Below are 72,089 nucleotides of genomic sequence, written 5' to 3' on the forward strand. Positions count from 1 at the left end.
AATAAATTATAGAAAATGAATTTTGCTTGTAGCGTCTTTGAAAAATGCATTTGAAACCCACAGCACAATTTTGTGGACAAATCGTCCGCACACTGTTGTGAACTGGTGACTTATAAGGCTTGGCATGGTCCATGTACAAGCAACGATACTTTCCGTCGGCAGATGGCGACCCTGACACAAACTGTGCACTGGCCATAGATCTAGTATTAAGGTAAGCGCACGTCCATCCATCCATCTTCCAAACCGCTTATCCTACTGGGTCGCGGGGGGTCCGGAGCCTATCCCGGAAGCAATGGGCACGAGGCAGGGAACAACCCAGGATGGGGGGCCAGCCCATCGCAGGGCACACTCACACGCACACCTCCGGGCAATTTAGCAACTCCAATTAGCCTCAGCATGTTTTGGAGTGTGGGGGGAAACCGGAGTACCCGGAGGAAACCCCACGACCACATGCAAACTCCGCACACAAAACTCCGCACACATGTGACCCAGACTCGAAGACTCGAACCCAGGTCCCAGAGGTGTGAGTGCTAACTACTGCACCACCATGCTGCCCCCGTAAGCGCATGTCGCACCTGTAATATAAGTAATGAATGAAACTCCACATTGACTTGCGAAAAACACCGAAAAAGTTCGCTAGGGTGTATATCCTAACCTTCAACTGTTGCAGCAACATTTCTGAGACTATCATTATTTTACTGAAATTTTATTTAGATTACAGGTGCATTGTAACATATATCGTATTAGTATTCCTATGAACTTATGAAATGTACTTCTGTTTTTACTCTGTAACAGTCATGTTCTGAAAAGCTGTTTCAATCCTATGCATAAATACGACTTCCGCGTATCTTGTAATAAAACATTTTTTGAAGATTGTAATCAGCCGCGACTAAGAGATGAAACAAAATAGAGATTTTCTGTAAATCGCCCCTAGTGGCGCAAGACTGCGAGGTGGCGGCTTGAGTGGCGGTGTTTGTTCCTGCAGCGCCCGGCTGCCAGGCTCCAGCCTCCCTCCCTCTCTTCCTCCCTCCCTCATCAGCACCACGGTCGCTGTCCGATCTGCTCCTCTGCCCTGCCGCATCTAGCCTGTCCGCTCCGCCGCTGCTCCTATTGCACACAATACACGAATTTACAGCACAGCGGCTTCACCTCGGTGAGTTCGATCTCAGTCTGTTTGCATTTTCCATCCGAAGAAATATGCAATGTGTTCCTGTGTTTTAACCGGGGAACGTGCAGCGTGAAGTAGTCGTGTGCATTTATTTTCTGGCATGTCAGGTACATTTTTTTAACTTTGCGTAACTTGATAAGTATTATTTATTATTATTATTGTTCTTATTGTTATTATTATCATTACTATCATCATTTTTGTTGTTGTCGTTGTTGTTGTTATGTTCGTGAAATAATAAGTGGTATGATTTCGGCCAAGGCCTCGTTGAAGAACAGCCTACTAAACTGAAAGTTGGGAGCAACATGGTCTGTAAAAAGACTAGAAGCAAACGCCCACGCCAGCTGGCATTTGACTAACAGGAAACACGTTATTTAATTTTCACTTGTGTTTTGATGCACTTGTTTGGCGATTTGTAAAATTTCTCAATAGATCGTATTGATGCAATAGAATATTCTCATTTTAGGACTCGAGGACAATTTGCTTTAAGGATGGTAAAGCTGGGGAGTAATTTGCAGGACAAAGACAGCAAGCCTGGTGCGGAGGATGGTTTTAAAAACGTGCCTCTCATCACACCTCTAGACGTCAACCATCTCCAGTACGCGGCTCCCGACGAAGTAAGACAATTTGTGCTTTTCTACAACTTTGAAATAGTTGCTAGTGATCATTGCCGTAAATTATATCTGCACACGGGATCTGTTTCTCTGACATCAATTAGATAATTCAAGTAAAATTCCCCACGAAAAGAGACACACTATAAAACCCTCACTTTTAAATTATATGTTTAGACTCCGAGTAACTGAATTATTTTCGCATTTGTTTTTCACTCTACTGAAATTGTACTGAAAGTGTGGTATTGACAAATAGAAGTCGTTAATATTTCACCGTTTCCTAATGTTTAAATCAGGTATTTGAAGCAAATATATTCGCAAAGAACAATGCGCATCGCGTGATAAATTTACGTTAATTTTTGTGAGTCACGTTTATTATGAAACGCGTAGCGACTGGGACGAGCTGACCTCCAACACCAAGGTGATCTCGCGGTTAGTGGGGGCCCCGTACAGAACAGTCAGTAAGCGCAGCCGGCCGTGCGTGCTGAGAGCGCGAGACGCACACCGGTCACGCAAGGGTTTTGTCGCGTTCCAGGGGACCTCGCGGCGACGTGGCCGGACTCACGGGCTAAGAGCGCGAGACGCACACCTGTCCGGAAGGGTTTTGTCGCGTTCCAGGGGACCTCGCGGCGACGCGGCCGGACTCACGGGCTGAGAGCGCGAGACGCACACCTGTCACGGAAGGGTTTTGTCGCGTTCCGGGGGACCTCGCGGCGCCTGCAGCTTCTTTAGAGGGTTGCGGATGTTAGAGCGGGAGCCAGACAACTCCCAGCATCTTTGTCCTGTAGATTTTTTTGTCGGGAGCCTCCTCGTAGCCATGGTAGCCAAGAAGGTAGAGACGACGGCAAGCAGGGAACATCAGGATATCGCAGTCTAACTTTTTTACTTAAATTTTTTTTATTAATTTGTTTCAGAAATAACAGTAGACTGGCTGATTTTCACAGTTCAAAAGATCTAAAATTCATGTAACAAAAATTAGAAGAAACAATGAAAGAGCAAAAGGTATACATTAAAGCATGCCCTGCTCTGTTTACTGTGATAGAGGTAGCAGACTCATTAGAATGCAACACTTAACCATCACTGAAAGCAGTAAATTATATACAGCAGCTGTAGTTTCACAGAAGCCAGCTGGGCTCTGCTGCTGCCTGAGACAGACAAACTGACTGCATAGAGCTTTGTCTTTATACTTTGTACACTTTCTCTGTATTGTTAATTCTGGTATATCGTACTGAAATTAAGCTTTGCAGCTTAAAGGAAAGAATTCATGTATGGTTAGCATGCTGAAGAGACGCGTTTGTTTTCTGGAAGGAGAGACACGTCTCTGACTCCCACGGACTGCAGTTAGAGACAGGATGTGGTTGTGCTGTTCAGACTGTAGCCGCTACTGGCCCCATTCATCACGGCGGGCCGTGGGGCTCACTGTCCTAGGAATGGTGGCGCACACGCCATTACCACAGTCACATAGAATCATGGGAAATTTTAGGTTATCCCTTCTGTTACATTTAGCTGAGCCGGTGCCTCCTTCAGTCAAGGGTTTCCAGTGATTTTGAGCCAGTGCTCCCTCCCCCTGCTTTTAATGAGATGTGCACCGGCACATAACAGGCGGTCGTAAAAGATGATTAATTATCTCATGAAATCAGAGCATTGTTTTCTTTCACTTCTCCGGATACCTCCGGTGCTAATGGGTCATGCTCATTGTATGAATTACACCATAAAGGGCAATCTCATTCAAAATCACATTGGATCAACAGTCACATTTCATCCTTGAATGTTCAGTTACCTTGACAACACAATATGAGCGCGTTTTTTCCCCCACCTAAGCCATTTTTACACTATAGTCACATTTATTAACAAAGACCTGCAGCTGAAAACCGAAGGGTACACTTAAAAAAGAAAATTAAAACAGTACACAAGCAGCTGACAGCTTAATGATGAAACACACGTCAGACTTTGGGGATCTCGCTGGTATTACATCTAGTCCAAAACACTGCAGACTTTGTGTCGTGTGTTCGTGACCTAACAGAACTCCCAATATACCCCCTGCCAAGTGTGTGTCCTCTTCCTCTCTCTGTCCTTTAATGTCCTTGTAACCTGGGTCCGTCTGCAAGCATTTACCAGAAATGCCATTCTTTATAATGAATAACTTTCCCACCTCACACTCATACCATCACAAAACATACTTTTGCATTTATTTATATTCAGAAATAACTGCAGAGGAATGTGTCCTGCAGATTATCAACATGCAGAAATCGAGGTGCCAGTTGCTTTAACTACAGCTGTTACCTGGAGGATGATGCAGGCCTTGGTGAGATGGCTAAATGAAGGACAAATTGGAAGCTGTTGGTCCAGGTCAAGCCTGCAGCCGCTGTTCTGATGCTGTTGGGTTCATATTGACGGGTAAAACAGAATAAAAATCTGTTATTTTCAAGGTGAGGCAGGTGGTGAAGAAGCAGCAAGTACATTTAATTTGCATGGATGAGAAGGAACATAGGCAGATTATTGCAGTCACTTGCGACTTGGATTGAGATGTTACAGAGCGTGGGATGTTACTGTGGGATGTTACTGCGGTGCAGTGATTTACAGGTGTGTCGCTGGATCAGAGGCCACAGGGTACAGAGACGGTAACCATTTAATAAACACGGACTCTGTGATTCATCATCACCTCTGATCGTTACACTGGAGTGATGGTGCTTTCACTTTGAAGGGTGTATTGGGATTCCTAATGATATTAAGAGATTGATATATTGCTGAGTGTATAATAATGATCAAGAAGTCAATGTGGAGTTCTTGCCATTTGCAGCGTTGCAGAGTTATAACATGGACATTTTTCAAAATTTGATTGCTTTTAAATTGGATATAGCACTGTAAAGTGGACAAGCTTTGATGAAAATTGAAATAGCTTAGGTGCTATGCTTTCATGCTTAATGCAAGCCTGTCAGCTTCATATCAATACACCACCAAAACCAAGGAGATGCTGGTGGATTTTAGAAGATCTAGGCCACTTCATTTGCCAGTTTCCATACAGGGGCGGGACATCGAGGTGGTGGCCTCCTACAAATATCTGGGATGATAAACTGGAATGGTCCCTAAATACAGGTTCTCTTTATAAGAAGGGGCAGAGTCGCCTCTTCTTTCTGCTGAAGCTGAGGTCCTTTGACGTGTGTGATGACATGTTGCATATTTACAGTGACATTACATGTTTTATCACTCAATGGTAGCCAGTGTCGTCTTGTATGCTGCTATATGTTGGGGGTGCCACATAAAGACCGGCCTAAACAGATAAAAACACCAAGAGGCTGGACAAGCTGGTGAAAAAAAACCAGGTTAGTGCCGGGCGGGAGGCTGGACTCACTCAGAACAGTGGTAGAAAGGGCCACATCGAACAGATTAAAGGATAAAATGGACAAGAGTCGACACCCTCTCCATGGCCTCGTGGCTGGGCAGAGGAGCGGCAGTGGTGCTCAGCTCCTCTCACTGCACTGCAGAACTGAGTGGTTTAGGAGGTCCTTTGTCCCCACTGCAATTAGACTTTTCAGTAATGCTCTCTGACCTCATCCTCCCATTCCACCCCCTCTCGTTCATCTATTATAACTCTATTATAAGTAATGGACTGTGTTCTGTTTGATATGTCTCTATTTTAGTGTGCTATATATTTTATTTTTATCAGTGTTTTACAAATTTTGACGGAGCTACTGGATATCGGAATTTCCCCATGGGGATAAATAAAGTTTCTGTCTGTCTGTCTGTCTGTCTGTCTGTCTGTCTGTCTATCTATCAAGTGAATTTTAAATGAACTGGTATTTCAAGAGACACTTCAGACCTTTATAAATATCTCTGAGGCATCATTATGTTGTTGCTGACAATTTAATGGATGGTCTTTATTACAGTACTTTTTCAAACGTAGGCAAAGTAAATATGATGGCATATATAGTCATATATTTGGAAAAAAAATAGATGTGTGGTCATTGAGTAGTGCCCTGGATGATTGTAGTCAGCTGATTAGAATGAGGTGCAGTATTGTTAAACACTGGTGTCTACACATGGACCTCTCCTAATTGGCAGGTAGTGGTGAAGACCCGAACTGAATATCAGACTGAGCAGAAGAACAAGGGCAAGATGAAGGCTCCGAAGGTGGAGGAGTTCACCATCAGCTTCAACGAAGGCGTGTCAGAAAGACTCAAGGTAAAATCTTATCCACAACCTGTTACCATGAGTCAGATCCGCAGTGCTCTGTAATATTTACTGCATGCACACTCCTCCTGTGGTAATCAGCACAACCAACTGTCTTATGAGATCTGTAAACACAAAACTTGGTTTCACAGTTCATTAATGAGTCAGAATCTTCATGAACACCCACATATCCTCATATGATATGATATCTCTCTATACTATCACACACATCATATTACCAGTGATATCTCTCTGTACTATCACACACATCATATTACCAGTGATATCTCTCTGTGCTATCACACACATCATATTACCAGTGAATTTTCTCTGTACTATCACACACATCATATTACCAGTGATATCTCTCTGTACTATCACACACATCATATTACCAGTGAATTCTCTCTGTACTATCACACACATCATATTACCAGTGATATCTCTCTGTACTATCACACACATCATATTACCAGTGATATCTCTCTGTACTATCACACACATCATATTACCAGTGAAATCTCTCTGTACTATAACACACATCATATTACCAGTGAAATCTCTCTGTACTATCACACGCAAATGGACCTTTTCTAGCCACACCAGAAAACCAAAATCTCGGCATGAAACCAAACCATGCTGAAATGCATATCTGTCCCCAAATTTTTGACTGGCTTATGATTTTCTGTTCTTGTCCAGTTCGGTAGAAAGAACTAAACATTTCTCAGTCATTTCTTTCTCTTTGTGGCTTTCTGTGATTTCCTAGAAAGACCTGGAAAAATATCCACTGGTGCTTCTACAGCATCTGCCCTTTAACACACTCCTTCAGGGATGGAGGGAATAGTTTTCAGATGAAGTTACCATGGCAGCAGAAGTGGCTTTCGGTTGCAGGAAGTATGTGCGATGTCAGTGTCTATAAATATGTCAAGCAGCACTATGCATGTGCACTGGGGCTGGGTTTCTTACCTGCTGAGCAGTGAACCGAAGTCATGCCTAAAATGGAAATTTTTCAGCATTTCATATCTTCATCTCAAAAGTAAATGTGAAAACCTTCTGGATTATTAATGTAAACACAATACCTACAAAGGAAACTAGTTGGGGTAAATCAGAATTTTCCAAACATTAATGAGATATCTATAGGATCAAAACAGTAGGAATTTGGAATGGAAATACCTTTTCCGGGAGGTTTCCCTGAGGAATGATTTGGGAGGAGCTGTTTAATAACAACAAAGGAGTGAAAAAAAAACTGGATTAGTAGGTCAGACACAGGAAGAGCCCTTTCCACATCCGCCAGAGCGAGGTATTGTATCAGACACGAGGCTGAGCACACCGATGCCTTTCACCATCAACCCCCGCTTTGACCTCGGAAATTCCAGAGCAGGGGCCTACAGCCGAGGAACTATTCACCAGGTCAATTACAGCGAGGCTCTGGCCGCTGCTCCCGAGTATTTAAACTGCATTTCTCTTTAGGTAGTTTTTCTACTTGCTTTTGGTTGCCAAAATCAATTGGTCACGGAGACCCTGGAGAAATTCCCCTGACCATGCGACTGAGTGAGTGTAAAGCCCCACGAACCGTCAGAGTAAACTGACCCCTCGTTTTCCCCGCCATTTTTCAAAAGCTGGTGACCATTCTAGTTAATTTTAGCTGCAAACTTCTCTTATTCCAGTCTAGGGTGGAGTCCAGAGTCAACATGCCTGCGAATATTCAAACTGAGGAATGTTGTCTTCCCCGAACAGTTATTACAGAAAATGCTTGGTGGTCTCCGGGTACCTGTTTCCGACCACGGTAACAGATTATGGTCTCCTGTACGCAGGAAGCCACTCGGGCTTGAGTCTCGGGGTGGTGCAGTTCTGGAGGGGGTGGGGGCGCCAGAGAACCACCTGACACACAGCTTGCCAGTGCAGCTTTCTGGCATTTCTAACTGGACTGCGGCATATGTTACATGTTCGGGACGCGCCTGTTAAAAGCAGTCATCCTACAATTATGTTAAGCTATACACAAGCCTAAATTAAATGCCAGGGCTGGATCCTGGCCCACTCAGCTTCACTGCGACCCGTTTGAGAGATGTGTCCTATGAAGTTGGATGAAGGAATTTTATGCCAGTTGGCATATGAACCAGCTGTGAAGATCTGACATATTGCATGAGACTATTGGACTATTTTGTAGACCTGGGCTTCCAGGAACCGTGTGTTTGAAATGGATGTGGGCACCTGGAGAAGGTGGGTTTGGAGCAGAACTCCCAGAGCAGGAGTGCAGTGGACGCAGTGGGATTCACTGGTATCCACGTAGGCAGCCATGCGGGCTGCTCCGCCAACCTTCTTCAAGCATCACCTTCAGGATGAGGAGGTAGGGGAGCACAACTGAGCTCTGAAAAGAGGACTGAAAAGGCGGGGGTGCAGGGCCGCAAGATCGAGGGGGGGGGGGGGTGGATCGTGCAAGTGGGTGAGATGTTTGAATTTTTAATAATCTCCTGCTTTGTTTTCGACATGCATATTTTATACATCATCTATTTCCTGCTTGCCTGCCTCTGTCTCAGCACTGAGCGGTACAGTTATCGGGGCAGAGCAGATCGACAGCGTGAAGGCCGCCCCCACCTAGCCGCCCCCTCCCTGACACACGTCACACTTACCCCAGAGCTGTGTGTGCAAAAATGAGATTTAAGTAAGAAGGACATTTCAGTTTATTTTGTACTCAGAGGGCTTTCTGTCTATACATAGGTGGTGTGTAGCTCTGTGGGTTAGAGCTGTGTTCAGAAGGTTGTCGGGTCCAGTCTCAGGGCTAGCAGATTGCTGCCGCCGTTGGGCCCCTGAGCGAGGCCCCCAGCTCCAGGGCACTGCACGCTGACTGACCCTGCTCTGTGACCCCCACGCTTGGTTTCATCTGTACGTGTATCTCAGGAAAGAAGGCAATTTCCCCATGGGGATGAATAAGGTATCAGTGGCGCACTGAGTGTTAATATCATAGGAGAGTGTGGGAATGTGTGTGATTTGGCCTGGTTTCAATGCACCACACAGGAAAGGTGATGAAAAACAAGATAGTTTGTTCTGATTTTGTTGGGAGAAGGTAGTAATTACAGTGGAGCAGATTCATAGTTGTCCCGTGACGTCACACCCTTATAGCAGTACCCACCTGCAGGGTGTAACAAGGCTGTACTCCGCTGCCCACCATTTATTTTTGCAACATTTGTTTAGCCAAAATGCTGCATAGTTGTTGTTCAGTTGGATGCACTAACCGACGAGGAGACAAGCCTGGGTTGTGCTTCTAAAGAATTCCATCTGAGATTGAAAACCAGGAGAGGAGAATCTTGTGGATTCATGATATTTATTAAACGTGCCTCCATCCCTGGGTAAGGAATGAAAAAATGGCAGTCATCAAAGGGGGCTTTCACACCAAAATTCAGGAACCTACTTCCTGAGTCCGAATTCCTGATCTGTCTCGACTAGGAGTAGCTCCTGGCCGCTTTCATGTGTCGCTTTTCCAGCACACAACAGGAACTAGGACCTTCGTGTTAAATAAGCATGGGGGACACAAAAATCTTGTAGGTCAAACCTAGAGCGAGCAGATAATCCATGTGAGTGAGGACACTTTGAGCTACTTCAGGTTTTACAAACTGCTTTAAACATGAAAGGCTACTGTACTTCGCTAAATAGTTCAGTTCTTCTTGTGCTTTGGTTTGTTTCCTTGATTGAAAGATTCATCCAGCTGTTTCACAATAAAATTAGTGACACATGCATGATTATCGGGAGACTGACCAATCAGCACACAGCAAGAACTCAAGGCTTAAGTGAAATGCGGGTCCTTTGAAATGGTAGCTTGCCAATCATGTGCCAGGTCAACCTGTCCCCCCTGACATGGATCTTCTGGGCTGTGTCTGAATTCAGGGATGGCGTCCTTTGAAGGATGCGGCCTGTGCAGCCCTGTAGACCGCATCCTTCGAAGGTTCCCGCAATGAATCTTGGGATCTCAGCAAAATAATGCATTTCCAGGCTGCATTTGGAGGAGCCTTTGAAATGGGACGACCTTGTCATGCCTCTGTGACCCATTTGGTCTTCGAATGCCACTTTAGAATGATGCAGCCCCTGAATTCAGACACACCCCTGCTCACCCTATTAGACTTCGCACACAGTATCATGCAAAATGAAATTGCCACCCCAAAACAATGAAGGACGAACAAGTCGTTCTCTAAGTTATTGGAGGGGGGGGGGCGGGAGGTCAATCAAAATGGGACATGGCCTTTTATTTGTATTTTATTTATATGACTGGTGACATGTTTACAATTCATTATGAAGTCTGGTCATCAGGTCGATCCTTTGCATTCCGCAGAATTAAAAACCATGTAACGTTACCCTGCTAATAAGCGCTGCTGAGCTTCGCTGGCAGCACCTGGGACGTTAGATAATAGTACATCAGCTATCAGTCAAATTTTCCAATGCAGATATATGGAGAGGCCAGCAGAAAAGGTATTCATTAATGCATCAAATGTAATCCGCTGGATGTAAATGGACATAAAGTTATCTGTACTTTCGTAAGCTTTCATCCTGGCAGAAGTAAGGGAAGGGATCCTCCCCAAGAGGCAGGGAGTCATCGCCAAAGAGGAGCTATCAGGGACACTCTTACCACCGATATACTGCAGCGGGAGCCTGCATATGGGGCCCAGAGCTTGCAGTTTGTTCTTATATCTATGTTTTTTTTCTGTTGATAAATGATGAATATTTGTTGCTTGGAACAGATAGAAAATTAACTGACCTGTGCTGCAGGTCTGTGGAGTGTCCAGTGTTGTCTACCATGTTGGGAGGATTTTTGCCCCCCCGCGTCTCCAAGATGGTCACCTGACTGACAGCTATGAACTGAGGTTCAAAACGCTTCTATCCAAGATGGTCTGCAGCTGAGAGTCACTCCCACCTATCGCAGTCGGTCAGTCCCCGGTTGGTTGGCCGCGTGGGCTGCATTAGGCTGTTATCTCAGTGACCTGACCAGGGGATTCACTCCGAAATAATACACAGCTTACAAGGCCTCGCATCACTCAGCAGAATATAGAATGAGGGCTTTAATCTGGAGGCAATGTGCAGCTTAACGTGAAGCCATTAGAAATGCTTGTGTGGTATTCATGGGGTATCTGAGCTGAGAGACACAAACAAAACAAGATAGATTAAATATATGTGTGTTTGCATCTGCGTTTGCTCTATTAATGCATGATTACACTGTTTTCGTCTCATTGCTCCCACCTTATGCCTGCTAGACATCAGCGGACATGGAGAATCTTTGACTTTTCATCCGCCTCAAATTCCCAGCATTGTCCGTCACGAGTGAATTAGTGAGTGTGGTATCAGTGAGCACAGCTGGCTCCGCACGCGGCATGCTGTCCCGACGAAGCGGCCATTCTGCACGGGATGGAAACGTGCCGGGCTCTTCATGTTAAATGCTGTTTCTTAGTCCTCTGTTATCAGAGCAGCAAGTACATAGGACTGTTCAAAGTCTGTGTGTGTTTTCTTTTGTACAGTCTCATTTTAAAAAGGACATGATTTAGCATCTAAGGGGCACTGTTCCATTTTGCCAGTAATGAAACTTCGAGGCTTCTTCCTTCCTGCTAGCAGTCAACTGTAGTCACACAGTACTTTCATCCTGAGCAAGTTGAAGGACCTCAGGTTTCCAGGATGACTGGCTCACCTCATTGCGCATTGCATTGTGGGGGATCCCAAGCTGATTATGCTGGGAAGGCCTAGGCCCTCAAGCTGAGTGTGGAAGCTAAATTGACATTTAATCACTACACTATTCCTTTTCCATTTCAAGCAAAGTTGAATCTAATTAATGCAATGCAATAATTAGCTATTAATATGAGCTGATGGGCAGATAATTCATGAGCTTGCTCTCAGACTGGAAGCAATTCAGAAATTCTTCCTTTCAGCAGATTTCAGGCTTCCTGTGTCCTCAAGGCCTTTGAAAGTGTGATCAACATCAACAATACCTAAGCCAGTTAAAAGCAGTTCATTCCTTTTCACCTGCACACCTAAACACCCTGGACGGGATGCCAGTCCATCAGTGGGCAGGAGGCTGGGGTACACCCTGGACGGGATAGACATAAACCCTTCCCCACCGCTGGAATTTGCCTAACCGCATGTCTTTGGACTGTGGGTGGAACCCGGAAGTGACCATGCAGACTCCACACAAAAAGAGTGGAGGAGGAATTTGCCCCCAAACCCTGGCGGTGTGAGGCAGCGTGTCCTCATTACTGCTCCTCATACATGATTATGAATGAAGGCAGACTCCATACAGTAGCATGGACATAGATGGCCTTTGCTCTGCCTATAGTGTTTTTACCGTGTGCTTCTTGGAAACAAGCAGACTGTCCCAGTCAGTGTGAAAGACTCAGTTTTGTTTTCTCTCCATCCTCAGAAATGGGCACAGATCCTAATTCCTAAAGCCTTCAGCGCCTGTTTTCTTTCCTTGGGCGTTTTCCTGTGTGCTGATGCCAGCGTGGCTATCCTTTGCTAAACCGTCTCCTCTAGCCAAATACAGGCCCATCTCAGTCATGTGAGCTTCCCTTTGCTGTCATTCACACACACACACACACACACACACACACACACACACACACACACACACACACACACACACACACACACACACAGGTTTGTAATTATATCTCTGTGGGGACTCGCCATTCATTTGTATGGGGGAAACTCCTATCCCAACATGATGACCTACCCAAATATGAGACTTTTCCCATTTTTAATTTTTTGATTGCAGTCACAGATTTTTATAAAGTTGGTCCCCACAACATCAAAATATCAGGTTTTTATCGCATTGTGGGACATTTGGTCCCCACGATGTAATATATGCATGATCTGCACACACATACGCAGATTAGGTATCTATATGTTTATCTGGTCTATCCATTCACTCTTTCCAGTCTTCCCTTGTTCAATGTTGTCAGTGCCCACTGTAGCCTCAGTCTCCTGTTCTTGGCTGACAGGAGTGGCACCCGGTGAGATCTTCTGCTGCTGTAGCCCATCTGCCTTAAGGTTCAACATATTGTGCATACAGAGATGCTCTTCTGCATACCTTGGTTGTAGTGAGTGGTTATTTGAGTTACAGTTACCTTTCTCTCAGCTTGAACCAGTCTGGCCAGTCTTCTCTGACCTCTGCCAAGACATTGTCACCCAGAGAACTTCTGCTCACTAGATGTATTTTCTTTTTCAGCACATTCTCTGTAAACCTCAGAGATGGTTGTGCATGAAAATCCCAGCAAATCAGCAGTTTCTGAAAATCTCACACAGGCCCGTCTACCACTCATGCTCCCCATTCTCGTGTTTGATGTGAAGATTAACTGAAGCTCCTGACCTGTATGTGCTTGATTTTTATACATTGTGCTAGTAACATATGCTATATGGACAAAAGTACTGGAACGCACTTCTTAATTGTTAAATTCAGGTGTGTCATTCAGACCCATTGCCACGGTTGTATAAAACCAAGCACCTCGCCATGCAGTCAGGTTTACAAATCTTTGTGGAAGAAGAATCGAACCTGGAAAGGTGGTGCCAGGATAACAGTCTCCACCTGAACCTCAGCAAAATGAAGGAACTGATTGTTGATTACAGGAGGCAGCAGGACTCTTACCCACCTGTCAACATCAATGGTGCTACAATGGAGAGGGTGAGCACCTTCAAATACCTCAGTGTCCACCTACAGGAGGATCTCACCTGGTCCACACACACACGTGCTCTGGTCAGCAAGGCGAGGCAGCGGCTCTACCATCTGAGGCAGCTGAGAAGGTTTAAGGTCTCTCCCGCTGTCCTTAAGGCCTTCTACTCAGCTGCCATAGAGAGCATCCTGACCATGAGCATCACACCGTGGTTCGGACACTGATCTGCCCAGGACCGGAAAGCCCTGCAGAGGGTGGTTAGAGCAGCTGAGCGCTGCACCAGATCTGCCTTGCCCTCCCTCCAAGACATCTACATCAGCCACTGCAGGACCAGAGCAACAAAAATCTCCAAGGACCCCTCCCACCTAATAACTCTCTGTGCTTCCTGCTGAATTCAGGCAAACACTTCCGCAGCCTTATGACCAGAACGGAAAGGTCTAAGAGGAACTAAACCAGTCATAAGACTCCTAAACCAGGACAACACTCAATGCCTCTAGGTCTTCCGCCATACTCTACAGTGACTCTTCAGTCACTGACATAATCCAATGAGTACTGCTTTCGCCCTCTCCAAATTGTTGGCACATACCTCAGGCCTCTTGCACATTGCACTTATATTGCACCGCAAAATACATTTTACCCAACACTTATGTATAAATTATGTACAGCTGAACATTTCATATATTTTTTTATCTTATTATTTTTCTTATATTTTCTATATTTTGTTACGCCCTTATCATGCGCAGCTGCTCGGCATAACCAGGGTTACGTTTCACTACATGTTGTATGTTTATAACTGTGTACGTGACGAATAAACCTCTTGAATCTTGAATCTCGTTCTGAAGAGCTCAGTGAATTCAAGTGTGGTGCTGTCATCGGATGCCACCATAGCAGTATGTCAACTTCTGAAATATCTCCCCTGTTAGATATTTCATGGTCAACTGCAAGTGGTATTATCGCAAAGAGGAAGCGTGTGCAAATAACAGAAACTCAGCCGTGAAGTGGCAGACCAAGTAGAGTAACAGAGTGGGGTCACTGAGTGTTGAATGCATAGTGCGTAAAAGTTGCCAAACGCTCTGTTGACTCAATAACTGCTGAGTTCCACACTTCCACTGGCATTAACCCCAGCAAAAAATCGGTGTGCTGGGAGCTTTATGGAATGGGTTTCCATGGCCGAGCAGCTGCTTGCATCACCAAGCAGTGCTGGATGCAGTGGTGTAAAGCACACCGCCACTGCACTCTGGAGCAGTGGAAACGTGTTCTGTGGAGTCATGAATCGCGCATCTCTGTCTCGCAGTCTGATGGACGAGTCTGGGTTTGGCGGAGACCAGGAGAACGTTACCTGCCTGACTGAATTGTGCCAGCTGTAAAGTTTAGTGTGGGGGGGGGGGGGGATAATGGTATGGGGGTGTTTTTCAGGGGCTGGGCTGGGGCCCTTAGTTTCAGTGAAGGGATCTCATTTTATACAAGTCTATTCTTACCAACTTTGTAGGAACAGTTTGGGGAAGAGCATTTTCTATTCAAGCATGACTGTGCTTCAGTGCTCAAAGCAAGGTCCATAAAGGCATGGTTGGGTGAGTTTGGTCTGTAAGAACCTGACTAACCTGTATAGAGCGCTGACCTCAACCTCATCGAACACCTTTGAGATGAAGTAGAACTGAGATTGTGAGCCAGACCTTCCTGAGCAACTTCGGTGCCCAACCTCACAAACGCTCTTCTGGATGATTGAGAAAAAAATCCCCAGCAGAGGCGAAGATGACGCATTGGCTCTGCGTGCGCCATGCGTCTGACATGGGGCGTTGCCGTCTGCGCTCTAAGAGCCCCCTCTTCACAGAAAAACTGGCAGGGGTTGCGACTGTCAGATGAAAGTGTTTTTCTGATGCTGCTGCAAATGGTTTAAACAAAATGGCGTAGTCCTCTGAGTCAGCCGTTGATATGCAAGGCGCTTGTCATCTTAAAGCACCCTTATCTTGTGATTTAAGAGTGTTTGGCAGTGCTGGCCATCCCAAGATAAAGGGCGCCTGTTTACCTGTCTGTCGTGTGCTCCACTTTCAAGTGCCCTTTGTCAGCAGTTGGAGAGACACGTTAAGGCTGCAGCGTGTTTGATGCTGACTTTAGGCCACCCGTCCTTGTCCCTCGATCGCAGGTCACGGTCCTCATCTTCCTGGCACTGGCCTTCTTGGCCTGCATCGTCTTCCTGGTGGTATATAAAGCCTTCACCTATGACCACAGCTGTCCGGACGGCTTTGTCTACAAGGTGAGTGCCCGAGTCGCCAGCCTCCGTCGTAAACGATTTCGCATCATTTTTCCTGTACCATAGGGAGGGTTGTCATATGGGAAAAAGGTCACAGTTGTTAGGTGTTCCTCTGACTATTGTATGACAAACATTGAGGAAAAGGACTTGGATTTAATTTAAGAGTCAGGATATTATACCAATGCTCAAGGGAGCATAATCACTTTTTGTCTGAATCAATTCCACTGAAAAATCTGACACAGGCCCATGTTTTTCAAACACCAATCTGCTTCATATTATAGTGTCCCGAGTTTAATTAATCCCTCATCTCCCCTAGCTAGCTCTCTCAATTGTTCCTGTTTTTCAGCAATCATATTTTGTATATTCATTCTGTCAAGGGTATTCTGCTATTTGGACTTAAGTGGAAAGAATTAAAACTTATAATGAAACGGGAATAGCGCATCTTAGGTCGGTGAATTTTCTGTGGGTTCAGTTAATTAGTTATATGTTATAATTAAGCCTTTTATTGGATGAGCTGCAGAATGTGCGAACAAGAGAGGAAGAGATAGGGGCTCTTTGTTGGGTTTCTAGACGGTTTGTAATTTACGGAGATAGGCCAGTTATATTTTTTTTGGGAAAAACGTGAGTGGTGAAAGCCTTGGTGAGGTAACGGCCCCCACGGGGGTGCCCTCGTGTCCCCGCAGCACAAGCGCTGCATCCCAGCATCACTGGAAGCCTACTATGCCAACCAGGACAGCAGCTCCCGGGCACGTTTTTACACGGTCATCAGCCACTACAGCATGGCCAAGCAGAGCACATCCCGTTCGGTGTCACCATGGCAACCGGCAGGCCCCGCCCAGCACGGCCCCGAGGACCACTAAGCGCCCCCCCCGGAGGCCATCTTTTTAAAGGAGAACGAAAAGATATATGAGGTGTCTCAGTCCATAAATCCTGATGGGGAACTGTGGGCCAGTCTGTGTTCCTCACACCTTGTCCAAACCCCTCCATATCTCTCTCTCCCTCTTGTCATTGATGTTTTCTATTCCGTAATGAACAACGAAGCCTTTGTAAATAGGCATGATGTTATGGCCCCAAACATTTTATTCATTTCTTTCCGTCATCTGTCTGCCATAACTGAGATGTGGTGTTTCCTACCGATTACTGGCATGCACTCCTGAAATCATCGTAAGACGGAAGCTGTCCATTTTAGCCCTTTTTATTATGATGGTGTGCGTAGTCTTTAATTGCTGTGAATGAATATTCAGTTGAAAGAGAACAACCCACGCTGAGACCCTGTTACATTTGTGTAAATTAGCTGTCAAGGTGGTTATAATGTACGTTATTCTTAAGTAATATAAATGGTATATATTACATTCCTTTTGAACGATTAAGATTACGACTTCTGCCAATAAGTCAGTAAATACTTCTCTTTTGGCAGGGCCCAAACAGCTAAAGATTCTGGAAAAGGATTTTCCTTGAAGTACCTTTATTTATGTAATTAATAGCAAGTCATCATTTCATGTATGGCCACATAATTCAGTTTTAATGCCTGTACAACATTTTGGTTATAAAATGGAATGTTGATACAAAAGCAAGGTCAATATTCAAAGTGTTTTATACAGTAACTATTACACAACACAGTTTATACATAAAATATTTCACAAGAATGGATGTCCCTAATAGTTTATCGTGTAAAATCAAACAGCGATGACAGTCTTCTGTATGTCCTTTGAGTTGCTGACAGATTGTGATGCTTGTCCCCTTGGAGCCAGTTCTCAGAGTCGCGAGTGTCTTTGAACTCCCACTCAGCAAAATGGGATGTTTATACTTCCTGAACAGTGGCCTTCAAAGGCAAAGCTCTTACTTAGTCTGACTTTTTAATAAAAAAGAAATAAACATGTTGCAATTGCATCCTGTTTCAATCCAAAATAAATCAGAACTTTGCTTCTTGCCGTTGACGTCTGTTACAAAGAGGCAAAAAACAGTATGTAGTTTAGATAAATATCAAAGTGTGGTGTACTTTCATTGTATTTCGTTTATTTCTCGGAGAAATAAACAGAACATGCTGTGTCCAACATCACTCTGCTCACTTGAGTTGTAATTTTCCAATCATATCCTGAACATGCTGGGTGTTTTTTTCTTGGGGGTGGGGTGAGGGGTACCCTGTTATTAGGTTTATATGATTAGCTGTCTCTAAATTGCCTGTAGTGTATGACTGTGCATGTGCCTGCACAGTCTCACCTATTATCAAACACCAGGAATAGCCATTGTTTGGCCACCCTGTGATCTTCATCTCACCGTGTGCGTTATGTAAACAGCTAGGGAAGAAAACAAAGTTATGTGTATTACATAAAAATATGGCCCACAAACCTGACCAAGACGAGCCATTGGACAATGGATGATTGATTGTTGGAAGGATATAACATTCTACAATATATTGGCAAAGAAACGTAATTTCAATGTGTTTTTCATATTTTAATTTATGTCCATTTTAATTTGAACAAAACATAGTTAAAAAGTCTTTGGGGGTGATAGAGATGTTTCATGCCGAACCAGCAGGTGGAGTTCTGGTCTAAGGCTGTAGACTTTTAATCCAAAGGGTGTTGGGTTTGAATCCCCGTTTTATATTATGGTGCCTTTCCATGCTGCATTTCCACCGTTGTACATACTTTGTATGAAATGTTAAATTGGTCTGCGTGTTTCTTTCCATAAAACTTTCCATGATCCCTTTAGGTGAAGAAATTGAACGAAGCCCAGAAATATTTGGGTCTTGGCACTAATTTAGTGTGTCATCAGGTGTCATTCTGAGATGGGATCATCCTGGCAGACTCTGGAAAGATGAGGTGTGTTCCACACACCAGGGAAATAATGGAAGGGGTCCCTCGATGCTGGTGACATCAGCATCTATAGGGGCGTCATGCTGCCCTGCCAGCCCTCTCACCCAGCCTCTTTCGAGGGACCAAAACATTAGCATGCAGGTGGGAAAAGCCTTTACCACAGCCAAAGATTCATCCATTCAAAGCCGCCAACCCAGAGGTACGTAGTGTTGTGAGATGGAGATCAACGAGAGGCAAAAAAAAGGTTATTCTTGTACTTTGACAATAAAAACTGCAACAATCAATAGTTACTCCTACTGTTAACAGTTACTTTCAATTACTGTTACTATCCAACAACCACCAGAAAAACTGTAGAGAGAACAGGAAAGACCTCTATTACTATCATAGAGCATTATTATATTTACAGTACATTAATCAGGCAGATTTACAGGCTTAAAGTTACTGGGTTTGCAATATGTTATGGACCATTTTGACCAGTCAGCAGCTCCTATTAACAAACATTAAGTGCATAAGATATAAAGGGATCTGATGTGTCGACCTTCACTGCCGTAACACCCAATGCAGAGGTATCCAGACAGCCTGACACAGGAGCTTAAAGACTTGAGACGCTGTCCTCTCTTCCCTCTGACACATGGCCCTTGAAATGCACATTTATTAAATGCATTAATGACCAGTGCATTGATTAAGCACCAAAAACCATGCTGCAGCTGTTAGGGAGACCAGGTGGATTTAAGGGATCTCTCTGCCTGCCAGACAAAGGGACCCGTCGACGCCTCGTTTAAGGCCACTGTTTGTTTGAGCGGAGTACTTGCGGGCCCCCACCCCGGGAGATGTACGGAGGCTCTCAGGAATTCAGGCATGGCCTACTTTCTCTGCACCAATTACAGCTCCTGGTCGCCCTGCTGTTAATCTTTGCTCGCATGCCAGGGGACACAAATTCAATTCAGTGTATGCAATATTTACAGAATGAAAAAAAGGCTGAATTATTTAGAAAACGTTTCTGGCCTCTGCATACAAAGATCTGCCTGGGCTACTTGATCTGATTGAGATGAATAACACAACCATGGGACCGGTGAAAGAAAAATATAGCTTTGTGTGTTTCTTTTCTGTGTTGGCCAAGGCATTTGCCCAATCCAGTTAAATCAGGAGAAGCTATTTTTAATAGGATTTTTTAAAGCATTCCTGAGCTTTAAGAATGAATTTGGTTCAAAGGTGCTTGCTTGTGCATATATATTTACAGAGACGCAGGCGTGATTCCCCGGGGGTGATGAACGCTCATCGCCTCTCCAAGCACAGCAGCTAGTTTAGCTACGGACCCCCCCCTAGCCCCTCTGTCTTGGCTGTTTTCCTTGGCCTATTTCACAGTGAAATCTGAGCGACACCACACTTATCAACAGGACGCGTTAGGCATCATGCTGCAACACGGCCACCAATCTTACTGAGAAGATCACCTGATAGCTAGCTACGTGCTAAAACAAACAAACAAACAAATAAATAAATATACAACAGAAAAACCTGATATAGATATATGCATTTGTAACAGACCATTGTTTGCCTCCTGGGTATCTTGGTCCTACAGGAAAATTTTATGGTTTTTATCAGACAGAACAAATTGTGAACTACAGCCAGGCTAGGTCCTGCAGTGCTGTACCTGGATGAACCACAGGAAAATCGATGGTTAAAACTACAAAAATTAAGACTTTAATTGGGTTTAATAATAAACCGAAAAGTAAACAGTAATTTTAAAGTGAGCCCATGTGTTCCGACCAGCTAGGGGAACAGCTGCAAATGGCAGTAAACACCTGTCACATTTCCATTACAACACATCCCACGGGTTTTCAGAATATAACTGTATTCAATTAAACTGATTATTGTTTTTTTGCTTTGTTTAATTTCCCTGCTTTCCACTCAACAATGATTTTCCCACATGAATGATATCAGGCCGCTTAAATTACAGGCTCATTAATACTCAGAACCACCTTATCATCTGACCATATGAAGGTCCACCCACAGGTAATGTTTACCCCTCGTCACGGTCCAAAACTATATCCGCAGGACTTTTTGAAAACCCAGGGGCGGCACTGCAATTAATCTTGTATGCCACACAGGTATGATTCAGTGTTCAGGCTCTAATCCTGTTTATTCACAAATGAAAAGTCAGCTAGAGAGTTCCGCTTCTGCATTCGCATCTCCTGTGTTTCAGCCTCAGAAGCACATGCTGGCTAATTCAGGCGAAAGGGAGCGGGACCGTGTGCATGACAATGTGGAGGCACCCGGCCAGCCGGCACGACTGCAACGAAAGGCTCCTCACATTCAGACGGGCTCTGACAGACGGAGACCTCGCCTGTCCAGTTTAATCAAATCAACTGCATTAATAATTCAACCCAACATTGAAGACAGAAAAGTAGGTGAAAACGCAACATCAGGAGCCCAGATTAAAGTTTAATGTAAAATGGAGACAGACGGACAGATGGCCAACAGACAGACAAACAGACAGATTTCATTGATCCCAAAGGAAATTTAGGATTATTACCTGAAATATAATTATACGATATATTGTGTCCTAAGGCACCTGGGACAGGCTCCAGACCCAAGCCTGATCCAGGATCAGCATCTGGAAGATGCACGAATGGAAGGATCTCTGCAATCTGTCGGACCAAATGAGAAAACACATTGGAGAGAAAAACACACGTTCACAAGTTCATATGCAAACGATGCTGATGTCAGCTGACACCAAGCATAACTAAATGGTCAATAGTTTGGCAGCTATAAAATGAGCAGAGACGTCGGCCTGTTATTCCGCTGCAGTGTGAAGGACGATAAGGGCGGAGGAGGATATGCTGCGTCTCGGCTGATGGAGATGCTGCACCCCTTTGCATCCCGTTCCAGAAGAATTGGAAATTTCTGAATTTCTGAAATGCAGACTTCATTTCTATACCTGTTATATAGCGATAGTAAAGGGAAAATCGCTTATTTGTGTTGGTATGGAGACAGTATTGAGCTAATTTATGAGTGTAACCTGTTCTGGAATTGGTGACAGAAACACAGAGGAGAGAGTCACACATGTTGGAGGAAGGGGGACCCTCAGGCCTCTATGACTGGCTGTAACGGGCCACTATGACAGCCCTGAGGCACAAACAGTGAAATGGTGAGACCTTTCTCACAAGCCAGGTAAGTCACCGGAGTCTAATTTTAAATCCTGTTTCCATGTCCCTCTTCTGCGTACTTTTCCAATTAAAGCCAAAGGTGATGAAGCAGAGTCACTCTGCCTCTCTGCGAAGCGTCACGCCCTCAGGGTCCCTAACACTCGTGTAATTCACTCAGCACAGGCAGGTACGTCTGGATTAAACGATCACGCAGTCCCTCACACCGTGTCCCCATAAACCCAGCCGAGGCGTCTCACTCGCGTCTAAAAAGCGGAGACGTGAGCCGAAGGTCGCAAACGGCGATTGTAATTCACAGGGCTGCCATGCTAAGATAAAATTCTTATCGATGCATCTTTTTTTTCTACCCAGGATGTCTTTTATCCTCACTGTGTGACTACTTGGAACTTTCAAAGGAAAGTATCTGTAATGGGGCCATGATGAATTTACTTCCAGTATCTTTTATTGATAAAACAAAAGGAAGAGACATGGCAAGTCACCTGGAAGGTTACACTGGCTTGCAGGATAAGTGTGCCTGTAGCCACATATACTTGCAGTAAACGAACGCTTTCATACAAAAATAATGCTTGTGAACTTCAGTATATTCTGAATCACTAATATAAAAAATATGACTTCTAACCAGCATCTTACTGTTGTGTGCAATGGGCAATAAATGACTAAAGAAACCAAAAACATTTCGTTGTACCAAAATCACAAACAGCTTTCATACAAAAATACAGAATTCTGTACCAGCAGATCTTATACAAAAGTAATGCTTGTGGACTTCAGGATAGGGAACTTCAGCCGCTCGTCAGTGATAAAATGTGCAGTTACAGTGACATAAGATTCTGTGGCAATGGATGTCCATGTATCCCATTACAGCTGTCCTACCCGCTTTCCTCAGTGATTCCATAACTTCGGTTTCAGTCTCGTTGTAGAGTGTGGGGATCGTTGTGTCAGTAAAATATCTTCGAGATGGGATGTTGTATCTTGGCTCCAAAGTGCGCAACATAGAGCGAAAGCCCTAGTTCTCAACGATTAAATACGGGTGCAAATCCCAATAGAAGTTACGACGGAGTTCATAATTTGCTTCGTCCTTTCCGAGTTAGGTGGAAGCTTTGACACCACTATAGGACCATCGAGCAGCTACAACTGGGTGTTTTTCTTCCTCCTCCTTGTGGAAGCGGGTAATATGGTTTCTCATGTTTGTCGTGTTTCCAGAATATTTTAGTTTAGTTTGATACAATTTGCATTTAGTGTGGCTCTTGTCCAGGTTATAGAAGCCGAAGTAGCTTTTACTGCAGAGGGTGCCAGTTGGATTTCTCGCTCAGCCTCCTGAATCTCTGCTACATCACGGGCGCTGCACTCCCAATTTCTGCCTTTAGCGTACAGTCAGCGTTACATTATCAATTAACATTTAGAAAGTCGATTCTTGACATTTGTGAATGTGTCCACATCCACATCGCAATGCATCTACCACTTGATTTTTTTCTCCCACCCCAACACTAAGGTGTTGCAATAAAAACAGTGAAAACGTTCTATTTTCAGTAAGCATACTGTCTCAAAGTCACAAGTCAACATTAACAGATGGTCCGCAACAGGGTGATGTGAACCACTGCCAAGCTAAGCACTTTGCACACAAGAGTGAAAGACAGGTGTAACACGCCACTTTAAGTGTCATTAGTGATGTGAATTGGCTGCAAGACAGACCATCAGTGCACACCGTTACTTACACCGTCACTTACACCGTTACTGACCATGAATTTCAATGCCATGGCGATTTGTAAAATGCACCACATTTAGCTACAGCTGGACGATTACGAGGCTGAACTCGTTACTACAAATGGTGTCTTCGGCAATGAACTAAATGAGACTGTGGCGTCCCAATGGCAACAATCCCACACGAGAAAATGATGACAGCGTTGCCAGCACGGCTGTTTTACAGGACGGCATGTATGCAAATAGCCGGTTGACTATCGTTGGCTCCGTGTTCATTAGCTGCCCACCTGTGCTGGATTAACTGGATTTAGGTTTACAGGAATTCTTTGGTTTTCATACATCCCAAATGTAAGATGGTTGACAGTGATGCCTGGGGACCAAGCAGCGGGTGAACTGCTCATCCAGGGCTCCCAGAGCAGTTTTTGAGTTTAAACCCTTTGCTGAAGGACCCAGTGGTGAGGTAACACTCTGACAGTTACCTACTGGATCGAGGCAGAGACTCTGAGCCCCGAGAGGCACTTAGAGTTCCACCCACCTTCTGTCCAGGTGGGTGTCTACGTATAACCATCTACACGTCTAAGACTAACAAGCGTCCATGACTTCAGCTCCTAGCAATTACAACCATGCCTCTTACAGTGGCTGCCTCGTCTAGAGACCAATTCACAAATACAATAGTATCAAAAAATTTTTTATTTATCCGACCAATGCGCACATTTATGATTAAATTTCGGAAGTCTCACATCAACGCACGCCGGAGTGAGAAGGCTTTCCGAAGTATACTTCACAAAATGTTTTTTAAAAATGTTCACTTCATGAAGGGTAAAGCTGTAAGCAGAGTCACCACCATGCTTAGACTACCGTGATTTTCACTTAGTGATCATTTCGCTTGAAGTCTTGGTCATTGGAAAGGAACTCAATGGCCAAATGAGCAGTAGGTGTAACCATGTTATAGTCTTTGTGGCCAAGTGCAGCTACATCCCCAGAGAACTACAGAGCGAATGAATAGAAAAATCCTGCAGCTATCAGCTTCTCCTCATTGCAGACAAGCTGCTGTCTGCAGGTAATATTCTCACCATCCTCTCCACCCCACCTCCAGTACATATTTCACATCCACGCTGAGCCTATTGCGCAAGAAACTGAAACCTTTACACACTGAGGCATTCATGTGGTTTCCGGGGTAATAAGGATTTATACAAGTAATTTATTTATGATGTATTATTTTCACAAGAATCACAAAAAGAGATTTTCCATGCCATTTTCAGACAAGGACAGTGGGACCGGCGAAAATCAAAAGGCCATTGCACTCTACATGCTGGAGACCTCCTCTCACAGAGCACTATATATATAAAATCCTACTCAAGTAAAAAAAAGAACTTTGACAAGAGTAAAAGTATCTCTCCTAGCGACTGCTGAAATACAGTGAAACGGCAGCTTGTTCCAAAAGTGCTCAGAGTAGTGAGTGTTTGAGATTGTGTCTCTCTCTCCCCCCCCACCCCGAAGCTCACACATTGTTATTAACCTAAACCTGCACGCAATGTTCTAGGTGGGGTATTACGAAGGAATTTTATAATCGTAGCATCACCTCTCTTCACTTAAGCTTCACACACCTAGAGATGTAACCCAACATCCTTTTGGCCTTTTTAATTGATTCTCCACACTGGTGATAGTGGGACATGTAAGAACTAACATACATACCAAGGTCCTTCTCATAATCAGCTACATTTATTTCAGAGGAACTCATAAAATATGTGTACTTTATATTTCTGCTCCCTGCATGGATTACTTTGCATTTGTCTACTTTAAATTTCATCTGCCAGGTATCAGCCCAGTCACTCATTAAATCAAGATCCCGTTGTAGCCTCTGTGCTGTTAGTTCAGCATCTGCTACACCATCCACCTAGGTGTCATCTGCAAATATAACCAGTTTACTGTATGTATTGGTGTCAATATCCATCCATCCATCCATTTTCCATTTTGCAACTACTGGGTGGCGGGGGGTCCGGAGCCTATCCCGGAAGCAATGGGCACGAGGCAGGGAACAACCCAGGATGGGGGGCCAGCCCATCACAGGGCACACTCACACACCATTCACTCACACATGCACACCTACGGGCAATTTAGCAACTCCAATTAGCCTCAGCATGTTTTTGAACTGTGGGGGGAAACCGGAGTACCCGGAGGAAACCCCACAACGACATGGGGAGGACATGCAAACTCCGCACACATGTGACCCAGGCGGAGACTTGAACCCGGGTCCCAGAGGTGTGAGGCAACAGTGCTAACCACTGCACCACCATGCCACCCAGTGTCAATATCATTAATGGAAATTAGGAACAATAGTGGTCCTAAAATTTAACCCTGCAGTACCCCACTATGAATGCAGGCCCACTGCGACATTGTGCCTCTAATAACTACCCACTGCTTCCTGTCTGTTAACCAGTTTTCGATCCAAGCTGCTACGGTTCCTAAAATCCCTGCATCTTTGACCTTAAGCAAGAGCCGTTTGTGGGGGATATCAAAGGCCTTCTGGAAATCTAAGTAGATCACATCTTAGGCCTTTTTGTGATCAATTTCTCTTGTAGCTTCCTCAAAGAACTGAAGTAGATTAGTTGAACAGGATCTACCTCTCCTAAATCCATGTTGGCTATCCCACAGAATGTTATGTGAATCCAGGTAATCCACCATTTTCGCTCGGATTATAGCTTCCATTAATGTTCCAGTTATGCTAGTTAAACTAACTGGGATATAGTTTGTTGGATTACTTCGATCCCCTTTTCTCAATATGGGCGTTATATTGCCATGCTTCCAATCAGAAGGTACCACACCAGCAGATAAGGATTTCTGAGATAGTAAAGTTAAAGGTCATCAAATAATATCTCTCATCTCTTTTAAAATTATAGGTAAACTTCCATCAGGGCCCCATGATTTATTTATTCTGAGTTTAGCTAGGCTTTGTACCACATCATTTTCAGTTATCGGTCAAAGATGAAGCTGGATTAGGAATGATTGGTATGTTACTCATGTCCTCTACAGTGATTATCCTGTGCAAGACAATCATTAAATTGATACAAAGGTAAAGTCTAACTGCAATACCAACTATCAACCTGGGCTTAGTAACATATTGTTTGTATTCTGGCATAAATGATTGATATAATTAATTTTGCTGATTGTAATAACCTCCTAGCAACAGAAAATCTAATTAATAATGTATATCTGCTCTCATACTTGCTCATTAAAATTTATTGCCTAACACTATAAAGACCTTTTTGTAATTATACGGTTGAAGGGTCCAAGGTGGAGTCATTTGCCACCTAAAATGATGTTTTCTCAGTACACATACAACATTTAGCTGAAGGCAGACCAGCCAAGCAGTGCATGCTGTGAGGGGGTGACACTCATTTAACTGAAAGGGTTTGTGTTCTCTGGATTTGATTATCAACTCGTTTGTCCTTTGCGGTCTGAGATATTCACAATGTAGTGACTTGATATGATCAGCAGCCCAGGCCTAATACTACACTCTCATTTAAATGCTAATGGCGCTCATAGACTGCTGTGTGGCAACTTTGCCATCCGAGTCCTGTGAGACGGAATTCTGTCAGTGCCCTATCCGGCTCGGCAGCGGGAACCAGCGTGGTTCCCGGAGCCACAGGGACTGGGATCGTCTCGGAAATGCGTGTTAGACGTCCATAAAATGCAGGTGGCCCCTATAAGGAAAGAGCTAGAGACTCAACCCCAGGACGGTTTCGCGATTTTTATCATTAATTGCTGATCATTAACATTTCACAAGGACACAGAACTTCAGATGGGTTATTCATTAGTAATTATATTGTTGGAGGGCTTTTTTTTGGGCCAATTGTGGCATTAATTATACTGATTATGTTCCCAGATGAAACCTCAGACATTCACACATTCATGGGTCACAGGGGCCCACTCCTGCTGGGTCGGGTCCCCCACTGTCTCCAGATCCACTTCAAGGGTAGAAAAGCTGCGCATTCAGAGAAGCCTGTGTGCTCCACCTCGGCACTGCTTCTCAACAAGCCTGGCCATTCTCTCCTCTGACATCTCCCATTAACGAGGTGTGTTTCGGCAGTGAATGGATGTTTTTATTAATTGCTCAGTTCTCTGTGAACTCTCCATACTGTAGCGTGTGCAAAATTAGCACGAATTTGCTAAAGTCTGCAATCATATTTAACAAAGGCAGGGATTTAAAAAGCTTACAGAATGTAGGCTGTTCTCACGCAGAGCAATGAAATATTAACCAAGTGGAGCCAGAGCTCCGAAAACACATTGGGAAACTTGTCCGAGTGGCACAGTGGGACAGCAAACGGCTGCGCAGTCGCAGGTAGCGAAGGCTGTGAGCTGAAGGGAGCAGCCGGTGCTGGAGTCTATTAATCACGGAGAGGGAAAAGTCGCAGGTGCCAAATGGGGGCCCCTGGGGGGGGGGGGGGGGGGGGGGGCAGAGTCTGATCTTCGTAGACAGATGGAGCCTCGATGTAACAGGGCTAGAGTCTGGCCTGGCTGAGCTGAAAGAGCCGTGCAGGAGAAGCAGACGTTTACCTGACACCGCAGACACCTGAAAGGTGCGCAGAACATAGCGATGCAGTTAGCAGCAGGCGAAGGCGCCGTCTGGCGCCGGACGTGACACGGCCCAGATCCTTCAGCATTCCTTTCCAACGCTGCACACGGGAAGCTGCTCCTTCACAAGTTCCACCTCACCCTGCACTGCGCTCACGCTGTCTGACGGCTGTTTGTTCACCTGTCTGCATTGTAGTGCCCAGGCAGTGATGCACACATGCTGCTGTGATTCACGTCCAGTGGGGCAGAAAGTAAATTAAAGAAAAAAAAACGTAGCGGCAAGAGCCAGCAGAGCAGCAACAGCAGGAAGCAGAGCTGGGGCTCGGAGGGAACGGAGGAAGCGTTGCTTACAGATTTCATTTAGTTAGGAAGGATGTGCTCCGCGTTCGCTTTAGCTGATATGTGTTTGCATGAGCTCTCTGACCGAGCCTGGGATTCACTCACGTGTGCACTGCTCGGTAAGCACGAGTCACATATACAGACCGAGGTCAAAGTTACAAATCGTCAATAAATATGATTGAGCTTTATCACAGAATCTAGTACGGTAATGCATGTTTGAATGAGACAGTGGGGTGAATGATGACGGCGAAATGACCGGACGCCTCTGCCCTGATGTTTCCTTGGTGCTTTCGATGCATCATTCCGGTTCATAATGTCAGTTGGTGTGACCTACTGTCCCATGAGAAGCCCTTCTTGGATCTGGCTATTAGTGCCAGGTGTGTGTGGTAGTCATCCTGTGCTACATTAACCCTCCATGAAAAATAACAAAATGGATTAATGACATTTGTGACCGGTGACCATAACTGCAACAGGAAGCAGGAGTCCAGGCAGTCCCTGGGTTAGGGACGAGATCTGTCCAATAATTCAGTCCTTAATTCATATTTGTAGGTAAGCTGGAAAAATAATAATGCAGTAATAATGACAGTAAACACATAGCACTGCATCGCACCTTGAGCCGATGAACCACTGAAGCCACACAGTGTTTTCATGACTGTCAGAAAGCAGTGCATGCCTTTGTCATTATGAATCATCGTGTTTAACTCTAATTTTTTAATATAACAGGCTTTATGAAGTCCGTTTGTAGGTACGCGTCGTCCATAAGTTGGACGCTCTTAACCAGGGAGCTACCTGTAGCTCCAAAAGTCTGTATTATATAACTCAACTTTTAATGAAACCATTTGGTGAACTAGCAGTATGCTCCTCTGGACTATCATTTTGCTGATTGCTGTAGTCGACTAGGTAAATCGTTAGTGGATATACATGGCTTGCGCGAAATTTGTCCAACTCAAGAAAACTTCCAGACGATATGTGGGTATGCGGAAAGTTCAGCTGGAAGTCAGAAGCATTTGTCTTCTTATCTAATTTGATTTAAGTTGACTTATTGTTCAATTATTCACCAGCAATATTCCTCAATATTATACTGGCAAGAACCTTGAGTCAGGACAGAGAAGAGAAGAGAAGAGAAGGGAAGAGAAGGGAAGAGAAGAGGAGCCCCGGAGGACCTATTATTGTATGGACAGGTTTGATATTTACACCTGGCTATAAAAATATATATTTTTTAAATGATGACATTGAACTGACAGTACTATTGTTTACGCAGACGAGTCACAAATTATATGTAAAAACACATCAATCACATAACCGGATTACAGCCTTGTTGAACAAGACTGGATCCCAAAGTAATACCTTTTATTATTTACCGTCAAAGGAAAAGCAGAAATCCGAACCAGTGGTTAAACCTCCTGGGAAAACAAAACTCCCTTACTGAACTGGCCGTGAAACTTTGTTCTGCTGAATAAGTTTTATCACAAACCAACAGCCAGAAAGTGTAATAAATCTTTAAAGTGGAGACCTGTTTCTGCAAGTGGAATAGCGAGCAGAGGAAACAGGAAGTCTAACTGACAGGCGAGTACCAGCATGGTCTAAGGCGGAGGGACGCCAACACAAGAAACGAGGTTTTTTGGTGGCGTTGGCGGAGACAGATATCCTCTCACAGTCTGCTGCCATGTGAGCAGCGTTAAGAAACAAGAGCCCTTGGAACATCATTCCTTTGTCATTATTCTTCTGATATTCCCAAAGAGAGGGAGGTAAGGCGGAAGAAATCTAAGACTTAATGCAAAATCCGTATATTTATCTGATGATATTGGGACTCTCTCTACGCAACACAACAAACACAGAGTCATCTTAGTGCCAATTGTTGTTGTCATGTGAGTCGTGAGTCATGCTTTCCCGTTAAAAACACTGTTCCTTCATGAGTCCACTTTTCTGCACATGCTAGGAAAAGACCCAGCCTGTCACCGGCAGATTAGATCTGTAAAGGGCAGAGGCACTGATTCAGAAAAAAAACACTCTAGGTTAGAAAATGTTTGTATATTTCTATGTGCCAAGTACATCGGTCTGGGTTATCTGGCTTTCCATGGGGCCAAAGCAACACGTTTCATTTCTGAGGAAAATATTTCTGTGCACGATTCAAGTCTCTGATTATGATTATTATATGTCTGACTGAGGCAGGGCAATCGTCTGAGAGTTTACAGGGCTCCCTAGTGGAGTAATTCTGTTAATCAGCGATGTTTGTGACACTGCTCGTGCAGAAAGCAGAGAGAATGTACTAAACCAGCAAGACGAGGACCAAAAACATACCTTACGTCCTAGGACACCTGGCCATTAAACATACAGGAGCTTCCATGACATCCCATTCTAAATCCACAGGCATCAGTATGGAGTTGATCCTCCTCTGCAGCCAAAACAGTTGCCACTCTTCTGGAAAGGCTTCCACCAGATTTTGGAGTGCGTCTGTGGGGATTTTTGCCCATTCATCCAGAAGGAGGTCATTTGTGGGGTCAGGCACTGATGTTGGCCGTGAAGGTCTGGCTCTCAATCATTGTTCTACTTCATCCCAAAGGTGTTCAATGGAGTTGAGGTCAGAGCTCTCTCTGCCTGTTCTATCACGCCAAACTCACCCATCCATGTCTTTATAGACCTTGCTCTGTGCACTGAGGCACAGTCATGCTGGAACAGAAATGGCCTTCCCCAAAATGTTCCTACAAAGTTGGAAGGATAGACTTGTCTATAGTAAGTTCTCTTCACTGGAACTAAGGGGTCCAGCCCAGCCCCTGAAAAACACCCCCATACCTTTATCCCTCCTCCACCAAACTTTACAGCTGGCACAATGCAGTCAGGCAGGTAACGTTCTCCTGGTCTCCGTCAAACCCAGACTCGTCCATCAGACTGCGAGACAGAGATGCATGATTCATGACTCCACAGAACACGTTTCCACTGCTCCAGAGTGCAGTGGCGGTGTGCTTTACACCACTCCATCCAACACTGGGCATTGTGCTTGGTTAGGGTTAGGGTTAGGGTTAGGGTTAGGGTTACATTGCGTAGGGTTACATTACTTGCGTTGCATGACAGTGCCTCACTTGAATTCACTGAGCTCTTCAGAACGACCCATTCCTTCACAAAGGTTTGTAAACCTGACTGCATGGCGAGGTGCTTGATTTTATACACCTGTGGCAATGGGTCTGAATGACACACCTGAATGCAGATGTATGTAGATGGGAAGCACTCTACCAGATGCCATGACATCAGTGTTTCTTTTCTAATCCTCACTACATTAACATGGCAGCCGAATAGTAGAGGATTATGGGAAATTAACTGGTTTTGTTCACATTTCTTTCTTTTTACCCTTTATGTACATTTACACTTCATTATTTTTCCTTATTTGCACGTTACTGTTTAAAGGGACACAAATAATCTGATTAGTGGGGTGAATCTGCATTTATCGAAGGTACTTCTCCGCATTCCTTGGATGTCCAAACAACCCGCAAATCCCCGTTGGATTCTCGGAACTCATTCTGAACAGGTGTACGAAAACATGAGTAATGATGACCAGCAGTAAGTATCATAACCTCTGTGATCCACATGATAACGTGGATGTAATGTTTGCTCTTCTCTTCCAGCAAAACATCACCTCAGTGCACATGTGCAGTTAGGAGGAACCTCAGGTAACCGTGGTAATATAGTATTTTATTAAATTCCCTTTCTTATTGATCTAAATATATCATATTCTGGTATCACTCCTATCTTCCCTCTTGTGGCAGAACAGACTATGCCTGTCATGCACTTTGTAATATGCTATGTGGATATGCTGTGTGGATCCCTTGTAAGGACTGTGAATTTTAAGATCCGGGATGTAATTGTTATGCACAGATTGATTACCAGGACACAGATAAATGCAGTATTACTAATGGAAAACATATCGCTGGCATGGATGATGATCAGCAGTGCATTACGGAAAAAGCCATAAATGAATATCAGCCATCTTCCTACCAGGTGTCTAGAACAGGGACACAAGACAGGAGGCGTTAGAGACTATCCCAGGCCACATAGGCCACATGGCAGGGGAATACCCAGGGACACCTGCCAGCGCTGGTACCTTACTCACTCGCAGAGAACATCACAGACAGCGATTAACCCAACTGCACGGCCTCTCAGCACGGGTGCAAAGCCCGGCTGGCGGGACAGAACATGCAAGTAAATGTGTATGTCTGGCAAAATCTGTCTCCGTCCAGAGTGAATCTCAGTGCGTGAATAATCCATATGGCACCCACAGCCCACGCTACCGCATTTTTAATTCAGTATCTAGCATATATACATATTCGCTGAATGTCTGCTTAAACATGCTTGTGATGTCAATATGAGTAATTAGCTCACTAATGACAAATCTGAATGCAACATGGTCGTCATGGGGTCACTTTGAACACAGGTGCTATTGCTAAGCACTGAAGTAAGTGGAGACAAGGCCAGGTCGTGCATTTCCTTACACTAACGCTGTTCTGACACTGCGGACAAACCATTAAGTTTCACATCCTGAAAATGTGTGCAGTTGCTGAAGGTCATGCTAACACTTTTTTTGTTTCTGTATGTGTTATGGGGTCCCAGTATTTTAATGAAAGCTGAGGGTGTTACTGTCAGTGCAGTGTACTGTGATGTTACTGCCAGTACATTATGCTGTGACGTTCCTGCCAGTGCACGGTGCTGTGACATTACCGCCAGTGCAGTATGCTGCGATGTTCCCGCCAGTGCAGGGTGCCGTGACAGTTCCGCCAGTGCAGTATGTTATGACGTTCCCACCAGTGCAGTATGCTGTGACACAGTCAGTGCAGGGTGCTGTGATGTCACTGCCAGTGCAGTATGTTGTGACACAGCCATTGCAGGGTGCTGTGATGTCACTGCCAGTGCAGTATGCTGCGACGTTCCCACCAGTGCAGTATGCTGTGACACAGCCATTGCAGGGTGCTGTGATGTTACTGCCAGTGCAGTGTGCTGTGACGTTCCCACCAGTGCAGTATGCTGTGACGTTCCCACCAGTGCAGTATGCTGTGACACAGCCAGTGCAGGGTGCTGTGATGTTACTGCCAGTGCAGCATGCTGTGACGTTCCCGCCAGTGCACTATGCTATGATGTTCCCTTCCGTATGCAGAGTGCTTCAGGAAACGACAGGGGGCCTCATTTCATTTCACAATTTTGAAGCCCTCAAGAGGTGCACTTTACATTCAATACTTTCAGTTGGCTGTCATCAGCTAAAATACTGGGTATCTGGACTGTGGGCAGAAACCAAGGAGCCATAAGGTCACATTTTTACACAAAAAAGAAGAGGAATGGATGGAGTGTGAATGATTTTACATTTGTAAGGTAAGTCTTCAGCCAGGACGACCCGCAGGTCTGCTTCGCTCTCCCAAGACCTTCTGACATTGAGGACAGGTGCCTGGCTTAAGCAGCAAACTGAGGAGCCTTAACCACAGCTGCAGGCCATGACCCGTGTGCGCAGGACTCTGTTAATGTAGGCCTGGGGTTAGGGACACGCCCAGAGTTGCAGGTGTGTGGATTGGATACAGCAAATCAATATGCATGAACAGTTTGTTCTCTGTGGGCATCATCAGACTGCTGTTTATGCACCAAAATTCATGCCATACCGACTTCAGGATTTCACTTAACTCCGCATTCTGACAAATGAATATCGCGTCCCACTAGCTTCTTGGGAGTCCTTACTTTTCCGTACCGTGAAGGACGGCGTATTCTAAGCTTCCGCTTGGGTTGCAGCCAGCTACTTTACCTGAACTGTCTCTGCTTTGTCATGCTACAGCTGTTTAAACCCACGGCCCCAGCTGGCCTGCACCTTGCCGTTCAGTCAGTCTCCGCGGGGTCGCCTCCCTCGCCCAGGCTCCCCAGGCAGGCAAAAAGCCCTAACAGGACATTTATCTTCTTTGCAAAGACGCCAGTTTCATTCATTCAGAGAATGTAATAAAGATAGGCAGCAAATATGGCACGACTTCTGCATTGTGCTAATTTACTCAAATTATACCTAAAGGGTGACCTAGTATACAGACACATATTAAATGACAGAATTATCTCCCTTGGTGCAGAAAATGTGAACGCAGAAGCTCCAGCATTATCAATCGTTAATGCTTCTGCTCTAAGCCTTACATCGCCACATTTTGTGTTTATTTGCATGTTGTCTGTAATATGTAATCAGTGCTTGAATTCAAAAGCCTTACAATCTTTGCATATTTGCATATAACATATTTCAGTAAAAGTAAATAATTGCCAAAATGAATCTGAACTACTTTCAGAGGAAGATAACAGACTGCCATGCAATGGAAGGATGATTATGGGCTGCCAGGTTGAACCCAGTAAATACTAATGAGGTACCCACTGGGAGGGGCTTTAAACCAGCTGCTGATTGGCAGGCATCTTCATCCTGCCCACTGGGAGGGGCTTTAAACCAGCTTCTGATTGGCAGGCATCTTCATCCTGCCCACTGGGAGGAGCTTTAAACCAGCTGCTAATTGGTAGGTGTCCTCACCCTGCTCACCCACAGACACGAATGATCAGTTCTCCCACTGGTTCACATCGATCATCTTGTCCTTAACCCACGGCCACTGCTGGTAAATCCTCACGTGTTTCCTCACAGACACTTGAGGGAAGGTCAGTGCTGATTTTGAGCGATTTCTCTGGAGTCTAGTCGCTAGTCGTTCACTCCTGCTGATCTGAGAAATGTATCACAATTCTTTGAGTAAGTTGCAAGAAAATCAGCTCTAACAAAAGCAGCCAAAAATCAACCCAAAAATCCCCCAAAGCTCTTTACTCACAGATCCCTCTCTGGTGCCCCTTGTAACAGGTGCTAAACATTTTATGGTTGCCATTATGTGTAGCCTCGGACGGGGGCCATTCCACATCACTGCATTCCGTAATGGGGCCCCGCTTTGTAAAAACAGTGTGAAGATCTCAGTGATTAAAACGCGGCGGAGCACGGCTCTGCCAGACGTCATGGCTGCTTCAGGACGGCCTTCGTGGTCTCACAGAAGCAGCCTGTCATGCACAGCTAAAACCTGTTAGACTCAAACCACGATAAGGTCACAGACATCATACTAGATGTAGTTCATGCCTGAAGCATCCCTGTCATGCCCTATTACACAGCACTGGAAGAGCATCTTCACATAGGATGCTTTTGGTAAGTTTTTGTGAATGTCTCAAACACAGGTCCTTTTGTCGTGTTTGTAAAGTTGTAAGATTGTCTACAATAAACAGACCTTATTAGACATTTGATTTTCTATCGTGCATCTATGCTGCCACTATAATGTACGTTTCAGTGATTGGAAAGTAAGTCGTTCACCATTTTTTTAAAATCAATATTACCAATGGAAAATTTTCACAGTCCACTGACTCCCAAAAACCGCCGGCAGAGCCCCAGCAGACAGGGAAAGTGAGCAGGCACACTGGTGAAAAAAGTCATAAATCCAGACTGTTCACTTCATATAAATTCCACTTACATTCTGAGTTTATACAGTGGACATTTTGTTTTGCCACATTCCCTCGAACTACCATGACTGGAGGATCCACAAAGCCCTCATGAATTCAGGACTTCAATTTTGTTTTATCTGGACGAAACTACAACAAATATGTCAAAACAAATAATTATTTCTCAGTGCAGCTTTTCTCCTGATAATGGCAATTTATAGAAAAGCGGTTCAAAGACACATGAAGAAAAATCGGCAGCTGAGTTTTAATGTCATGGTTACGCCCTGTGGAGGTGGTACCCTGGGGATGCTTTGATGTTTCGTTTCAGGGATAAAAGTACCACTCTGTCCTGGCAGCATCCATTCTCACTCATGTCGCAGAATCTGTCACGGAGGACGGCTCAGCGAGTTTAGTAGCAGGGTGTTTCCAAAGGCCACATTTAGCCACCCATCAGTTACTTTTTCTACCGGCGACACCTGCTAAGCATCTGAAAGTAAGGATGCAGACAGAAATCCCAAACTGCTCTCTCTGTACTCCCTCGGTCATAATAACTGGCCCTACCGCCTCATCTGCAGGAGCAGAGGCACTGATAGGACTTCCCACTGAAGCTCTATGTCAGCCCATCATGTGCAACCCTGGCGGTCCATGATAGATCCTCCCTGAGTTCTTTGTGCGGAGCAGAAGTCATCACAGCCCACAGTAGGAGATCATTAGGCCGCTCCCTGGCCGAAAGTGCCAGGCCTTATTAGGATGGACAGTAAGGTGCCACATCCTGGCCGCAAATGGTCATCGTTGGTGCTGTTAGTGTAGACAATGAGGTCTGGAGCATGCGGATGAGGAGTAACTCTCATAGATTCCCCTTCCCATAGCTCTTCGTGCATTACCACCAGAAAGGTACTTCAGTGTTTGCAGTAGTTGTTATTCAAAGGCTGAAGTACAGGCTAAGATTAGAAGGCTGAAAAATCCTTTCCAGACTCACTTTCAATATTATAAAATATAGAAGGAACATCTTGATGCTTATTTCTCCGAAGGCCCTCTGGCAGTGCCAGGAGTGTGCCATGCTGGCAAGGGGGCAGGGGACATGACGGCCTCATGATGGGGTGGGGGCAGCTGCTGATGGGGACCCTGGGTTCTTCAAGCAGCAGCAAAATCCCACAAATGAATTAAATGTTATCAAGACCAGCTGGCTGCCATTGCTGAGTATGGGGGGGGGGGTTCCTTCATGTGGGAGGTATCAAACCTACATTATCATGATAAATATATCATCGTAATTATTTGTCTGATACCGAGGCCCTTTTTTTCGACTGAAACGTACTGAACTGCATCCTCACAGATCGTTAACGGGACCGAGCCACAGCGCTAGTGTCACTGGCGAGCCTTTCGCTCCAGTTGAGACACCCCCCCCCCCATATGTGTAGCACCCTGTCCCAGGGCGATGCTAACCTCAATCTGTTGCCATGACTATGGTACGTGCCCACATTGACAAGCTGACCACGCTCACGTTCCCCGGGCAACTTCACCGCGAAGCCGCTTGAAGATCACTTCTCCAGAGCCTTAATGGAATCGCTTTATAATATGTCTCACTCCCTGTTTAGATTCCATTTGTATTTCAGGCAGCAGTAGTCGTCCACTACAAGAGGTAATTGAGAACCAGCACCAAACCCCACATAATATTAGTTTCCTAAGCCAGGCTGGGTTTTCGTCTTCATGGACATACTACACTGTCTCTGTCATTCGCTTAAGGCAACCCGTCACACGCGTCGTATCAAGCTGTCTTATCGAATTCAGCACAATGAAATGATTTCTTCATTGTTTGTGACAAAATAATAAAAATAATATCAAAGGAATCCTGTGCAGACATCACAGGGAAAATGGAATGATGTCAGATTACAGATTGATAAAGAGTGTCGCTATGAAGCCATGCAAAGGCTGGGAGATGCTGTTGTTGGAAAGTATTTGTTCCTTCGCTCCATATGAGGAGCTGGTTCGGAGACTGTGCCCCCACCTGAGCACGGTCCACAGCACAGCAGGGATTCTCACGCGGCAGATTTCAGCAGGACCACCTACGTAATGATACACTCTGCGCTGCATGCTGAGTTTCGCTCAATCCACTCATTCTTCTCATCCAGTTAATTCACTGGATCTCTGTCAGCTGTGATCAGGCTCACATCGTTCTACAAATAGGTTTCCAGTGCACTTCGTTGTCGTTGATGGACCTTCCAGGCAAAGACAGTGAACACTGCCAGCTCCTTCCCTCTATTTGGTTTTGACAACAAAAATTTATCAACTTTCCAGGACAATCACAGACCTTATAAGTACCAATGAAGGCTCATGTGCTGTAATTGTGAAATCCCAGTGGCTCCTGTGTTATACGGCCCAGCCTCTGCAGGGGAAATCTGCCTGCCCGCCCGCCTGTCGGACAAATTGTGCTTTAAAAACTGATTTTAACAATTCATTGCCTTAATTGCCACACAGTGACAGATATAATACCACTGCTGATCATTGAAAAATAAAAAATTGCATCTGCAGTGACTCCCATGTGAGTGAAACACTGAAGGAGTCAGAGAAACACTGACGTGTACTCACACTAGGCGATCTGTACCCTTTCCAAGTCTAGTTCATTTGTCTAGTGTGACTGCTTTGTACTGTGCCTGGGTCTGCCTGAAGAGGTGGGCCTGGATACGGTTCAGATGACCTCGATCTGTGATGACTGACAGGAACACAGACATGACACAGACACATGCACACTACATGTAAACCAGACCCAGAAGGAACAGATTGGGCATGCAGTACAGGTTGGGCAGCAACATTCAACAAGCACTACAGCAAAGGGATCACACTGTTCTATGACAAGTGTAGTGTTTTCTGGAAATTCGGGGTGAAGAGAGTATCCAGGAACAACTAGATGCAACAGGCGAAAAGTCTCCTTTTATTAATTTCCTCTTATCTGCTCAAACTTCAGTGAAATCAAGCAACAAAATGCATTTTGTTTTTACATGCTTTCAACGCAAATGTTTACTGTTTATCTCTTAGAATACAATATTATCAGTTTTATTAGCTATTTATTTATTAGCTAAAGATGATTATACTTCAAAAATTATTATTCCCATGACTTATTTTCCTACTACATTAAACTGCTTAGAAAAAGCAGTTGAATCTTTCTCTAGATAAAAGAATCAAATTAACAACTATGGCGTTAAACATGCCATCAAACGCAAAAACCGATTATGAATATGCTTGATAAATATGAATTGCACAGATGTTCATAATTGTTATGGCATAATCATATTCTAGGAAAGACAAACCATGACAAGAATGCATGCCAAAAACAATTTGTCGAACTTTATTCAATTTGTAATATAGTTTAGTGTGATAAGCCTTTATTTGTACATTTTAAGAGAAAACAAGAATCCAGTAAGAGGTAAATATTTGTCGACACCTCACCATCCTTTATGGATGTCAATAAAACCAGGCAAAGACAGCCAAAGGTGATGTCATCACAGGGGCATGATCGGGGTGACGCCAAGGGTGCAAATTTGGACGGAGTGAAAAATCACACAAAGAGCTTAATTCCAGACGATAATCTTTCTTCTGCTGACCGGAAGAGCTGCGTCAGCTGATAAAAGCCTGTGGTTCCACTCTGCATCAGCTTAGCTGCTCTGTGCAGAGAGATAGCGTGAGCTACGATGGATCTCATTTTTCTCCCTCTTCAGAGACGACGGTGGACGGTTTGTAATTGCTTTCGACGGCGATAAACCGTTAACTTGGGTCCAGAGAGCCTAATTGCCTCTGATTACACAAGGGCTGAGGGTTTGGCGAGATAAGACAGACATCATTCGCTGCATTTCCCCTAGTTTGGGTTGGATATATTAACTGGAAGTAAAGGAAGAGTGCATTTAAAAAAAATGTACCAAAAGGGGCAAAAAATATTGTGTTACGTACCTTGCATTGTCTTTGAGATAGCGGAAGTGAGAGAGCAGGAGCGAGACTAAATGCCCACAGAAAACACGTCGAAATAGACAGAAATTATACATAGTCCCCAGTTTGAAAACCAAGACAAGAGATTAATGATGAAACTGGAAATTAACGGTTAGGAAGCACTAGTTGTGTGGGTAGCGGTCAAACAGCCGATCGCTCGACAAGGCCAGGGAGAAACGGAAAGGAGGACATTTTCTACTTAGTGCCTCTCTCAGCAGCTGAGAATAATCAGTGCTGCTCGTAGCACTCGCAGTGACATCATCTCTGACAGGATATTCATAACAGCCTCATCTTGGAACAGTGCATCTCAGATCCTAGAGATTTTCCCTTTTATGAGGGTGTATATATAAATAACCCTAAAAAGCAAGTGCATTGTAGTTTTACTCTGGATGTTTATAAAACGGAATGTAATGAATGGATGGAAGGTTGCCATAGAAACATGCATCAGAGCTCTGGAGCTTCTTGGCAGGGTGTTGACTGGGCGCTGTGGAGGTGACTAAACGTCCTTGTGGGAAGCTAAGCAGCAGTGCTGACCGTCAACACCAAGCGCCAAACGATTACACAAGACATTTGCGGCATTTGAACACGGTGCAGGGGACACGGGAACAGCAGGTTGAGAGTGTTACTCCAGATTGCATGGATACTTTCCAGGCTCCCGCCCATGCCTGCCACCTCCAGTCACGTTTGCCGATTAATCTTGCACGGAGACACCTGTTCCTGCCATGCAGTCTGCAGCCCGGTGCAAATCACGCAAGCAGCACCGCTGAGATGTACCTCACCACTGAAATGTCGACTTTCAAAAGTTTGAGGCTGTAGACTCATTTTATTTCTGAGCTTTAGTGAAGATGTGGACGAACAGGACTAGACTTGTAACAATGTAAACAAATCGAAGAACAAACAGACCAAAGCAGGTAAGGTAAAGGGATTCACATCCAATAGGTCAATTTTAATGTAATCTACCTGTGCAGGAAACACTGTACTGTAAAAATTTATCATGCTGTATGTGTGCCTGAAGATTGCATGTACATCCTTCTTGAGAATGTCTCAGCTTGGGACAGTAAACAGTGCCAAGTAGCATGAACTTCAGACTGTGGAGACTGTCCTCAGTGTTATGAAAGGGCTTTCATAACCTTCTTATCAGAAGGTGATAACTGTGTGAGGATCACTGTGCTTTTCACTGGAATTTTCCTCCTGATACTGAAGCACACTGCCTGTTTGGTTTATATTTTCCCTTTTAATAAAGCTGACAGTAATGGAAATCACTGCAGCCCTTCGAAAGAAAGAAATTATTAGTCACGATTCAGAAGGTTAAATTTACTGACACAGCAGGTGTCGAAAGACCACGCCTCGACGCCTGAGATTTCGTGCAGACAACTGATATTAAACAGAACCCACCCCACACCCTACATGCATTTAAAGCACAGCTGATATTCACACAAGGTCCAACCACAAGACAATCACCTCAGATTGCTGTGAGATATTACTAAAAAACACTTCAATAAAAGTGTGACTGAGTTATTTGCAACGGCTGAGTGCCGGCTGCATCTGGACGAGGTAACGGGCATGTGCGTGTTCAGGGGGGCCGTGGTAATGAAATGGCCACATGCCTGCACTTGAAAGTAATAACTTCAAATGTTAGCATCTTTCATGGGCCAGTTGGAGGTTAGATCAAAAGATTAAACAGATAAAATAAACAGAGTGAGTTTGGGGATACTGCAGCCCATGCCAAAGGGATACTCGAGGAAACAAGGACATCGTTATTTTGCGGACAGCAGTCATGTAGTCGGCTACAAGGGCACCTTTCATCCTGACGGCTTGTACGTTTGCTTGGTGCCCTTGGCCTTCCCACAGAAGATGTAAGACTGGTATAGCACGTCATAATCACAATGTCGCTTAATTACTGCTTTTACTATGAAGAATTACGCATTTAGCCCTCATTATACACCAATGAGCCAAAACACCCCTACACGTCATGAATAACTTGACTATCTTGTAAAAATGGCACGTGTGAAGTCTGGGATAGAATATATGGTGAGCTAACATTCGGCACCCATAACCCCTGTGCTGAATGCGGAAGAAAGGGGCAGGGCTAACGATCTAAGTAACCCTGACAAGGGCCAATTCATTATGGTCTGACGGCTGGGAAAGGACAAGGCTTGTTGGTCAGAGGGAAACGGACAGGACGATGGGCGGCTAAGACTCGCTGATGCGGGATTCCAGCGAAGGTTATCCCATGTGGAACAAAGCAAAAGAACTGGCACAAATGGCAGATGATTTTGATGAAGATCACGGGAGTAATGCATCCTGACACACCGTGCTATCAGCCCTGCTCCAAGGTTGAGTTCTGACGCTTCTGTGCCCATCTAACGCGCTTCCGACAGTGGATAGGGGTCAGCATGGACACTCTGACTGGTTCCTGGTTATGCCCTGTGTGTTATCTGCCATTTGTGACCATCTGCCGGTTGATACCTCATGGAATACCCTCCCTTCACATTCTGCATTGACGATTCTTGGCCACCCAACAGTCTGTCGGCAGATTGTGCAATCTTACTTTTGCTTTTAATATTTATTTATAATATTTATTTTTACAATGTGCAAACAAGTGTCTCAAGTATTGTTATACACACACGTTGGCAAACACGCTACCTTTAGTTTGGTTTACAAATATGTTTCTATGTTAATAATATGTGTTAATAATAAACAATTAAAAAACGAATTTTCCCTGCTGTACCGAAATTGCAACCAATTGTGAACCAAAAACCAAGGTTTGTACAGAGCACCCCAAGCATTTATATAATTAACTTACCTCGCCCTGGTGACACGATGCTTGTAAACTGCCCAGCAACGTACACTCATCCCATGCTGGGCGTCCTCAGGGTCACCGTGACCCCGTTCTGAATAAATGGAAGATGGATGTATTAAAATGGCTTAATGGAGAAATTTGGATGCTAATTTAAGGACTACGGAGCAGGAATTGTCCAAGATTCCTCAGGTTACGTGTTCATATCACAAATCATAGTACCGCCAGCACTGCTGATGCCGCTCATTAATGCAGGCCGCTGCTTGCTGAGGGGATCATCCTAAATGCGCTACGTCTTATGCCAGCCCCTAGGGGGCGCTCCCTCGCCGGCCTTAGTGGAACGTATATAATATTCATAAATACTTACAAAAACTCAAAGTTTAAACCAGCTAATTTCTTTCTGTTAAACAGAAAATTACTGTATAGATACCGTCGTAGCTGTCGTGTCAGCCGAATTCTTTAGACGAAATCAAAGGAATCGAAGTCGTTTTAGCAAAGCGACATTATCTGTGCCGCAATCACCATGAATACCACGTGATACCACCCGCCGTCCACGATTGGCTGACATAAATATGGCGCTGCACGGTTGGTCAGCAGCACTAATTATGCAGTTACCGGCGTGCTTTGCAATACACCGCACTTCAAATAGTGCAAATTAATATGTGCATTTGGGTATTTGTGTTAACCGTATAATGCGTATGTTTTATTATCCTGTAACCCTCAGTGTCGTGTAAATTGCTGGCTTCTCTGTCTGTGCTGCCGCTAGTATTAAACCAAAAAGGCTGTTAATAAAGAGAGCAACTTCCATTTTAAATGAGCTGTCATATCCTTTATTAAAATGACTCACACACTTGCCACAACACGTTTATTTGCGCTCTGTATGTGACTCTGTTGCATCGAAAACTTTCTGCGCCCTCTAGTGTTGTGGCGTGACAGAATGAACAGGGATTGTTTTATACATGAGACAGATTGTTTTCGCCCACGTTCTATTCTATTTTGTTTGAAGTGTACAGCCACCTTAAATGTGTGAATATGGGACAGAAAGCCCCACCCCTACCTGCCACTCACAGATTCACCCCCTCCTGCCATAACTGAGGACATCCCAGAGAAAACATGAAGGTTACATTTTATGTTTTACAACATAAATACCCTTAACTGGTATGACCTGTTCTCCACAGACCATAATATGTTAAGCGCTACTGCCGATATTACCGTGGATCGACAAATTACACTGATTAATCAGAGCAAAGTCATGTCGCCATCTGCATAAATGCAAATCACAAATTGTGTAGAGAATAATTCTTAGAAATCTCAGCTACAAGCACAAGAAAAAAAATTACATCACGTTGTTGGCTAATGTGCCGCCACCTGCTGGTCATCTAGGGACAGCAGATGTTGAGGTCTACAATTGGCAAAAGAAACAGACAACAGAAAATTTAATTAAAGAAAGTTTTCCTAATTTTTTTAGACATTTATTAAGACTTTTGACACTAAAACGACAGGCACTTGCAGCTCTAAATTCTTGCTTAAAACATTCAGCGCCATAGAGATCATAGGAATGCATGGGTATGATGGAGAGCTCGGTGCATGGGCTTCACTGTCTGCCCTTTTCTATCCAAGCTGTAGCATTCAGAGTGAAAGCGGTAGAAAAGGTGCCTGTCTTGGGCAGCATCTTCACAGGGGGCGTCATCTTAGCATCTGCTGGATCTCTCCCCCCCCCCGGCATGCAGAGGATTCTCTGGGGCTCCACACGGCCTTCAACTGCCACTGTTCACGGCACACGTGATGATGAGTGCTGGACTTTGGGTGAACTTCTTCATTAAACCGGGCTAACAGCATATGCTCTACCCTACATGGTAAAATGATCTTCCCACGTTTCACGTTCGGCCTCTCGCTCCACCCTTCACGTCCACTTGCAGTTATTAATCAAACACCTAATCCATCCCTCTGTTTGTGTCTTATGCTCCTCAACAATAGCAAAATTAACCTCCATTGTCCCTTATAATGAGCCAGTTTGGTAATTAGCATAGTTCTGTCATAGGTTCAGCAATGTGGGTGGAGCGGTGTTTTTGAGAGAATCACTTTCCGCATCCTGGCTGCAGCGTAACAGTGCAGGAATGTTACTTTTTTGTAGGTCGAGGGTTGAGCGGTGTTTGTGTTTAAGGGTGCGGCGTGCCGAGGCGTGCCGAAAGGGAGCAGGTGACCCAGCTGAAACAGGAAAATGCCACTGAAGGGGTGGAAGCCGAGAGAATGGACTGGTGTCAGCCTTTAGCCACCGGGGCTGCTAATTACTGTTAATTATTGGGGCTTCAATACAAATTGCAAGTCGGCTAGGGGTGAGGAGCGATGATGTCATAACCCCTCCGGCTTTATGTGAGTCTGTGTTACGAAACCGCTGCAAAACTCCATTTAAAGTCCTTAAACGTTGCCAATACTTTTAGCTGATTAGAGAGTGCAAGAAAATAGATATTACACAATCACAGAGACTCCCCTTTACAAATATAAATATTTTCAAAAGTGAAGCACCCCCCCCCATTTTGTCAAGCCAGGTGGAGCGGGCAGTATAGAAGTTCCACTTTCCCAAGGGGAGCTGCTACTGATTGTCAGCATGCAGTTTAGATAAGGAGGAGGGAGAACGATCTCTGATTAAAAGTAAATGAGTGTCTTGCATGGCTGGATGCCCACCTCCAACGCAGTTACTGTGAAAAGTTGATCTGATGAGCTTTGAGAGAGAGCTGGTCTCTTCCTGGGGGTATAGGGGCTTAGGACCCACACCATAGTGGAGGTAGGGCGCTTGGAGCAGGCCGCCCATCCAGCATCTACGCGTAAGCGGGCCAGCAAGCCCCCTGATGGCTGCTGTCAGCTTGCAAGCTGTGAGCTCTGCTAAGAGACTCATGGTCTTTGTTTGCAATGCTCAGAACTGGCTAGCCTGCAGGGCTCATGCCTTTCCTGCTGAGTACAAGGCACCAGGGAGGACCTCTCGGGTATCGAAACCGGTAAAAAAGAGGTGGGGGTGGGGGGGGCAGCAAAAAGCCGCAGGTGTCAAGGAAAGGCATTTCTGCATGACGGGGAGTAATAAGTCGGAGCAGAAAGGAACTTCATTAAGTACCACGCCAAAAAGACAGCAGAGACTAGAGATGAGGTTAATCAGGCCCAGCAACATCTGCGACGACTACATTTCTGACGCTGTTTTAAAGCCAAGTAATAAATTAAGTCTTAATTTAAATTAAAATACACAGTGCAGCAAAAATGCACCAGAATTGGCAATGCTGTGTTGGTACAGCTTGTGAATCAGTAGGATTTTTATATTCCACCATAAAATAAATTTGCTGGCGTTGTTTTGAGGTCAAAATAAGAGAAGCTGCTATATATGTTAAGCATGGAAGGTAGCAGAGTGTGTATATTTAAAGATGAGTGAGAGGTTTTACTTGAGTGGATGGGATTGATATTGGAAGCTGTTCATGCATTTGGCGCGACAGTGGGGATGGGCGGCCCGCGAGCCTCAGAGGAGAGAAGGTGTCAGGAATACGAGGATGAAACCTTTCCCAGATGGTGATGCCACCTGTGTCAAGACGGCTGATGTCTCCGAGGTCCTCGGAATGAAGAGAGTCACACGCCTCAGCGCTGGACATGAAAGTGGGGAGGGGAAAACACAGCATAGGGCACAAGTGCCCATCAATCACGGTCCTGCGACCACCTACGTCAGTTTTATACCAAGTCTGCGACTTCTGCATGTCAGTAAACAGATGAACTGCATCTGATGGCTAATTAAAATCTGCTTTCTGGGGCAGTATTTTCCCAGAAAAGGTCCGACGAACAACTATTGGGTATATTTTTTTTTGCTTGCTTCACAACAATCTGTTACTCTTCGAAGTACAAGAGTCACCAGAGAGCGAAAGAATCTGATTTAATTAAAACACTGCAGAGGAGCATTTATTAAGGAGCCTGTAATCGATACCGAGGCTGATTAAGTCAATATCAGACTATAGCGATTATTAACACGAGCCGTCTAAGGGGGGGGGCGCTGCACCCATCACAAACAGCCATCTGACTCCTTCACTCCCAGGAATCGCTCAGTAAGTGAAGAACTTTCCAAAAAGGTCATCGCTGCCACGGCAACCCTGGCAGTGCTGAGCTGCCGGTGGTGAGCCAGCAGGTCCAGTGGAAATAACTGGAATTGCGGGCCGGCTGGGCAGTTGCTGACAGCAGGATTTACATGATGTGTATAGATGAGTGTCTAATGGATGAGGGATCATATTTCAGCTCAGGAAGTGACATTACATCACTGAGGGGCCAGTGCCCTTCTCAGGGCAGCTGCTTTAAGGACACGTGCGCAACTCTTAATGAGAGCCATTCTTTAGCTTTTATCCCAAGCATTCACTTACCATTTTAAAAGTGCTTTTGGGTCTTCTGAAGGTTATATTGCCTTTTTCACTATTGGGACAGCTCTCTAGACCACCATTAGGCTACTGGAAGAGGGTTCACTAAACCAAAAGGCTTCCTTTGCTGTTCATGTTGACTGCGTTTTGACATTGAATTTCGACATTTGCTTTGCAGGCCAGCGGTTCGGGTGGCGAGTGGCTCAGTGCATTAGGCCTCTATGCTGGAAACCAGAAGGTTGCTAGTTTGAATCCCAACCATGACGGAATAGTTAAGCCTTTTGCGCAAAGCCCTTAACCCCCCTGAGATACAAATATGTGACAGGGATGCTGACTCTACACTCAGATGCCAAGCTCCACTCTCACCTCCATATCCGTACAAGCACGTCTCGAAGGAGAGCGAGGTGGTATGTGCTGAAAGAAGAATTCCAATGTACCTGTGCATACGGCAAGCAAAGGGTCATTTCTTTCTACCTAGTAGAGCATTAGCAATTAAACTGCTCTGTCTAACATAAAATGAGAGTAGAACATTAAAATGCATACAGATTATTCATTTTTGATCTTAAAGAATAGTAGTAATTCAAAATCTACAGGACGAATACATTTCATCTTCAGAGAACACATTTCCCTAATCTATTGGGATACATTTTCCAAACCAGCATGGCCTCCAGCAGAGATCCTTGCCAGCCAGCTCACGGTCTGCTCTCGCCGTTCTGCCTCATGTTCCTTGGTTCATTTTCATCGGTGTCTTTAAAGGTAGCGGCATACATCAAATGACATCCGGACAAAATGAAATGGAACACGATGAGACCGATTTCTCACATATTCAAAACGATGCTGCCTCCTCATTCGGTCTATATCACGCCACGACACTAGAGGGCGCTGAATATAGCATATCCACATAAACAGCGCAAAAAAACGTGTTGCGGTGAGTTTCTAAATACTTTATTAAAGATGATCGCTCTTTAAAAACGGAATAGCCACTATTGATCTAATACTTGGAGCGGCACAGACAAGGAAACAAACAATTTAAAGGACAGTCATGTACACACACATTCCACGGTTTCTATAGATACTCCGATCAGGATTTTTGGGGCTAATAATCCTCCGATACCGATTTCTGGAAAAATGAGCCAGAATTTCGCACTCAGTGACAGGACTGTGTTTTTCCAAGAAACAAACGTAGATTTTTTTTTTAGAGAAATATAAGCATATTTGCATGGAAAGAGTCTGTTCCTCTTCTCATCCAAATCATGTGCCTACTTTCCACAGCCATACACGAGTGCAAAGATAATCCCTGGTGCATATTTTTCGTACTCTCCTCCGTGAAGATGCAAATGTCTAACGAGGTTCGTGGTGCTGAATGCTTTAGCAGACGATCCTCCGCAAGCGACTCCATTTGCACATATGTCACACATTGCAAAATTTTCACCTTAAAAAATATTTGGTAAAACTAGCAGAGAGGAAACTGCCACTGGCACGTTTGAAACTTCATGCCCATGTTTTAGGTTATCAATCCATATATTGTAGGTCATCCATAAAATTGGTATTTCAGATCGTTCAAATTAAAGATTGCCGATCAAGTAATTAAGAATAGAAATCGGAAGACATAAATTGGCTCCCGATCAGTCAGAATATTTCTAGTTATAACATTTACTATTAACAGGAATACACGATTACGCATATTAATCTACACTATTTAAAAATTCGCATGGTGTAACTATTAACTTTGTACTCTGTACATGACAATAAAAACTTTGAATCCTTGGAATAAATGTATTTGTTCTTTTCCCTGGCAGTTATCCTGGCTCCACCAAACGCACCCATTGCTGAAATGACGTCGACGTCTGACGAATACAGCCACCTTAAGGCTACTGGTGCTGTATCTCGGTGCATCCAGGGACCGTGTACCGGGGGTGATATGTCAGGAGGGCGGGCAGGCAGCCCGAACAGCATACGGCTCCCACACGGCTGCTCAGCGTCATGGAGCCAGTGCTTAACCCCAGCCTTCAATCAGCGTCCCAACAGGTAGGCAACCAGTCACATGCAGCAAAACCATTCAGTCCCTACTCACTGTTGCTATAGAAACAGTTCAGCTATTCTCTCATGGAAAAGAAATCCCACAATCGGAACAAAATAATGGTACTTTTATATATTGATGCATCTATCTGTCTGTCTGTCTGTCTGTCTGTCTGTTCGTCCGTCCGTCTATGAAGAAAGAAACAGATTGCCATCAGAATTTTTGGATTTCCTTTCACTGAACAGACCATGGGCTGCATTACCCTTCAGATAAGAGCGAGAAGGTTACAGGTGTCTCAGCCTTGACCTCTTTCAGGCGAGGACAGGCCAGCACTCTGACACGGTGCTCTGTGAAATGGGGGCTTGGTTGTAATGATGTCATATATGATGGGAACCCAGGGTCCAGATGTCAGCGAATCAGGGATCAGCCTGTTTCAGGAAGGTTGCTATTGACAACCATTGCAGAATTCAATTTAGCTGAATTGAAGGGCATTTATTTGTGCGTTCCAGAAGTGCAACTTGATCAAATTTTGTTTTAATGTACTGTATGGAACCCCCCCCTAGTTGAGCATCAGCAGCTTGAAAATGTGTACAGCCCTGCTCCTGATCACTATAGCGATGCCATGGAGATGAATGAATGAATGGGATGCTGTCAGTCATTGACAGGTAATGAAATGTTGAAGCTCTTACTGTTACTTTTAACTCCTTCACTAACCACTGGATTCCGCTAGATCAGCGTGTACTTCCTACCTTACAGCACCTCACTCCTGTCACTCCTATTTTCCCCTAACGATTATGAACACCTCCCTCCTTTTCCCTGTCACACACTGCAAGGGCCCCCAAGGGAGGGAACTCACTTTCACAAGACGCCAGGCACGGCGAGACGGCCAGCTTCTGGGGCTCACAAGTGACGCGGGAATCATGGAGGGGAGCAGACGGCTGCTGCACGTCGACATGCGTGGCGCTGCATGACAGTAGAGGACATAACTACTCTGCAAAACATTTAAACAAGTGCATGGTGTAAGTCATCACATGCAAAAATGTTAATTCATTTGTCAGAAACGTTCTCTCAGTGGTTATGTGTAATGGAAATAGTTCCAAAATAGAGGTTTAATTGGATGATAAAATTAGAAATGACTTGTCACGAGCCACACAGCCACGTTTTCTTACACGCTGCAGTGGCTGCTGCCTGTGACGACGTCCCAGCAGATTGTTATACATGGTGGTTGAGACACTGAAGAAGATTTTCTCCTCGATGTATCGAAAGGGGAGAATATCAGTGATGTAGATGAAAACATGTGGCCAGACCAGTATGTAGATCTGGGCTCCTTCTTTCAACACCTAAAACACTGCGTACATATTTGCTGTGACAAAGAGTTTCATTTTTCTCAAAACTTTTGTGTTTGGTTCTGTGTGTAGTGTTGTCATTTCTGTTGTCCTGAATAAAAAAAAAATCACCTTACAAGCGTTACAGTATTCCTGTCTTGCAGAAAGTACTAATGTGGTAGAACCTTGTAATGGTTTGTTGAACGTACACCCGTGTGCGTGAATTTGGTGCACAAGCACATCCATCTGGCTGTAGAGAAATGATGTAAATGAGTAGCAATCGATTATTTTTAATTCTTAAAACAATTCCATAGTATACGCTTATGTTGACAATATGACTACGGATTTTGACTGGTATATCTGTGATTCAGAAACTTCACATTTTGGCGGCATTCACTAAATGGCTGACAAGAAAACTGTATTCTGAAACATGAATGAAAGGTTTTGAATGCATTTCTTCATTTTGCTGGCTATCCAGATGATTGTGCTGTGGTGTACAAACGTTTCTGGGAAATGCACAAGCAGCTGAGAGACCCTCAAGATTGTTTACAGAGACGTCCAAAGCAACCGAGAGAAATCTTATGTAAATGAAATAAGCTTCACAAGTGCGCAAACTTTTTCATTTCGGCTGAATATTCACAACATTTTGTAAGAAAAACATCGGTGGTAATAGTTTATCCATCATCTTAGCCAGTAACTTAAAACTACAGCCAACAAAAAGGAAGGTTGTATGAGTAGTTTTGTGTAAGGATGTCTAATCAGTAAATAATCTAAATGATAGAAAAATGCCTTGTGACATTAAGCACACGTGTCCAGCACTTAACTTATGTGAACTGAAATTTCACACACTATTATTTGTACAATCCAAATGGGTCTGTGTTCTCGTACTGTTTTTCTTGATCTCCAGCTGCAAAATCATGAGGCAATGCTGCTCTGAAATGAACTGCTGCCCCCTGTTGGATTTGAAGTGTATATCCTGAATCTTATTCTGCATCGCTTTGGAGCATTTCTCAAATGACAATTAATGACAATTTGGAAAACAATGAGTGTCATCCCTACACCATAATGCCACTTCTGCACAGCAGAGCATCATTTACAAATGATTTACTACATATATGCAAATGGGTTTGTACAGTTGTCATCATTTGGTACAATTTTTAGTTGCTTTAGTCTTGTCAAAAGATTATGTAGCTTCCCATTGTAACAAATTTGCACCCAAATGCAGTATATACATGTGTGATCATCGCATTAGTCACCACATGCAGAACAGAACCAAGCTTTCAAAGTGATGTAAAAATACATCCCATAAACTGCAGTGATACAGCATCGCAGTGCTTTTGGTTCACACAGCACATGCTTTTCTTTTCATTTTGTTGTTTTGTTTTGCCAGTTTGCTGTTTTTGTGTTACACAGTGCTGTGTGACTTTTCGGTTTGCTATTGTACTGTGTCCTGAGATCTGAAGGAGTTGCATGTGCATGCGAGTGCTTCCTCTTGCCAGTGAACTGTAAATACTGTAATGTAGAGCCTTGCAGTGTTGAAACTGGTGTCTCTGACATGAATAAGTATCGGTTTGCTAATGAAAAATGATCAGTCAGAGACAATGAGAAACGGGGAACCGACTGTCAGTCATAATTGTGGGGATCAGGAGCATGACGCTGACATACAGTATCTAAGCATCACAGGGTTAAAACGATGCCGATTGTACTTTTCATTTTGATGGCACTGACTAATTCATTGGTGGAATTATTTGCTTTTGAGACATGAGTTTGGGTAAGTTACAGTGTTTTGCAGCTAAACAGTGCTGTATGAATTAACTGTTTGGAGAAATGCTTTTATAGTCTGGAGAATGTTAAGTATGTTTCATGAAATGTGGCAAAGCAATCGAGAAAAGCTGTAATGAAACAGCCACGTGATGTCATTTAATCAGCCGAAAACCTCTGTGGTGCTGTATAAGTATGGGTTTCACTCTGGGTTAGGGAACGCAAACGAGGCTTGGAAAGGTAGAGTCACTGTGGTTGGGGTTTCCCATTCCAGGGATTAAAGGGCTTATCCATACTTTGTATTCCAGTTCTTAAGCTTGAAATGCCACAAGCTGTTTATTAGGCATTATGTTTCACATAACAACATGGAATAACCCATATTCTGCGATAGACATTTTGACATTTCAGATGCTGATGAAAACCATTATTGAATTAGCTTAACAAGTGTGAGAAACAGCCTGATTACGCAGAACAGCCTTCCTATTCATTCTTCCAACCCTCACTGTGCCAAATTACTCGGCCTTGGTAGAAGCTGTCCTGAGAAGCTGTTAATACAACGAGTGATTATTGGGGAGGCGAAATGACCAGCGCCTTTTCGAAGAGGCTGGCTGAGTCTCACCCTGCCAGAGCTGGCCCCCATGCAGCCCCTTGGGGGGGGGGGTGCCCTGCTCTCTCCTCTGCCAGCCCACAGCAGCTTCCTGCCAGGACATCTGTACGAGGTGTGGCGGGGTGGGGCACTAGACTACCATCCGCTGAAATCCTGGATAGGCTGGCAGATGGGCAATTCTCTGCAACCGACCAATCAGCATTATTTATGATGTGTAACTACTGCTACCATGTGTTCACTAAGCAGTTGAGGACAGACAGATGGACAAATCGGTGGATGGATGGATGGACGGACGGGCAGCTATATAAATGAATACCCACCACACAGAATCAGAATCAATGTATGTGCCAGGAACATACACTCTGGTACTATGGATGAGTAAGGAGTGCAATGTGGTGGAGTAGGTAGGCTGTTACTATGGATGAGTAAGGAGTGCTGTGAGGAGGAGGTAGGCTGTTACTATGGATGAGTAAGGAGTGCTGTGAGGAGGAGGTAAGCTGCTAGTATGGATGAGTAAGGAGTGCAATGTGGTGGAGTAGGTAGGCTGTTACTATGGATGAGTAAGGAGTGCAATGTGGTGGAGTAGGTAGGCTGTTACTATGGATGAGTAAGGAGTGCGGTGATGAGGAGGTAAGCTGTTACTATGGATGAGTAAGGAGTGCTGTGAGGAGGAGGTAGGCTGTTACTATGGATGAGTAAGGAGTGCGGTGATGAGGAGGTAAGCTGTTACTATGAATGAGTAAGGAGTGCTGTGAGGAGGAGGTAGGCTGTTACTATGGATGAGTAAGGAGTGCGGTGATGAGGAGGTAAGCTGTTAATATGGATGAGTAAGGAGTGCAATGTGGTGGAGTAGGTAGGCTGTTACTATGGATGAGTAATGAGCATGGTGTAGAGGAGTAGGTAGGCTGTTACTGAAGGATGAGTAATGAGCGTGATGTAGAGGAGTAGGTAGGCTGTTACTATGGATGAGTAATGAGCATGGTGTAGAGAAGGAGGTAGTACATTACTACAGATGAGTAATGAGCATGGTAAGAAGAATAGGTAGGCTGTTACTGAAGGATGAGTAATGAGCGTGGTGTAGAAGAGGAGGTAGGCTGTTATTATGAATGAGTAATGAGCGTGCGTCAGTGTGTAATCCTTACTTCACGCTCTCTAAACTTTGAATGGCTCATTAAAATTTTATTGTCACCTAAAAGCATATTTCTGTCTTCTTTGGAAAAATTCAGTATTGTAATATTATAAAATGAATCTTATCTCCTTATTTTTTTTGGCCACCAACTGGCACTGGTATTGCTGAAGCCTTCATAATAGATTTTTGGCCACAAGATGGCACCACTTGCATTTAAGTCAATATCTGAACAGCCACAGACTGCAGCTTGTTAGCACATGGGGCGTGGTCAAAGGCGCAGGGCCCTAACTGGATGGCTGCTGGGCAACGCACGGGAGCTGACTTCAAACCTTAAGCAAACACTTCAATCCAGATTTCTCAACTAAATTGTGATGGTATCATGGTAGAGATGATCGAAATTGCTTACAATAAGCTTATGTTTTTTGTAGTTGACATACCAAAATGAGTAAATATGTTATACATTTTAATTAAAGTCAGCAATAAATAGAACGCAATAGGTCAAAATAATCAGGGGGGGCTATCACAAGTAGCATGGGGGTAAAGCAAGGCTAGCACTCTAGCGGGGGTGCCACTTTCCCACAGATAAAAGTATCAGAATTGTTAAATCAACATTTGGTGCATATTTGTGTAATCCCAGTGAAGTTGGTTACGCTGTATTCCTTTTATGAAGAGTGATTATGGGGATTCCTGAGACAAACTCACTTTAATCACAAATCAACTGTTATGATTTAAAGAGCAAGTTTAACTGCTGGTATAACTGTCTCGCGTCATAAAAATGCTTCTGGTTAATAGGGGGAGCTGGTGCAGAATCACTGGGAGCGCTTGCCCTTACGCCGGATCGGCACAGACGCCGGGCTCAGTCAGCAGCGTGCCTGTGTGCGCAGGAATTTCACGGGGAGTGTTTTACAGCGCTTGGCAGCCCTGCCGGAGTCCCCGTGGTTGTAATAAAGCCCTGATGAGGCTTTTGTTTCCCTGATGACAGCCATTCAGAGAGCCGCGCCGTTTCTGAGTCAAAAGGGCTCCTCCCGCCTCGCTTCCAGCGTGCAGGAGCTCGGAGGCAGTCAGGCTGTCTGCAGTCCGGAGGATCAAAGCGCCAAACTGGCATCTGGTTTGACTCCAGCCTCCCTCCTGCCCTCAAAAGTATCTGTTTAAAAAGCCATTAAGAAAATGAATCCTTGTACCTATCCCCTAGGCGAGGAACACATTAGACGCTTTAGTGGAATGTAAAATTCACGTTCACATTAGCCGACAGGGTAACTCTGAACACTATGGAAAATGATTGTTGTTTTCTTTTCCTATCACCTCCTCCGAAGGGAAGCTTGCTGCTATGATGTGTAAACAAAACCAGAGCATGATCAAAATCTAATTCTGTAATTCCCCTACAAGAAACAAGAAAATGTTTATTGAGGTGGGACGAAGAAAATATAAATGAAAATAAGCATTTATTTTCCTACGGGGATTTAATACTCACTAAAAATGATGTGAATGATGACATTTCGCATGCTGCAGTATCCATCCCATAAACATCCTGCACGTTGTTTACGTCTCTCTGACATTTTAAAGATTTTTTTTTTGGTTGTTAGGAAACCCATCTAGATTGCTGATTGAGCAAGGGCAAACCGCAGCTGGTCCTGCCGCTTTCTGCGTGATTGTGTGTCCAGACAACTACCGTGCCACGTCGATGTTTAATCCTCTGCTGAGGTATAAGGACAAAATCTAAACTGACACCGAGCACATCAGAAAATATGACTCGTCCTGAGACGTGATACAGCATTCAGCGGGGGCCCGCAGAAGACCTTTCCTGTCTCCGATTGACTAATCTACTGTAAATGTTTTGTATTCCCGTCACAGGGAGACCAGGCTTCATCCCAGGCCCGAGGGCGCAGTTAACCCTGGTGTAAAGGGGGGTCAAGTGAAGAACTAATGTTTCACGTGTAATTATCCACAAGGCGAAGCTTTGGAGATAATTAAAGAAGAAGGGAAAGCACGAACAGCAGTGGCTTCTCGTTGCACTGGCCTGACTACAAAGGGACGTTCCTCAAAGCAGAGGGGAGCAGGCCCAAGAAGGTGGGGAGGAGATGAAAGCTGAAAGCTCGCGGCCTGTGACCCAGTGTCACCATCAGAAGCACTTCTGAGGAAGGTCTCCAGCAGGGAGTCCGTCCAGAAACACAAGCTCTCCGTCCCCGCAAAAGCAAATAAATGAACAAGGATGCCGTCCAGCTTCTCCTGTGACTCGAGCACTATACTGCTATTAGCAATGCAGAAACTCTGAGGTTCTTCTGAATGGATTTAGAAAATAGTTCGGCGGCCCACGGAAACCTGGTCCTTATTAAAGTGCTTTTCATCTTTAGGTGTAGTATTTATTTTGGAGTAAATCGCATACCTTGAAAGAACTTCAGATTTTTTCTTTTTTTTTTGACAGCTGGAAAGACAGCCATGACTTCCCGTCTCTGTGTATTTTTGAAAACTGTAAATGGTTCCTTCCCCAGGCAGAAGGGCAAACAAAGGAAATAATGGCTGTTATATATTGAATACCTTTATTTATGCCCCATAACAGCAACTTGGGAATGCCCAGGGCTCAGGTGACACCCCCACAATAAGGTCAGGATGGCCTTTTTGACTCGGTGTAACTGACACGGCACAATTATGACGTACCGATAATACAGAGAGCCATTCTGGACATCGCCGTGTAACAGAAACATTTCTGTTGGCAGCGCGTTGAAGTTTCTCTTCAGATGGGCTCACTGTTGCTGTTGGAATCTATCTATCTGCAACCCAATACAGGCGTGTCCCCACTGCATTCTCCGCACTGCGCTGTGTTTTCTCACAACACACACTGATACCTGAGATCTGATAACAGGAAAACGACCTCCCTCCCCCCAGAGTACCTTACAGTGCTTTAACTGCAACAAATAAACAATAAAAGGTGTTTAAATGACGCTGGGAGTTTCTTATGATTTACAGCTTAAGTGAATATAAATAATAACTGGCTTGCTTGTTTATGCAAACAGTGTATTTTCCTGGAGAAGTACAGACATACAAACAAACATCACTGGAACACTGCAGCTGAACCATTCTGGGACGTTACACATGTGTTGCTTCCAAATCAGTACATTTTAGACATGAGCTGACCCTCAAGCTGTTGTTAAACCTATAACACATCATTACTGCAGATAATACTCAATGTATGTCTGATGCTTTTAAGCACTATATGTTTTTGCTTTCTATTCCAGTATTGAGATGAATCATTTTCAGTTTTAATTAAATAAATCCCTAACCCTAAGGTTGCTGGGATTCGAGCCAGCAACCTTCTGGTCATGGGCACAATCCTAACCCGCTGAGCTGCACACTGCCCCCATTACTGTACAGGTGCAGAGGTTAATATTAGACATTTTGCACGATGAGCGTTATCAATGCTGACATCACCTGTTATGCACATGCAATTGTCACATCGCAAGGGCAGCGATTGTCAGCTGGGCTGAGACCAACAACAAGCCGCACTAAAACATTTTTACATTAATGATGGTTGATTTTCATGGTTTCTTAGATCTAACGCATGACCTCCGTCTGCGCTCTCTCAGACAGTCACAATCATTCATCCTCCCTGCTGAACTGTGGCTCCTTTGTGAGAAATTACACAAAAATGAGTGAAGAGGAGAAAAGTGAGCAAGAACTGCTCACCAAAAGACATTCTGCTGCATGAATTCATATTTTACATTCCATGAAGACAATATCGAGCCAAAGCAAGTGATTTGACCGCACTGCTTTGCGTCGACTCCGCTCACAGCAGCACCACAAACTTATGACAGATTTATAAATATTGCATTATTTATTTTTTTAAATTCAAATATTGTAATATGGATTTTTTTCCAGTAGAGTGCAACCCTAGGTAATATCAGAATGGGGTACGGTACACAGCTGAGAGGCCCAAAATTATTCTGTACACAGATTCTTACGAAGAAGAGAGGCTTGCCAGACAGATGAAGGGTGTCTATATCTCGTTTGGTTTCCAGAGGTTCATAATGCAATGTACAGAACTTTGGTAATTTAAACTAACAGACCACAAGCCTCCTAATCTTTTTTGTGAAGGGGCCCGTCAACCCTCTATGGGGCCCCGTTTCTGTGGCCCCAGATCTACGTCACTGGCTGCACTGCCTGTGATCCGCCAGTGACTGTACATTCCATTTGATCTCATCAGGTACACAACTTATTTTAAGAATGTCAATCTCACTGAAACGGTTCTCAGCTAAATGAACATACCAGCACTTCCAGATTAGCTCTACGTCTACATTGGTCAAGCGTTATGAAATGAATCCCAGGGTAGTCATTTGGTCATTGATTTTAAAACTCTCTCATATCCTGTGCATTCGCTTGGGATGGGGGAGGCAAAGAAAGACAGTGGAAAAACATCAACACAGGTTGGAATAAACTAAATGCTGGGTTGGCGAGAGTTTGTCACAGCTGGGGAAGACCCTTAACAATCAGACTCCACTGAACAGCTCCCACTAATATAAACTGGCGGCCTTGTTTACAGTCAGTCGTCTTTGTGGGCAGGTTTGAGCTGGCTCCAGTGTGTACCAGTTTCAGAGATGCGTCATGGGTTTCTGATGGAACAGTGCAGCAAATAAATGCTCTTGCACCGAAATAAATGCGGCTCGCATCCCACCCGCATTAAAATATCACCGAATGTTGTAACACGTTAATCATAGACCGTAAACGCGCCGTCAGGATCGTGGAACATTGCTGGTACAATGAGGTGGTCATAAATTGGGAAAATATGATTTAACGTCAACAAATGCGACCATGCGCCTAAACAGGTCCCTCATTGACATGCAGAGCTGGATGACTTTGCTGATGTTTCATTTCAGCTCTGCACAAATAACTGCATGATTCCTCACAAGATATTTCAAACGTAACGTGTTTTATTATCAAATAAAGCAGAAAACATATGGAAATGATTTCACTAATTGTAAAATAACTGCAGCTATCCTATGCACAATTTATTTTGCTAATTGTTGGCCAGTTGATAAGGGGTTTGATGGATAGATGTTATTAATTCCATTAGCCCACGGACGTCTCTCGCATTTGAAAAAGCAAGTCTCACCTGTTGCCAAATGCAATGAAACTCAACACTTATGAGCGAGAGAAATAAAAAGAACACATATGTAAGATAAAGTTTTCTTGCGCAAGACGTTTTACCGTGGTTTGTTCCTGGGCTTCAGTAGAAGGACAGCCCAGCGTTTGCATATCTACCATCATCTTAAGGTCAGTCATGGGGATCAAAGAGCGGTACATTACCATCCGTACACCAGAATCGCACGCTGCGAGAAGAGCACCAGTGAAACAGGTCCGAGGAAGAGGGCGCAAGTCTGGCCATTTTTATGTAGATTTTGGGTTTTATGAAAGTAATTATACTATTGTTGGAACACACCTAACACTGAAGTGATCTTAGTCACCTGATTGCTGGTACTGCCCAATGACTGGGCAAGTGGGGGTGATTTGACAGCAGTCCAGAAAAGCCCATGTAATTGTTACTTCTCGGTTGGGACAAGCCTGTGATCATTTTTATCATAGTCTGCTCCAGGCACTTCATATTAATTGGAAGGTTCAGAATTCTTTGATGTATTACTTACTAATTATGACTTGCTTATGGAACGAGCGTGCGATAATATGAAGGGTCTGTATGTGTGTATGGCGTACAGGGCCGGGGGGGGGGGGGGGGGGGGCATGTGGGCGGGTGGGGAGGCGTGTTTGCACCCTTCAGGAGTTCAGAGGTGAGGAGGAGTTCAAGGCTCCTCACGTGCAAAATGCACGTTCGCTCCCTCAGCCTTGTCACATCCTGGGTGTGCGTCACTAGCCTGTCATACATGCCGTTGATTAAAGAGTATTATGACGGCTAATTACACTAAAGCTTCGTTAGAATGCATGATGTGTCAGGCAGGGTGTTGGACAGACAGCCTGAGAAAGCAAAAAAGCATAACTATTACGCACTTATTTTTTCCATTTCGCTAACGATTTGAGGCAGATAAAAGCTAAGTTAACCACGTCATATCTTATATCGAACAAGAATTATCACCAGGAAGAGGAACGGAGGATCCATCAGAGATGTTTGGAATGCAGAATGAATGTAGGTCAGTGTAGCTGCAACATGACAGCGGTCCTGGAACATGCTCAGTGCAAACGCTGGGGCTCTGCCTTCGACTAGGAACCTCAGAGGCTGGCCAATCTCACACCTACACCTTTTTGTACTTCTGCCCCCTGGGAAATGGGGTATTTATGGTACATGGCCCTCCTTTGCTGGGATGGGCCAATTTGATGGAGCCATGAACCCCGCCAAACTCTGCAGACACGTCTGCTAGCCACACTTTTGCTTTCCTGAGCATGAGAACGCTGGGGGATCCGGGGGAAAGATTGCTTATAGGCTCTCCTAGCTTGTGTTAGTTCTCTGCTGCAGGAAGTCCTTGGCTAATTAGGTCAGGAGGACTCATCCAATGAGTAGAGGTTTTCTTTTTGACAATAAACAGTCAAAAAAACATTTATTTATTATTTATTCTTACAGTTTACTACGGCCTGAATGGATTTGTGAATTTCTAAATGGGTTGTGCTACTGCAATCCTGTGATTTCCTTGAGAATTAATAAAGTGCCTCATTTCTAGATGGTGATTATGTAGTATAGAATACAGAGGTCAAATTCATTCATTTATGCATGAATTATGTAGGATAACCTACAGCCTAATCATTGGCCAATAACTTTAACAGGCCATTCAGACCGCAAAATATGACTCAGGAAGTCATACAAAAACCTCAATTAAAAGAGCATGTTCAATCACTACCCTTAGTCACGGGGGTGTCGAAGTTTTGGACACACAGCCTTTACCCCATGTTTATATCCAACGGAAAACCAAAGAAATGCCACATTTAATTCATAAAACCTCCTTTGAATATTTCATAATTCAATAACGGACAGAATTTCAAGCTGTGTGTTTAAGGTTCCTGTGGGCAGATTCATGTCTTTCAAACAGTATTTTGGGTGATTACCACAAAACATCTAAGGGTTTATTTTCCTACTGTCACATTCATTTTCCGTCTCAGTGCCACACACACACACACACACACACACACACCCACACACATCTGCAGGAATCATGGTGTAGTTTAGCACTGCTGGTGCCAATGGAGCTGGGTGCTGATCAAGCAGCCGCCGCCCCCCACATGGGTGAAAGCCCCCTCAAGCACAGGGCAAATCAGGCCAGACACAAGGTCCATTTTCAACATGGCATTCTTTATAGAGTTCCATCCTGATTTGATTAAAATAAGAGCAAAATAGCCATTTTCACAGCAGCCATTTCGCATGTCTTACATAGTTCTGACTTCTCATTTCTGTTTATTACTGATTTTACAGATTTAGTGTCTAGTTTATATTTAAATTATCCATAATTTCTTTTCTATGCTACTGGACAAAATACTCCCCTAACCTCACAGAGTAAAATGATAACCCTGCTTATCTCTGAGGGCAATTGAATGGTGCGGTTCAGGGACATTTGGCTGCAAGGTGACAGCGCTCTCCGACAGCCGTTACATGTCAGGTGTAGCTGGATTTAACCGGCTTGTCCCTCTTGTGAAGTGAAGGTGTTTGTTTTTGAGGGTGTGTCCGCCAGTGCTGCCAAGACAGCATCGTAAATCCTGGGTGCACCCCCCGTGGTGTCTCCTGGTGCCCCCCGACAGCGCCCCCTGCTGGCTGGGGTATCCGTAGCGCCAGCCTCAGGAGCACCCGCCAGGCTAGGTCTCCCAGATGCCTCCTAGATGTGTGTCACAGCTGCCAGTTCCTTGGCTCTACGCTGGTGCTCTTAACTTCAGCTTCCGGCTCAGGGAGATTAATGACTGGAGAGCACCATGCTGGGTTAGGGTTAGGAGGATGAGAGTGCCAGTCAAACACAGAGAATCTATTATACACTTAATAAGTTACACAAAGGCTAATCATACCCATTCAGTGCATTGTGAAAAACCACAAAGTAATTTAATTACTGCTTTGGTCCTATGTGTAATACATGCGCAAACATGCACATACATGCATGCAGACACACACCCATGCATAGTTCAATGATTATTGCATGGAGGTGAATAGATGTTTTCAATTACGACTCTCTTCAAAAGGTGTGACACAGGAAACCCTCCACAGAAACAGGGAGAATCCAACATGGCCGCCAATATCAATACCCACTAAAATAAATACCTTGCCGATTTTAAAGTTCACATTGAGAGATACCATCCAAATGAACATTAACTTAGCTAATACATTATACAGCACAAACATATAAAGTACTGCTTTTTAATCAAAACTGGACTGACGGTGCCTTTGAGATGCCATGGAATGGAGAGATTACTGACGTGCTCTTCCCGAGTTGCCCATGGGGAGAACGGCTGAGCACAGGATGAGTTATACACGAAATAATGTGCGTGAGTAAAGCCATCCGATGTCGTTTGAAGGCTGGCGTCGAAGTGGCTCTGCACCTTTTGTATAGTTTTTATAGTATAGTTTTGTATAGTTAAATTTGTATAGTTGATACGTGAGGTTTCCTAAATTTTATAAAAGTCCCCGACCTTTCAAAAGGTCCTCATCAGATACGGTGGAGGAACGGACTGCACGCTGATCCGGGATGTGGAAAAAAGAGACACCAGTAAAGGTTAAAGGCGTCCACGCGACAGAAAACTTGCTTTTGATTGTGCAGCTATGTAGGCTGTATGTAATAAGGCAGGGGGCCACGCTGAGAACAACAAACATCTGCTTTAGACCCTGTCAATACACACTTTAATTTCCAGCCATGATGCAGGACGAAAAAAACGAAAGGTTTAAGGGCACTACATAGAAAATAATTTAATTGAATGTCACTGAGATTAAACGCCGAAAGGCTTCCCGAAGACACGGAAGCTCGTTCTTCTTAAACGGCTACAACATGTTGCGCTGGTCGCCCCCCCCACCCATCCGAGGCCGGCTCTGCGATCACGTGACCGGTTCCGCGTTTGTGTTTATTTAATCGGTCTTATTTACTCCTACGCAGCACCCCGTTTTATTAACACTCTGCAGATTTACAAGCAGTCTAGCCCTATTCCTGCGTCGGCAATGCGTCATACAGACTAGAGAAAAGTCGGTTTCTATCCCAGTGCAGTTTCCGTGTTGGGTATGGGCCCGAATAAAACTGGAAAACCCAAGGTTATATGCTTTAGCGCTATAGAGGCATGTTAGCGGACTGTAAATACGCTGTCACTAAATTTATTAAGTTTTCAGGCTCCGGGGCTGGAAATCGTACCCCAGTATTAAAATACAGACATGCCACATAGTAAGATAATAATGTCATCGGAAATATCACAAGCAGCATTAATGAATTATTTTACGCCACACATGAACTTCTTGAAAGGTGGAAGCTGTAAATAAGGAAGACTTACTCCTCTATACTTAAAGAGACACGTTTAAAAACTGGATGTTTTTCGGTGAGGTGGGTTCAGAAAAAATGTCCAAAATCAATTTGAGAATGGTTGAATATAAAATTACACGCTATGTGTACAAGCCCCAAAACGTACCAGGTTTGACAGCAACCCCACGGTCTACTGAAGCTGAAGACTATAGATGGGAAAACAGAGCTGTAATATTCCTTTAACCGCATTCCCTAGACTATGCCAAGTATATCGGGTACGGCTGCCAAACGTAAATTAAGCTGTAATTATTTTCACCGCCTGGCTCATTTCAAAGTCATGTGTCGAAACATGCAGAGCAAATAGAGCCACACCTTCTTCTTAATTGCGGTAATATGATTCTTAAGCCACAAGTAATCTGTATTCAATGCCATCTTTATAATGGTGTTTAGAGTAACGGGGGGGAGAAACACAAACTGCAATTATCTCCTTTGCAAAGCACAGAAAAATCAGAGACCACACTGCATCAATGTGGACATTCTGTCCGCAGCGTCCACGCAGAGAAACCGCACTGAGACATTTTATGGGGGGCTGGGGTTGTGCTGCCCGTCAACGGAGAGGCCAAGACGGTGCTTCGACGGGGAGTTACATCCCACATGTCCCGTGTGCGGGTATGAGGAGGAAGCCACGGGCGCCAGGCGGGGATCTGCCCGGTCCTTAGCTATACAGGTCAGTTTGTCAAATAGATAAATACACAAACAAATGAAAAGACATACTTTTATATAATAATGTTTGAATGTATCAGACTTATGAAACATTCAGCGATCTTCATTTAGCTAAGGGCTAGAGTGGCGCTAGGTGTTAACACACTTCAGTGGGATCATGTCCTTTCAGCACCACGACACGCACAAATCCGCCCCGCTAATATCACACCCGCCCCCTGAGGGCGCACTCTTGGCAAGGGCTGCACCCAGCCCGCGGTAGTAGTTTAAGAAAATTATTAAGCGGACAGACAAATAAATAAAATGAATAGTCTCCATGAAGCTCATCAACTGCATCATAATGCGAAGCTTTCTGGGCATTCACTTGTTCGTTTGTGGCATCCTTTTCAGCCTAAAACAAATATCTTTTATGTGAATTTAATTTAAGATAAAATATGATATATAACGCGAGTTAAATTTCCATAACCACTTATCCAATTCATTGCAGTGGCGAGCCTGGAGTTATAATTTCGAAGATATTAAGATTTAATAATAGGTAAATATGTAGAGCGCCTCATTCACTGAGACTCGCCTGTAAAAAAAAAATGAGAAACCTCCCTGTGATCGCATAGTTTATTTTAATTGCAGCATTTTACCTTGTAATCATTCACTTTCATGTGCATCATTACAGGATGTTAACCGTACTTATGTGGCACAAACGCTAAATAAATACAAATTAGGACGAGGCCATATAGTGGCTTTAATCACACTTGTGCCGTGTCTACAGTGCACTGAGAACCTTTAATAAGGAGGTCCGTGGAAACAAAACGCACAGGATACTTCAATTAGACACTTTGTAATTGCTGATCGCTGTTTATACCGCCCCCAATGTGTGCCGGTTACTCAGCGTGCGTTTATTATCAAATTGTTTTTCCTTTCCTGCTTGGTAACTGTCTAAGTATATGGGTCTTTTTTCCATTAGCTGCCAATCACGCAACAATGCATTATTGGTTTTCCTAACAAACACGACATACCAGAGTCGGTTGCCCAGGCTAATGCAGGCTTGTTTCAGATTAAGGTCCAGCTCCATGCGACACGGATCCTTTGTTCCTCACCCTAGCCACAGGCTCAGAGCAGGTCCCGCAGCACAGAGGAATGCTAAACAGCCATAAGGCATCGCTAAATGAAGTCGCCACAATTACTCACCTGCTGACAGCCCTTTTCTTTAGATTTACAGCTAATTACCTGGAACAAAATGCGGATCTGGGCTGTATGCTGTAGTTACACGCCACACGATCGAGTGTGTTAACGTGATGGGCGGCGAGTCTGAGCACACAAACAAATGGGACTTAATAAAACAAACAGTTCCTACTGGACATATTAGACTTTTAATTTAATCGATTAAAGCACCATCACTTTATTTTTGCATGCATTACTCCTGTGTATTTTGTATTCATACACGTAACCAAAAAAATACCAAAGTATGACCAACACGTCCACACTAGGATGGAGTATTAGGAATATTAAGATGGAGGGTTGGGGCCAGGATTTCGCTCTGCAAGATGATTTCGCCTTCATATTCAGCGCTTGGTCGTTGCTAAGCCACAGTCGCTGTGATATTTACTGATCTTCATCTTTTCTAACACAGTACTACTGCGCTAACTGGTTATTGTGTCAGAAAGGTGGCAGTAAAGCTTGCTGTGGCTGGGGGGTTGATCGGAGGCGGGGCTGGGGCTCTTTGAAAGGATATGAACTGGTGGATTGGACTTGGGGGGGGGGGGGGTGGCTGTTCATATTTTCCCGTAGAGCAGCAATTCCAGCGGCAGCCTGCAGGGGCAGTGTCAGAGCGCCCCGAATGCGTCCCCCCCCCCCCCACCGCACCGCTGCTGTCACGTCCCGTGTTTTGCGGTGGCTTGCCATCGTAAATCACCTGGGCACAGGTATAATTGCAGCGTCGCCCGGGGGCAGCCGCACATCCCTGCCAGTGTCAGCGCCTCCGCCTGGCGCCGCGCGTTGTGTAACCGTCGGCGGCGTCCCGGTCCGCGGAGGGGTTCTCACGGCTCGGAGGGAAGGAGGCGCGCCCTGGCGCGGCGCGGTGCGGAGGGGCACAAACCCAAACGGGAGTCTCGTGTGTCACGGCCTCCGTTTTCACCTTTGTCAGTGCAGGGGGCGTGGATCGCTTCGGAAAAATATGACAACAAATCTCACGCATTATGAGGCAGACGACAGAATATTATATATTTGTTTTTTCTTCCCTTTCTTTCAGGCTGGCCGTCCGTTTTACAAAACATCTGCCACCTTTTGGCACTGAAGCATTCTTGGCTGTAAACTCTCCCGCTGGCCCCAGTGCAAAGACGATCAGGCAGGAGAAGCGGGGCTGGCATGAGCCTCTTTTAATGCTCCTAATTACTTCATGGAGCCCTCAGAATGTGCATGTTCATTGAACAACACGTTATGTCCCTCAATCTATGCTAACAGCAAACGATTCAATCCTGGGATGTGATCAAAAATAATAAACTGGTCTCAGGTTTAATTGAATTTAAAAAGTACTACAATTAAATATAAAGTCTGCTGCTTTTGAGATTTATCTTGCTGGGTATTGAGAGCGAAAAGACAGACTCTTCCATAACTGCGTGCGAATATTGTAACACTATTACTGTATAAACACTTAACTCAACTGAAAACAGTGAGCTTCTTTCCAAAATATTGTAGTAGCCAGCTGGAATTTACTGTCCAGTGACGTTCTTTCTAAAAATGTTGATTTATAAATAGAACTTAAATGTTAGCATTACACTAATGAGAAACGATATTTTGTATGCAGCCAAATAGCTGACAATAACAGTGTTGACAGCGCCTGATGCTGAATCAATATCTCACTGTCACTCAGCCTGGCGTTAACTTATGGAAAGAGCGCAGCTACTGACAAGGGCCGTGCTAAAGTATTCAGGCCTTGGGAATAATCCATCAAACAGAATTTCTCTCACAAGCTGCTGACAGATGTTAAATTAAATGAACTGTTTTTTTTTTGATGTGGCACCACTCTTATTTATTGGTTCAAATTACTTTCTTGACTCTCTTGTTTGCCGCCATTGAGCGTGGAGGCTTTGATCTTCGTATTCAGACAGTGAGCTCGCCTGACCAGCTTCCACTGAGGTTTACTGTGAGTAGGGCTATAAAAAAAAAAAAAAGAATGTTGTGGTAACTTCACTGCAAAGAGAAACCAGACCAGAATCTTCCCACAGAGGAGTGAAAAGAGGGCCGGTGTTCCGAACCTCTGGCGGGTCCCGTGTTTCTCCGTCAGGCCTCTTGTGTTCGGTTGTTAAGCCTGCGTTAATCTGTCATCCGCCGATCCTGGGCTGGCGATGAAGGCCTCACTCAGATCTCACCACAGCCGGCTCGCGTGTGGCCTCCGTTACTCCAGCCTGGGATTCTGCAGCCCAGTGAGGCACGAAGGACAGCTTGATGAGACTCTCCCGGAATCAAGCCTGTCGATAATGACCCAGGGACAAACGACTCAAGACGGGTAATTAAAGGGAGAAGCCAGTGGGATGTCGCCACCAAACTGGTTCTGCTGTTTCCTTCGGAGGCACATTCTCTGCACTTTCTGGTCTCTGCACACCAGCTGTCATTATTGTAATATTACTTCAGACTTGTGTTACTGTTAATTGGGCTCCTGTATCGTATTTCCACGGGTTCTTCAATATGGGATTTCATGTCATTTATTAAAATACATACTTGTGTCTTGCTTGACACTTAGCAAGCAGCCTCTTATAGGTGCCACAGTAAGTCATCAAAATGGACCCTTGACCTCGGATTATGAGAAACTATTAATACAGCACTATGAGTGGAGGAATATAGCAATGATTAATGTATATATGTTAATTAAAATTTTGTATATGACAAATGGGTACAGAAAATAGATGGATGGATGGATGGACAGATGGATATGGTTGATCACTGTCTTTAAGGTCACCTCTAATGGATGATCAGTCACAATAAACACAACCTAGATTTTTTTTCCCTTGACTCTGCAACCATCAAGTTGTTGAACTGCATTATAGCAATTTTGCTGAAACGACAGCAGCCTGTATTCAGGAAGGCCAGTGCAGAATCAGTATCGGTGCCTTGGTCCGGATCCTCATGGCTGGGGTGTAACTCAGCGGGTTGGGTATTCGTGCCTGTGTCCGGAACCTCATAGGCAGCAGAATCCAGGCTTTGAGGATGACTTTTAACCCCTAGCGCCCCTTTAATGCTCAATACTGATTGACCCCCCCTCCCTGATCCTGTCACTTTGGACAAACGTGTCTGCTGAAAGAATAAGTGGAAGCCACTAATTAGTGTATTAAACAGAGCTTTCAGAAGTCAGCAAATTCGCAAGTGTCTGACAGTGTGTCCACTGACAATGTTGAACCCAGTGGTTATAAAATATGCTCATGTTATCCTGACAGATACTTCATTTGGTAGAAGCAATGGAAAGTGTTTCAGTGGATGTGAAGATTGGTGTCAATCAATGAAAGCTCACACAGTCATAAGAATGGAGAATAATAAAATTTGACTACAAAAGACTCAGTGATCCAGGCGCAATGCTTTCTGTGTGTTCCTGCATTTATAATTGATTAACAAAGTAATTACCACAGTCGTGAGACTTTCACACCGTGTTGTTTCAGAAGAAAGCTGTTGTTCGCGGCAAAATATTAAGTGTGAAGGAAAAGAGGAATAAATCAACAAACAAACGAATAAATGCAGAGTTTGGCTCAATATAACCTAATACTTTGGCATTTAACAAGAACTAAAACGGTGTTATCCTGATGTTGATATGAATGACATGAACTGGCTTAACAGACATTGCTTCCAGGCCAACACAGCGCTTACAGTTGCAGCTGGATATTTACTGAAACAATGTGACGTGAAGTACCTTGCTGTAGGGTAGCAGAGGAAGTGCTCCTTTTGGACATCAGCCTGCATACCTCCGCTGACACGTCAAGCGGTACCATTAAATCAAGACCTGCCTACTTCAAAAGCCCATGAAGAAAGAGATCTACCAGATCTCCAGTGCCCTACCTTTCATACAAAATGTCCATGACGGCAAACATTTTCCTGTGTAGATTTTTTGCTACATTTCATAGGGCTGTCAATTGTTAATAAAATTTTATATATTTTTTTCCCCTCCACCACCCCCCCTCTGCGAAGGACTACTTTATTTCTATTTATTTATTTATTTATTTATTTTTATTTATTTCCTCAAGAGAGGGAGAGGGAGAGAGAGAGGGGAAAGAAGGACGAAAACGGAGAAGAAGGGAGATAGGGAGGGATTTTATTTTTTAATCTATGACACAAACAATTACTTAAGACATATCAGCTCAGACCCAGGCATGTCAAGGACTGCAGGCCTGCTAAATGTAACGTGCATTAATGGTGCAAATCCTGTGTTCTGGGGCAAACCAATCAGCAGGGAAGAGAACATCTGGATTGCAGAGTGTGAAATAAGGCACCTTGTATCAATTTGTTTTAAGTTTGCAGTCAAACAGCAATAAATGAACAAGTTCCACCAGACTCGTTTCTGTGCTTGCAGGTCGGAAAAAAAGAGCTGTTGTTCTGAATTTACCTTAAGTCTACTAATAGATAAGCATTTGTAAACTGGGACAGTCCTTTAAAACCCTTTACTCACAGTCTGTCCTTATTTTAATCACCCCACGTAATTTTATCCCATTTTTATATCATATTTCTGTTCATAAACAAATGGATACTAAATGTCTTCTATTTTAAATGCAAGTTTCCCAAGACAACAGAAGAAGAAGACAGCGGCATGTCACAATTATCGAGGGAGCTGGAATTTCTGAACGGACAATAGAGTCATGCTGTGTTCGCTGTTATATGGTTTGTGGCCTGGATTCCAGAGATATATTTTCAGATGTTCGGCAGTGTTTGTGTGTAGCAGACACAAACCATTTCCATTTCACAATGCTGTATGTTTATTTCTGAAAATAATTTCAGAAGCATTCTTCTCAAAAATGCAACATGCACGTTGCACACATGTTCCTAAAATACTCAAATCACAAGAGCTGTATATACCGCAGCGCTATTTGTAATTGCAAGAATACTGATTTTCCAGTCTACGCATTACTCATCTTTCAATAATATCCTGGCTAACAATGTTTTTCCCCGCAGTCAGAGCTGTATAAATGTCAGTTTAATAATGTATGTAGTCTTAGAGGAAGATTAAATCCTTCACACCTTTTCCTTTAAGAGTTACCAGTAGCAGTAGCAGGAGCAGTAGCAGTAAGCAGTATCATTAGTAGGAACATTAGAAGTAGCAGGAGCAGTGAGCAGTAGCATTAGCAGGGACATTAGCAGTAGCATTAGCAATAGCATTAGCAGGAACAGTAGCAGTAAGCAGTAGCATTAGCAGGAGCAGTAGCATTAGCAGGAACAGTAGCAGTAAGCAGTAGCATTAGCAGGAGCAGTAGCATTAGCAGGGACATTAGCAGTAGCATTAGCAGGGACATTAGCAGTAGCATTAGCAATAGCATTAGCAGGAACAGTAGCAGTAAGCAGTAGCATTAGCAGGAGCAGTAGCATTAGCAGGAACAGTAGCAGTAAGCAGTAGCATTAGCAGGAGCAGTAGCATTAGCAGGGACATTAGCAGTAGCAGTGTGCAGTAGCAGTCACTTACAGCTTTAATATACTAACTGATCTTTTCATATGATTTGGTTTTTTATCTTTATGATTATGTATGAAGAAACAAAACACAGCATCGTGGTGAGATGCAGATGGCATGGGGGGCTGATTTAAAAGGCTCATAAGGACTTTTGTGCTTACAGTCCTTCCTCAAACGAGCACCCTGGCCTGCGTTTCAGTATGAGCGTTTACGTATACAAAGTACATTTAAATAAACATTATGGCCACACTGTTTACGGCACAGCACATAACACGCAGACGCTCTTCTTACTCTCCAAGCAAAGCAACGGCTTCCAAATAGTTATTGCTTTTCACATACTTAATTCGAAATGAGAGCTGATTTTGTTTATAATGCTGGAAGCAAAGTTTGTCCCTCTCCCCAAATTCTTTCCATCCATGGGTCTTTGTTTTGTGTCCTGTTACTCAGCTCAAAGATTTGTGGTTCTAGACAAATCTAGAAAACGACTATTGGTCTGAAAAAAAAAGGCTTGACAGTTACTGTCCTCCAGAGGATCTGTGGAAAGTGGATGTAATCAGCTTAATTGATCCTAAACAGACACTTGGGGAACATACAGGGATGTGTTTTGTTGCAGAAGAGGGAATTGAAGTCTGTCAGAATAAGAACACAGTTCATCTACTTGCATGACGACTGTCACAATCAATACAGCAGAAAGCTTGTCATCAGATCAGCTCTCCTTAATGTGCTGCAGAGAAGAGGGGTTATTCATTGAAAGGGATCCATCTAAATGCTCCAGGCTATTTCTCTATTGTCAGCTGTCATCATTTTGCTGACTTAAACGTGCTACTTTTGTTTATCTGTGAGCAATCAACAAAGACTTGATTCTTCAAAGGTTTTCCATTTATGTCAGATGCATTATAACCATTTAAGCCTATATACAGTGTAAACTCTGAATATATAAGACAATATGAATCATATTATGGTACTTTTTTCCCTGTTATCCTCTGAGCCTTGCGTGTTACTATTTTTTTAGTATGTTACGCTTTTTGCTGTATTTAAAGCATGTTTTTGCATTGTGGTCAAGGGGGCAAATTGCATTTGCAGAGTCATTTACACGAAAGTGTTGTTTTTACGCAGCATGTGAATGCCCAGTGTTTACACTTTCATGGGGAGATGTTTCTGCAAACAGACTTCTCACCACGTGTCCCAAATTGAGTATAACATTAGTCTGAGATTTTGCAGTTTGGAATTAAGCATGGTATTCTTAAATACCCCCCCCCCCCCCCCACCGTGAAGGTTCAGTGGTGGCCTTCATCCAGGCATTCATCCAAGTAGTGATACGCATGTGTAGGAGAGTAACGGCACTCAGTACGTTGCATTCTGAACAAAGCTGTATTTTGTCTGTGGAAAGCTTTGATACATTTTGCTGAGTCTAACTGGATTTTATA

General features: G+C 44.2%; 1 protein-coding gene and 2 long non-coding RNA genes across 5 annotated transcripts; 2 read left to right on the plus strand and 1 right to left on the minus strand.

The window, feature by feature from the left end:
• Nucleotides 1-961: 961 nt before the first annotated feature.
• On the plus strand, nt 962-17,721 carry LOC125750437 (neuronal vesicle trafficking-associated protein 2-like). Its single transcript, XM_049028269.1, has 5 exons — nt 962-1,153; nt 1,632-1,782; nt 5,839-5,958; nt 15,733-15,843; nt 16,524-17,721. The coding sequence occupies exons 2-5, from the start codon at nt 1,657-1,659 to the stop codon at nt 16,698-16,700; spliced, it is 534 nt and encodes a 177-aa protein (XP_048884226.1). The 5' UTR covers nt 962-1,153; nt 1,632-1,656; the 3' UTR covers nt 16,701-17,721.
• On the minus strand, nt 17,647-43,197 carry LOC125750439 (uncharacterized). Of its 2 annotated transcripts, none has more exons than XR_007400343.1 (4): nt 43,102-43,197; nt 42,678-42,765; nt 21,190-21,304; nt 17,647-17,780 (listed from the first exon to the last, which is right to left on the minus strand). It is a non-coding gene; the product is annotated as an uncharacterized LOC125750439 (long non-coding RNA). The 2 variants fall into 2 exon arrangements; XR_007400344.1 differs by lacking the exons at nt 17,647-17,780; nt 21,190-21,304 and adding exons at nt 37,810-38,305; nt 38,480-38,603.
• Nucleotides 43,198-47,956: 4,759 nt separating this feature from the next.
• On the plus strand, nt 47,957-50,271 carry LOC125750440 (uncharacterized). Of its 2 annotated transcripts, none has more exons than XR_007400346.1 (4): nt 47,957-47,978; nt 48,911-49,078; nt 49,267-49,735; nt 49,904-50,271. It is a non-coding gene; the product is annotated as an uncharacterized LOC125750440 (long non-coding RNA). The 2 variants fall into 2 exon arrangements; XR_007400345.1 differs by lacking the exon at nt 47,957-47,978 and adding an exon at nt 48,037-48,399 and having other exon boundaries at nt 48,850-49,078.
• Nucleotides 50,272-72,089: the final 21,818 nt, after the last annotated feature.

The sequence above is a fragment of the Brienomyrus brachyistius genome, chromosome 10, assembly GCF_023856365.1.
Source record: "Brienomyrus brachyistius isolate T26 chromosome 10, BBRACH_0.4, whole genome shotgun sequence".
In the NCBI taxonomy this organism is placed as follows: domain Eukaryota; kingdom Metazoa; phylum Chordata; class Actinopteri; order Osteoglossiformes; family Mormyridae; genus Brienomyrus; species Brienomyrus brachyistius.

Coding starts and splice junctions, on each gene's coding strand:
- LOC125750437 (XM_049028269.1), top strand. CDS start 1,657: ATGGTAAAGCTGGGGAGTAATTTGCAGGACAAAGACAGCAAGCCTGGT. Junction 1,783..5,838: donor AGTACGCGGCTCCCGACGAA/GTAAGACAATTT, acceptor CCTAATTGGCAG/GTAGTGGTGAAGACCCGAAC. Junction 5,959..15,732: donor GCGTGTCAGAAAGACTCAAG/GTAAAATCTTAT, acceptor CCTCGATCGCAG/GTCACGGTCCTCATCTTCCT.